Here is a 71,925-nt window from a genome sequence, read left to right as displayed (position 1 = left end):
CAGCCAGCCCATGCAAGTCTTAGCCATTAAGCATGCATCTAGACCGGCCTCTTCTTTTGCAAAATCAACTAAATAAAGTTTGCCGTCTAATACACCCTTAAAAGCTAGTGAACCATCACTTCTTCTAAAGACAGACACATCTATATTTGTAAACAGACAGTTATATCCCATATTGCACAATTGACTAACAGATAGTAAATTATATCCTAGTGACTCTACTAAAAACACATTAGAGATAGAGTGCTCATTAGAAATTGCAATTTTACCTAACCCTTTTACCTTGCCTTGATTCCCATCACCGAATATGATTGAATCTTGGGAATCCTTATTCTTGACGTAGGAGGTGAACATCTTCTTCTTCCCCGTCATATGGTTTGTGCATCCGCTATCAATAATCCAGCTTGAACCCCCGGATGCATAAACCTGCAAGGCAAATTTAGGCTTGGGTCTTAGGTACCCAACTCATGTTGGGTCCTGCAAGGTTAGCACAAATGTCCTTAGGGACCCAAATGCAAGTCCTGTCTCCCTTGCATTTTGCCCCTAACTTCCTAGCAACTATTTTCCTATCCTTTCTACAAATAGCAAAGGAAGTGTTTAAAGCACAATAAATTATAGAAGGTTCATTCACTACTTTCCTAGGAGCATGAATAACATTCTTTCTAGGCACATGAGCAATATTTCTCCTAGGCATATCCCTATCATGCTTATAAGAAGAACTAGAGGCAAACATGGCATGAGAATCATAAACATGTGAATCAAAATCATTATAAGCATTTCTAGCATTTCTCCTATCATAATACATAAAAGCATGGTTCTTTTTAGCATTACTAGCCATAGGGGCCTTCCCTTTCTCCTTGACGAAGATGGGAGCCTTATGGCTTGTTAAGTTCTTAGCCTCTCTCTTGAAGCCGAGACCATCCTTAATTGAGGGGTGTCTACCAACCGTATAGGCATCCCTTGCAAATTTTATTTTATCAACTTCATTCTTGCTAGTCTTAAGTTGGGCATTAAGACTAGCCACTTCCTTATTTAATTTGGAAATTAAAACTAGATGTTCACTACAGGCATCAACATCGAAATCCTTACACCTAGTGCAAATCTTAACATGTTCTACACAAGAATTAGATTTATTTGCTACTTCTAACTTAGCATTTAAATCATTGTTAACACCTTGTAAAGTAGAAATGGTTTCATGACAAGTAGATAGTTCATAAGAAAGCATTTCATTTCTTTTTACCTCTAAAGCATATGATTTTTGTGCCTCTACAAATTTATCATGTTCATCATACAATAAATCCTCCTGCTTTTCTAAAAGCCTATCCTTTTCATTCAATGCATCAATCAATTCATTGATTTTATCTATCTTAGATCTATCTAAGCCCTTGAACAAGCATGAATAATCTATGTCATCATCACTAGACTCACTATCACTAGAAGAAGCATAAGTGGAGTCTTGAGTACTCACCTTCTTCTCCCTTGCCATAAGACATGTGAGACGCTCGTTGGGGAAGAGAGCCGATTTGTTGAGGGCAGTGGCGGCGAGTCCTTCGTTGTCGGAGTCGGAGGAGGAGCAATCCGAGTCCCACTCCTTTCCTAGATGCGCCTCGCCCTTTGCCTTCTTGTATTGCTTCTTCTTTTCTCTTTTGTTCCCCTTTTCCTGGTCACTTTCATTATCGGGACAGTTAGCGATAAAATGACCAAGCTTACCGCATTTGAAGCATGAGCGCTTCCCCTTGGTCTTGGTCTTGCTTGGCTGCCCCTTGCGACCATTTAGCGCCGTCTTGAATCTCTTGATGATGAGAGCCATCTCTTCATCGTTGAGTCCGGCCGCCTCAATTTGTGCCACCTTGCTAGGTAGCGCCTCCTTGCTTCGTGTTGCCTTGAGAGCGAGAGGTTGCGGCTCGTTGATCGGACCATTCAAGGCGTCGTCCACATATCTCGCCTCCTTGATCATCATTCGCCCGCTAACAAATTTCCCAAGAACTTCTTCGGGCGACATCTTGGTGTACCTGGGATTTTCACGTATATTGTTCACCAAGTGAGGATCAAGAACGGTAAATGACCTTAGCATTAGGCGGACGACGTCGTGGTCCGTCCATCGCGTGCTCCCGTAGCTTCTTATCTTGTTGATAAGGGTCTTGAGCCGATTGTATGTTTGCGTTGGCTCCTCGCCCCTTATCATTGTGAACCGTCCAAGCTCGCCCTCCACCAACTCCATCTTGGTGAGTAAGGTGACGTCGTTCCCCTCATGAGAAATTTTGAGGGTGTCCCAGATTTGCTTGGCGTTATCCAAGCCGCTCACCTTATGGTATTCATTCCTGCACAAGGAAGCTAGAAGAACAGTAGTAGCTTGTGCATTCTTATGAATTTGTTCATTAATGAACATGGGACTATCCGAACTATCAAAATGCATTCCACTCTCTACAATCTCCCATATACTAGGATGGAGAGAGAATAGGTGACTACGCATTTTGTGGCTCCAAAATCCGTAGTCCTCTCCATCAAAGTGTGGGGGCTTGCCGAGTGGAATGGAGAGCAAATGAGAATGTGAACTTTGCGGAATACGAGAGTAATCAAAAGAAAAGTTCGAATTAACCGGTTTTCTTCTCTCGTAGTCGTTGTGGTCCTCGTCCTTTTGGGAAGAAGTAGACTCGTCGCTGTCGTAGTAGACGATCTCCTTGATGCGCCTGGTCTTCTTCTTCTTCCCTTCCTTCCGTCTTTGGCCCGAGCCGGAGTCGGTAGGCTTATCGTCCTTCGGCTCGTTGACGAAGGATTCCTTCTCTTTGTCGTTGATCACTATACCCTTCCCCTTAGGATCCATCTCTTCGGGCGGTTAGTCCCTTTGTGAAGAGAACGGCTCTGATACCAATTGAGAGCACCTAGAGGGGGGGGGGTGAATAGGTGATCCTGTAAAAACTTAAACTTAAGCCACAAAAACTTGTTAAGGGTTAGTACAAGTATGGCCAAGTGGCTAGAGTGAAGTCTCAACAAAACACAGTACCACAAGAGAATCAAGCACAGAGTGACACAGTGGTTTTATCCCGTGGTTCGGCCAAGACCAACGCTTGCCTACTCCACGTTGTGGCGTCCCAACGGACGAGGGTTGCAATCAACCCCTCTCAAGCGGTCCAAAGACCCACTTGAATACCACGGTGTTTTGTTTTCCTTTCACTATCCCGTTTGCAAGGAATCTCCACAAATTGGAGTCTCTTGCCCTTACAAGTATATGATCACAAATGAAACACAGAGTAAGGGAGGGAAGCAACACACACAAATCCACAGCAAAAGCGCACACACACGGCCAAGAATCGAGCTCACAAGACTATCTCAGAGTTCTCACTTAGAACAGAGCTCGAATCACTTAGAAACACAAACGAATGTGCAGAGACTTAGTGTGGATGATCAAGAATGCTCAAAGGTTGCTTGGATGTCTCCTCCATGCGCCTAGGGGCTCCTTTTATAGCCCCAAGGCAGCTAGGAGCCGTTGAGAGCAAATCCGGAAGGCCATCCTTGCCTTCTGTCGTCGGGGGCACCGGACAGTCCGGTGCACACCGGACACTGTCCGGTGCCCGATTTGTTTCCTTAAACGGCGAAGACGACCGTTGCAGACCGTTGGCAGATCTGGCGCTGTTGGCGCACCGGACATGTCCGGTGTACACCGGACAGTCCGGTGCCGTCTTCCGACCGTTGGCTCGGCCACGTGTCCCGCGCGGATTGCGCGGCCGACCGTTGGCCCTGGCCGACCGTTGGCTCACCGGACAGTCCGGTGCACACCGGACAGTCCGGTGAATTTTAGCCGTACGCCGCCGGCCAATTTCCCGAGAGCGGCCAGTTCGAGTCGCGCCAGCCTGGCGCACCGGACACTGTCCGGTGCACACCGGACAGTCCGGTGCTCCAGACCGAGCTGGGTCTTGGCAGCACACAGCCAAGTCCCTTCTCCTTTTCTCTATTCTTCTTCTTTCTGTTTCTAGCACTTAGACAAATATATTAGTACTTAAAACCAATGTACTAAGGCTTAGAAACATACCTTTACTTCATGATTTTCACCTTGTTCATCCATGTACATAAATTCCCAATTAAGCACATGTGTTGGCACTCAATCACCAAAATACATAGAAATGGCCCAAGGGCACATTTCCCTTTCAACTAATCAAAAGTCTTGTGAAGAGTTTAGCAGGGTGATGACGCAGAAATTCGAGATGTCGATGATGGGCGAGTTGAACTACTTCCTTGGGTTCCAAGTGAAGCAGCTCAAGGATGGCACCTTCATCTCCCAAACGAAGTACACGCAAGACTTGCTAAAGCGGTTTGGGATGAAGGACGCCAAGCCCGCAAAGACGCCGATGGGAACCGACGGACACACCGACCTCAACAAAGGAGGTAAGTCCGTTGATCAAAAAGCATACCGGTCAATGATAGGATCTTTGCTTTACTTATGTGCTAGTAGACCGGATATTATGCTTAGCGTATGCATGTGTGCTAGATTTCAATCCGATCCAAGGGAGTGCCACTTAGTGGCCGTAAAGCGAATTCTTAGATATTTAGTCGCTACGCCTTGCTTCGGGATTTGGTATCCAAAGGGGTCTAACTTTGACTTGATTGGATATTCAGATTCCGACTATGCTGGATGTAAGGTCGATAGGAAGAGTACATTGGGGACGTGCCAATTCTTAGGAAGGTCCCTGGTGTCATGGAATTCTAAGAAACAAAATTCCGTTGCCCTATCCACCGCTGAGGCCGAGTATGTTGCCGCAGGACAGTGTTGCGCGCAACTACTTTGGATGAGGCAAACCCTCCGAGACTTTGGCTACAATATGAGCAAAGTCCCACTCCTATGTGATAATGAGAGTGCTATTCGAATAGCGGAAAATCCTATGGAGCACAGCCGCACAAAGCACATTGACATCCGGCATCACTTTTTGAGAGACCACCAGCAAAAGGGAGATATCGAAGTGTTTCATGTTAGCTCCGAGAACCAGCTAGCCGATATCTTTACCAAGCCTTTAGATGAGCAGACCTTTTGCAAGTTGCGTAGTGAGCTAAATGTCTTAGATTCACGGAACTTAGATTGATTTATAGCATACATGTGTCTATGCCTTTGATCATGTTCCTATGCATTGTGTTGTTTATTAATGATGCTCAAGTTGTACAAGCACTCCCCGGACCTTGCAAGTCCATTTGCAAGTGATGCATATATTTAGGGGGAGGTGTGTTACAACGTGACTCTTTAGGACTAACCGTGTGCTTGAGTCTGCTTGTTTTAGTCTCAAAGGAGGTTTGAAAGGGAAAAGGTGGACTTGGACCATGAAAGACTTCCACTGCACTCCGATGAGAGGGTAACTTATTCCAAGTTCATCTCACATACTCTTATTGCCTTTGTATTCTTATTGAAGATTTTGGTGAGGCAATGGGGTTATCGGGCCAAGATTGATTCCGTTTTGGTGACTGATGCCAAAGGGGGAGAAAATTAGGCCAAAGCAATAAATGGATCAGCTACCACTTGAGAAATTTTGAAAATAGTAGTATAGAGCTTTTGGTTTGTCAAAACTCTTTTATTGTCTCTTTTGTCAAAAGTTGGCCTCTTGTGGGGAAAATGGTTGATTATGGGAAATAGGGGGAGTTTTTTATACTGTGATCAATTCCCATTGGAACAACTTTCGTTATGTCTTAACAAGTGTGTTTGACTTAGAGATAGGAATTTGAGTTTGATTTGCAAAAACAAACCAAGTGGTGGCAAAGAGTGATCCATATATGCCAAATATGAATCAAAACTATATTGAGTTTTCATTTGCATTGATATTGCACTTGTTCTAGTTGCCTTATGTTGTGTTGGCATAAATCACCAAAAAGGGGGAGATTGAAAGGGAAATGTGCCCTTGGGCCATTTCTAAGTATTTTGGTGATTGAGTGCCAACACAAGCGCTTTTGTGTTGATCTATGCAATGTGGTAGACAAAGTGCAAATCATGTCGAAAGGTAAGTTTCTAGACTTAGTACATTGCTTTATGGACTAATGTATTGTGTCTAAGTGCTGGAAACAGGAAAGATTGAATTGGAAATGAGATGGCTATGTTCTGCCAGAGTCAGCTCGATCTGGGTGCACCGGACTGTCCGGTGGTGCACCGGACAGTGTCCGGTGCGCCAGACTGGCTCTTGCGAACTTGCTGCTCTCGGGAGTTCGACGACGGTGTACGGCTATAATTCACCGGACTGTCCGGTGAGCCAACGGTCGGCCGGGCCAACGGTCGGTCGTGCGATCCGCGCGAGACACGTAGCCGAGCCAACGGTCGGGAGGAGGCACCGGACTGTCCGGTGCGCCAACGGCTCTCAAACCCCAACGGTCGGCTTCGCCAAATAAGGAAGGATATCCGCACCGAACAGTGTCCGGTGGTGCACCGGACTGTCCGGTGCGCCAGTCGACAGAAAGCAAGAATTGCCTTCCTACAATGCTCTCAACGGCTCCTAGCTGCCTTGGGGCTATAAAAGGGACCCCTTGGCGCATGGAGGAGGACACCAAGCATTCCTTGAGCACTCTTGATCACTCACACTCCATTCTTGCGCACTTGTTCGACATTCTAGTGATTTGAGCTCCGCTCTAGTGTGCTAGTCTCTTGAGCTTAAGTCTGGGTCTTGTGTGTGCGTATTTGATGTGATCTTTGTGTCTTGTGTGAGTTGCTAATCCCTCCCTTACTCCGTGAGTCTTTGTGAATTTCAAGTGTAAGGGCGAGAGGCTCCAAAGTGTGGAGATTCCTCGCAAACGGGATATAGTAAAGCAATCAAAACATCGTGGTATTCAAGTGGGTCTTTGCACCGCTTGAGAGGGGTTGATTGCAACCCTCGTCCGTTGGGACGCCACAACGTGGAGTAGGCAAGTGTTGGTCTTGGCCGAACCACGGGATAAACCACTGTGCCATCTCTGTGATTGATCTCTTGTGGTTATTGTGTTTTGTTGAGACTCCTCTTTAGCCACTTGGCATTATTGTGCTAACGTCTAATCAAGTGTTTGTGGATTAAGTTTCAAGTTTCACAGGATCACCTATTCACCCCCCCCTCTAGGTGCTCTCAGCCTCCGATCACCAACCTCGGCAACGACGGCCGCCCTCTCCTCGTGGCCGAGAACGGGAGGTCAGGGATGACCACGGGCACCTCAACCATCTCGACGTCGGCAGCGACGGGCGGCTCCGCGGGCGAATCAGCGACGGCCCCCGCGGGAGTCGATGTCGGCGCCGACAACAAGTCGGGCGGGCTCGGGGCCGCGGCCGCGTTAGCAGCCTCCCCTGGCATGATGGCCGCTCCAACGGGGGGGGTCAGCCGGGGAGGCTTGCCCCATGGCAACTCGTGCCGCCTGGGCCCCCCGCCGGAGGGCGCCTTGCGCGGAGGCTAACCAACCGGCATGGCGTGCCACAGCACCGGCCGCCGAAACCGGCTTCGTCTTAAGGGCCTTCGTGGGGGCCAGACCAGCCAAGCCCTGCATCCGCTTGCTGAAAGAAAGAGAGAGCAATTCAAAGCACACAGTGAAGAAACCGAAACAGAGGTATCCTCAGATACTTACCCGCTCCGGGGCAAGGCCAATCGTGCCTGTGGGGAGGCCCCTCGGGCCCCTATCCCCGCAGGCGCTGCCGAGGGTTGCCCTGCCGCCGGCTTCGGCACCGTTTCCGCCTCGGACGCCTGAGGCGCCAAGGGAGCGGCCTGCCCAGGCATCATTGAAAGGGAAATGTGCCTTTGGGCCATTTCTAAGTATTTTGGTGATTGAGTGCCAACGCAAGTGCTTTTGTGTTGATCTATGCAATGTGGTGAACAAAGTGCAAATCATGTCAAAAGGTATGTTTCTAGACTTAGTACATTGTTTTATGGACTAATGTATTGTGTCTAAGTGCTGGAAACAGGAAAGATTGAATTGGAAATGAGATGGCTCTGTTCAGCCAAAGTCAGCTTGGTCTGGGTGCACCGGACTGTCCGGTGGTGCACCAGACAGTGTCCGGTGGTGCACCGGACAGTGTCCGGTGCGCCAGGCTGGCTCTGGCGAACTGGCTGCTCTCGGGAAGAAATTAACGGTGGATGGCTATAATTCACCGGACTGTCCGGTGTGCACCGGACAGTGTCCGGTGAGCCAATGGTCGACCGGGCCAACGGTCGGCCGCGCGATCTGCGCGGGACACGTGGCCGAGCCAACGGCTAGAAGGAGGCACCGGACTATCTTTGAAATCTTGAATCAATTTCTCTTGGAATGACTCTCTTTATGTCTTAACATGTGTGTTTGACTTAGAGATAGAAATTTGAGTTTGATTTGTAAAAACAAACCAAGTGGTGGCAAAGAGTGATCCATATATGCCAAATATGAATCAAAACAATTTTGAGTTCTCATTTGCATTGATATTGCACTTGTTCTAGTTGCTTTATGTTGTGTTGGCATAAATCACCAAAAAGGGGGAGATTGAAAGGGAAATGTGCCTTTGGGCCATTTCTAAGTATTTTGGTGATTGAGTGCCAACGCAAGTGCTTTTGTGTTGATCTATGCAATGTGGTGAACAAAGTGCAAATCATGTCAAAAGGTATGTTTCTAGACTTAGTACATTGTTTTATGGACTAATGTATTGTGTCTAAGTGCTGGAAACAGGAAAGATTGAATTGGAAATGAGATGGCTTTGTTCAACCAAAGTCAGCTCGGTCTGGGTGCACCGGACAGTGTCCGATGCGCCAGGCTGGCTCAGGCGAACTGGCTGCTCTCGGCAAGAAATTAACGGCGTATGGCTATAATTCACCGGACTGTCCGGTGTGCACCGGACAGTGTCCGGTGAGCCAACGGTCGACCGGGCCAACGGTCGGCCGTGCGATCTGCGCGGGACACGTGGCCGAGCCAACGGCTAGAAGGAGGCACCGGACTGTCCGGTGTGCACCGGACAGTGTCCGGTGCGCCAACGGCTCTCAAACCCCAACGGTCGGCTTCGTCAAATAAGGAAGGATATCCGCACCGGACAGTGTCCGGTGGTGCACCAGACTGTCCAGTGCGCCAGGCGACAGAAGGCAAGATCAGCCTTCCTGGAATGTTCTCAACGGCTCCTAGCTACCTTGGGGCTATAAAAGGGACCCCTAGGCGCATGGAGAAGAACACCAAGCATACTCAAAGCATTCCTAAGCACCAAGACTTCGATTCCACGCATTTGTTCTTCGTGATAGCATCTAGAGCTCTTGTTGAGTTGTGAACTCGTCGGGTTGTGTTGAGAGCTCTTGTTGCGACTTGTGTGCGTGTTGACATTCTGATTTTGTGTCTTGTGTGCGTTGCTCATCCCTCTCTTACTCTGTGCTTCTTTGTGAACTTCAAGTGTAAGGGCGAGAGGCTCCAAGTTGTGGAGATTCCTCGCGAACGGGATTAAGAAAAGCAAAGCAAAACATTGTGGTATTCAAGTGGGTCTTTGGACCGCTTGAGAGGGGTTGATTGCAACCCTCGTCCGTTGGGACGCCACAACGTGGAGTAGGCAAGCTTTGGTCTTGGCCGAACCACGGGATAACCACCGTGCCATCTCTGTGATTGATATCTTTGTGGTTATTGTGTTTTGTTGAGACTCCTCTCTAGCCACTTGGCAATTATTGTGCTAACACTTAACCAAGTTTTTGTGGCTTAAGTTTCAAGTTTTATAGGATCACCTATTCACCCCCCCTCTAGGTGCTCTCAATTGGTATCAGAGCAGTTCTCTTCACGAAGGGACTAATCGCCTGAAGAGATGGATCCTAAGGGGAAGGGAATCGTGATCAACGATAAGGAGAAGGAGTCCTTCGTCAACGAGCCCAAGGATGACAAGCCTACCGACTCGGGCTCGGGCCACAAACGCAAAGATGGGAAGAAGAAGAAGACAAGACACATCAAGGAGATCGTCTACTACGACGACAGCGATGAGTCCACTTCTTCCCAAAAGGACAACAACGACAACGACTACGACAAAAGAAAGACGGTTAATTCGAACTTTTCTTTCGATTACTCTCGTATTCCGCATAGCTCAAATGCACATTTGCTTTCCATCCCTCTTAGCAAACCCCCACACTTTGATGGAGAGGACTACGGATTTTGGAGTCACAAAATGCGTAGTCACCTGTTCTCTCTCCATCCAAGTATATGGGAGATTGTTGAGAATGGAATGAAATTTGATAGCTCAGATAGTCCTATATTTATTAATGAACAGATTCATAAAAACGCACAAGCTACTACTGTGTTGTTAGCCTCTTTGTGCAGGGATGAGTACCATAAGGTGAGCGGCTTGGACAATGCCAAGCAGATCTGGGACACCCTCAGGATCTCACATGAGGGGAATGACGTCACCTTACTCACCAAAATGGAGTTGGTGGAGGGCGAGCTTGGAAGATTCGCAATGATAAGGGGCGAGGAGCCAACCCAAACATACAACCGGCTCAAGACCCTCATCAACAAAATAAGGAGCTACGGAAGCACGTGATGGACGGACCACGACGTCGTCCGCCTAATGCTAAGGTCCTTTACTGTACTTGATCCACATTTGGTGAACAACATTCGTGAAAATCCTAGGTACACCAAGATGTCGCCCAAAGAAGTCCTTGGAAAATTCGTAAGCGGGCGAATGATGATCAAGGAGGCGAGGTACGTGGACGACGCGTTGAACGGTCCAATCCCTGAGCCTCAACCCATTGCTCTCAAGGCAACGAGAAGCAAGGAGGTGCTACCTAGCAAGGTGGCGCAAGTTGAGGCGGCTGGGCTAAATGATGAAGAGATGGCCCTCATCATCAAACGCTTCAAGACGGCGCTAAAGGGTCGCAAGAGACAGCCAAGCAAGACCAAAACAAAGGGGAAGCGCTCATGCTTCAAATGTGGTAAGATTGGTCATTTTATTGCTAACTGTCCCGATAATGAAAGTGACCAGGAACAAGGGAGCAAGAGGGAGAAAAAGAAAGCATACAAGAAGGCTAAGGGCGAGGCACACCTTGGCAAGGAGTGGGACTCGGATTGTTCGTCATCCGACTCCGAAAATGAAGGACTCGCCGCCACTGCCTTCAACAAGTCATCTCTCTTCCCCAACGAGCGTCACACATGCCTCATGGCAAGGGAGAAGAAGGTATGTACTCGAGACAGTACTACTTATGATTCTTCTAGTGATGATGAGTCTAGTGATGAAGAAATAGATTACTCTAGTTTGTTCAAAGAACTGGATAGAACTAAAATAGATAAGATCAATGAATTGATTGATGCCTTGAATGAAAAGGATAGACTCTTAGGGAAACAAGAAGACCTTTTACATGAAGAGCATGATAAATTTGTTAGTGCACAAAATTCACTTGCTCTAGAAGGTAAAAGAAATGAAATGCTTTCTAGTGAATTGTCTACCTGTCATGACTCTATCTCTAGCTTAAAGAGAATTAACAATGATTTAAATGCTAAACTAGAAGTAGCTAATAAATCAACATCTTGTGTAGAACATGTTGTGGTTTGCACTAGGTGTAAAGATTTTAATATTGATGCTTGTAGTGAACACCTAGTTTCAATTTCTAAATTGAATGATGAAGTAGCTAGTCTTAATGCCCAACTTAAGACTAGCAAAAGCGAATTTGATAAGTTAAAATTTGCAATGGATGCCTACACGATTGGTAGACACCCCTCAATTAAGGATGGACTTGGTTTCAAGAGGGAAGCCAAGAACTTAACAAGCCATAAGGCTCCCATCCCCGCCAAGGAGAAAGGGAAGGCCCCTATGGCTAGTAGTGTGCAAAAGAACCATGCTTTCATGTATCATGGTAGGAGACATTCTAAGAATGCCTTTAGAAGTCATGACGCTTTTGACTTTCATGCTATGACTGCTTCTACTTCCCATGTTATGCATGATAGAAATGTTGCTAGGAGAAATGTTGTTGATAATATGCATAGGAGAAATGTTGTTAATGTTCTTAGGAAAGTTAATGAACCTTCTACAATATATCATGCTTTAAATACTTCCTTCGCTATTTGTAGAAAGGATAGGAAGATAGTTGCTAGAAAATTAGGAGCAAAATGCAAGGGAGACAAAACTTGCATTTGGGTCCCTAAGACAATTGTGACTAACCTTGTAGGACCCAACAAGAGTTGGGTACCTAAGACCCAAGCCTAAATTTGCCTTGCAGGTTTATGCATCCGGGGGTTCAAGCTGGATTATTGACAGCGGATGCACAAACCATATGACGGGGGAGAAGAAGATGTTCACCTCCTACGTCAAAAACAAGGATTCCCAAGATTCAATAATATTCGGTGATGGGAATCAAGGCAAGGTAAAAGGGTTAGGTAAAATTGCTATTTCATCCGAGCCCTCTATATCTAATGTGTTTTTAGTTGAGTCTCTTGGATATAATTTGTTATCTGTTAGTCAATTATGCAATATGGGATATAATTGTCTATTCACAAATGTAGATGTGTCTGTCTTCAGAAGAAGTGATGGTTCACTAGCTTTTAAGGGTGTATTAGACGACAAACTTTACTTAGTTGATTTTGCAAAAGAAGAAGTCGGTCTAGATGCATGCTTAATTGCTAAGACTAGCATGGGCTGGCTGTGGCATCGCCGCTTAGCACATGTGGGGATGAAGAACCTTCACAAGCTTCTAAAGGGAGAACACGTGATAGGTCTAACCAATGTTACTTTCGAAAAAGATAGACCTTGTGCAGCTTGTCAAGCAGGAAAACAAGTGGGAGGAGCGCATCACAGCAAGAATGTGATGACCACATCAAGACCCCTGGAGCTGCTTCATATGGACCTCTTCGGACCCGTCGCCTATATAAGCATAGGAGGAAGTAAGTATGGTTTAGTTATTGTTGATGACTTTTCCCGCTTCACTTGGGTGTTCTTTCTACAGGATAAATCTGAAACCCAAGGGACCCTCAAGCGCTTCCTAAGGAGAGCTCAAAACGAGTTTGAGCTCAAGGTGAAAAAGATAAGGAGCGACAATGGGTCCGAGTTCAAGAACCTTCAAGTGGAGGAGTACCTTGAGGAGGAAGGGATCAAGCACGAGTTCTCCGCTCCCTACACACCACAGCAAAATGGTGTGGTAGAGAGGAAGAACAGGACGCTTATAGACATGGCGAGGACGATGCTTGGAGAGTTCAAGACCCCCGAGCGCTTTTGGTCGGAAGCCGTGAACACGGCTTGCCACGCCATCAACAGGGTCTACCTTCATCGCCTCCTCAAGAAGACGTCGTATGAGCTACTAACCGGTAACAAACCCAATGTTTCGTATTTTCGAGTTTTTGGAAGTAAATGCTACATTCTAGTGAAGAAGGGTAGGAATTCCAAATTTGCTCCCAAAGCCGTAGAAGGGTTTTTGTTAGGTTATGACTCAAATACAAAGGCGTATAGAGTCTTCAACAAATCATCAGGTTTGGTTGAAGTCTCTAGCGACGTTGTATTTGATGAGACTAATGGCTCTCCAAAAGAGCAAGTTGTTGATTGTGATGATGTAGATGAAGAAGAAGTTCCAACGGCCGCAATACGCACCATGGCGATTGGAGATGTGCGGCCACAGGAACAAGATGTGCGAGATCAACCTTCTTCCTCAACAATGGTGCATCCCCCAACTCAAGACGATGAACATGTTCATCAAAAGGAGGCGTGTGATCAAGGGGGAGCACAAGATAATCATGTGATGGAGGAAGAAGCACAACCGGCACCTCCAACCCAAGTTCGAGCAATGATTCAAAGGGATCATCCCGTCGACCAAATTTTGGGTGATATTAGCAAGGGAGTAACTACTCGATCTCGATTAGTTAATTTTTGTGAGCATTACTCCTTTGTCTCTTCTATTGAGCCTTTCAGGGTAGAAGAGGCCTTTCTAGATCCGGACTGGGTGTTGGCTATGCAGGAGGAGCTCAACAACTTCAAAAGAAATGAAGTTTGGACACTGGTGCCTCGTCCTAAGCAAAATGTTGTGGGAACCAAGTGGGTGTTTCGCAACAAACAAGACGAGCACGGAATGGTGACGAGGAACAAGGCTTGACTTGTGGCAAAAGGTTATGCCCAAGTCGCAGGATTGGACTTTGAGGAGACTTTTGCTCCTGTGGCTAGACTAGAGTCCATTCGTATTTTGCTAGCATATGCCACTCACCATTCTTTCAGGTTGTTCCAAATGGATGTGAAGAGCGCTTTCCTCAACGGGCCAATCAAGGAGGAGGTGTACGTGGAGCAACCCCCTGGCTTCGAGGATGAACGGTACCCCGACCACGTGTGTAAGCTCTCTAAGGCGCTCTATGGACTTAAGCAAGCCCCAAGAGCATGGTATGAATGCCTTAGAGACTTTCTCATTGATAATGCTTTCAAGGTTGGGAAAGTCGATCCAACTCTTTTTACTAAGACTTGCGATGGTGATCTTTTTGTGTGCCAAATTTATGTCGATGACATAATATTTGGTTCTACTAATCAAAAGTCTTGTGAAGAGTTTAACAGGGTGATGACGCAGAAATTCGAGATGTCGATGATGGGCGAGTTGAACTACTTCCTTGGGTTTCAAGTGAAGCAACTCAAGGACGGCACTTTCATCTCCCAAATGAAGTACACGCAAGACTTGCTAGAGCGGTTTGGGATGAAGGACGCCAAGCCCGCAAAGACTCCGATGGGAATCGACGGACACACCGACCTCAACAAAGGAGGTAAGTCCGTTGATCAAAAGGCATACCGGTCTATGATAGGGTCTTTACTTTATTTGTGTGCTAGTAGACCGGATATTATGCTTAGCGTATGCATGTGTGCTAGATTTCAATCCGATCCTAAGGAGTGTCACTTAGTGGCTGTAAAGCGAATTCTTCGATATTTAGTCGCTACGCCTTGCTTCGGGATCTGGTATCCAAAGGGGTCTAACTTTGACTTGATTGGATACTCAGATTCTGACTATGCTGGATGTAAGGTCGATAGGAAAAGTACATCGGGGACGTGCCAATTCTTAGGAAGGTCCCTGGTGTCGTGGAACTCTCAGAAACAAACTAGCCGATATCTTCACTAAGCCTTTAGATGAAAAGACCTTTTGCAGGCTGTGTAGTGAGCTAAATGTCCTAGATTTGCGGAACTTGGATTGATTTATAGCATACATGTGTTTATGCCTTTGATCATGTTCCTTATGCATCTTGTTGCTTACTTGTGGTGCTCAAGTTGTACAAACACTCCCCGGACCTCACAAGTCCTTTTTGCAAGTGATGCACATATTTAGGGGGAGCTGTGCTACAACTTGACCCTTTGAGACTAACCGGGTGCTTGAGTTTGCTTTAGTCTCAAAGGAGGTTTGAAAGGAAAAAGGTGGACTTGGGCCATGAAAGACTTCCACTGCACTCCGATGAGAGGGTAACTTATTCCAAGTTCATCTCACGTACTCTTATTGCCTTTGTATTCTTATTTGAAGATTTTGGTGAGGCAATGGGGTTCTAGGGCCAAGATTGATCCCATTTTGGTGCTTGATGCCAAAGGGGGAGAAAATAAAGGCCAAAGCAATAAATGGATTAGCTACCACTTGAGAGTTTTTGAAAATAATAGAATAGAGCTTTTGGTTTGTCAAAACTCTTTTATTGTCTCTCTCGTCAAAAGTTGGCTTCTTGTGGGGAGAAGTATTAATTATGGGAAAAAGGGGGAGTCTTTGAAATCTTGAATCAATTTCTCTTGGAATGACTCTCTTTATGTCTTAACATGTGTGTTTGACTTAGAGATAGAAATTTGAGTTTGATTTGCAAAAACAAACCAAGTGGTGGCAAAGAGTGATCCATATATGCCAAATATGAATCAAAACAATTTTGAGTTCTCATTTGCATTGATATTGCACTTGTTCTAGTTGCTTTATGTTGTGTTGGCATAAATCACCAAAAAGGGGGAGATTGAAAGGGAAATGTGCCTTTGGGCCATTTCTAAGTATTTTGGTGATTGAGTGCCAACGCAAGTGCTTTTGTGTTGATCTATGCAATGTGGTGAACAAAGTGCAAATCATGTCAAAAGGTATGTTTCTAGACTTAGTACATTGTTTTATGGACTAATGTATTATGTCTAAGTGCTGGAAACAGGAAAGATTGAATTGGAAATGAGATGGCTCTGTTCAGCCAAAGTCAGCTCGGTCTGGGTGCACCGGACAGTGTCCGGTGCGCCAGGCTGGCTCAGGCGAACTGGCTGCTCTCGGGAAGAAATTAACGGCGTATGGCTATAATTCACCGGACTGTCCGGTGTGCACCGGACAGTGTCTGGTGAGCCAACGGTCGACCGGGCCAACAGTCGGCCGTGCGATCTGCGCAGGACACGTGGCCGAGCCAACGGCTAGAAGGAGGCACCGGACTGTCCGGTGTGCACCGGACAGTGTCTGGTGCGCCAACGGCTCTCAAACCCCAACGGTCGGCTTCGTCAAATAAGGAAGGATATCCGCACCGGACAGTGTCCGGTGCGCCAGGCGACAGAAGGCAAGATCAGCCTTCCTGGAATGTTCTCAACGGCTCCTAGCTACCTTGGGGCTATAAAAGGGACCCCTAGGCACATGGAGAAGAACACCAAGCATACTCAAAGCATTCCTAAGCACCAAGACTTCGATTCCACGCATTTGTTCTTCGTGATAGCATCTAGAGCTCTTGTTGAGTTGTGAACTCGTCGGGTTGTGTTGAGAGCTCTTGTTGCGACTTGTGTGCGTGTTGACATTCTGATTTTGTGTCTTGTGTGCGTTGCTCATCCCTCCCTTACTCTGTGCTTCTTTGTGAACTTCAAGTGTAAGGGCGAGAGGCTCCAAGTTGTGGAGATTCCTCGCGAACGGGATTAAGAAAAGCAAAGCAAAACACTATGGTATTCAAGTGGGTCTTTGGACCGCTTGAGAGGGGTTGATTGCAACCCTCGTCCGTTGGGACGCCACAACGTGGAGTAGGCAAGCTTTGGTCTTGGCCAAACCACGGGATAACCACCGTGCCATCTCTGTGATTGATATCTTTGTGGTTATTGTGTTTTGTTGAGACTCCTCTCTAGCCACTTGGCAATTATTGTGCTAACACTTAACCAAGTTTTGTGGCTTAAGTTTCAAGTTTTATAGGATCACCTATTCACCCCCCCTCTAGGTGCTCTCAATCGTCACGATGGCCGAGGGACCTGCCTTCTATGCAGCCAGCGCGGGCACCTGCTCATGGGGGACAGGCGGATCGGCCTGACCCCCTGGAGTCACAACGATTATCTCGGCCAAGGGGTCAAGTACCCCCTCGGCCTGCCTCCGCTCCTCGGACCGGGACCTTGGTGTCCCGGCCCCAGGCACTGATGGTACTAGCCCACCTGGATGCTGGCTCGGCGACCCCTGGCCCAGCCTCGGGTCCGGACTGAGGCCAAGTCGGGCCGCCATGTTGTCGTCTTCGTCGTCGTCGTCGTCATCATCATCATCATCATCATCATCATCGTCAGGCGTCTCCGGCAACGGCTCCAACGGGAGCCCATCCCTTGCCTGCCTTCGACGACGCTTCTCCAAGGCATCCCGAGCTCGCATCCTCTCGCGAGCTCGGGCCTTCTCCACGTCCTTCTCTTTCTCCTTCTCCGCGGCAAGCCTCCGCGCGGCTCGGTCCGCCACGTCCTCCGGGACCGGTGGCCGGGCGGGTTTATAAATCCTCAACCCCTAGGGACGAACAAAAATCCCAACAGTAAGAATCAAAGGCGCAGAAAACTCGGCGCAAAACAGAAGAAGGACTGGGCGCTTACCAGGTACACATACCCGCGGTTGGAGCGCATCGCGGGCTAGCTAAGGACGCCAGCATCTAGCCTCCCTACCGTACCCGCTACCCGCTTGAGGAGGTCGTCGGCGGAGAGGGAGGTCGAGGACATCCGCGTGCCCTCCAAATCGACCCCCGGCTTCATCTCCGCAAGCCGCAACCGCCGCTCTGCCAAATGGAGCACCCTCCGACGATGGATAGCGGCGATGACCCCCGCAGCGGTAAGGCCCTCATTTCGTAACTTCTGCAAGGCCTGCAGAATAGGCTGGAGCTTCTCCTGGTTCTTGCGCGTGGCCCCCCAGCGCCAGTTATTACCAGCGGCGGTCACCACTCGTTGAGAAAACGGCGGAAGCATCCCGCCGTCGTTCCGGAGATAAAACCACCGGTTCTGCCACCCCTTGTTCGAAGACACAAGGGAGGCAGGGATGTACTGCTACGCGCACCCCGATCTCAGCTGGAGGGTGCAGCCACCGGCCCGCACCGCCATACGAACCTTCTTCGCCTCCGTCGTCGCGGCGAAGAACTCCGCAGAGAAGAGATGGGTCCACAGGTCCCAGTGAGGGTCAATCCCAAAAAAACCCTCGCAAACCGCCGCGAAGATGGCCGCTTGCGCGATATAGTTGGGGTTGAAGTTATGCAGCTCCACCACGTAGTGGTGCAGGAGCGCCCGCATGAAGCGGCTCACTGGCACTCCAAACCCCCGCTCATGGAAGGAGATGAAACTGACCACATACCCCGGCGGTGGAGTCGGGTCGGCCTCGCTCGCGGGGGCCATCCACTCTGGCTGCGGCCCACCGGAGAGAGGACGGAGCAAACCATCGGCGACGAGGGCCTCCAGATCCTCCACAGCAACGGTGGAGAAAGGCCATGGGTCGCACGGCGGAACAACGGTCACCTTGTCAGCCATCACCGAACGGAGGTGGTGGAGGCGGAAGGGATGAGGTGCACGGTTTCCTTTTCTCTAGCTGTTCTCTTAGGTTGCGGAAACCAAAGTAGGAGGCAAGCGCAAATGGCAGGGTAAAGAACCACCACCGGCCCCTCTTCTGGGTATATAAAGGCCCGGGCGAGATCCACCCAAAACTTCGCCCGAACCTGTTGCGAAATTCATACTCGAAGGTGAAACGGTTTTTCTGTTCCTCGAACGACTCGCGCACGCGCAACAGACGCCCGCGAATCGCCCGTCCCATCGCATTAACTCCTTGGCAGGGCAAGCGGCACCTCCGGTAGGCGAAGCGGGCGCCGTTTCACCTCCGTCATGATGACCGCATCAAAAAAGGTGCGCCACATTATTTAAATTCATATCCTTTTTCTTTTCCTCTCTCTCTTGCCACAGGGACCGGGAAAGGGGATACTTCGAAAAAGGATCCTTCTCAGCGAAGGAAACGGGCCCCGAGCCCTCCTACTGATCAGGGGTTCGAAGGTTGCGCCCTCCGGGGTTCGGCAACCGCCCCAGAGCACTCAGGCTCCGAGCCCATTACTGATCAGGGGTTCGAAGGCTGCCCCCCAGAAGGGTTTGACAGCCGCCCCAGAGCACGCAGAGTTAGGGATGACCCTGGGTACGTCTGTTACATGGCCGAGGCTCGGGCTACGCTCCCGAGGTACCCTAGGACATTTCCGAGACCAGCAGGAACGATTTGTAATGGAATCCCACCGGAGGGAGGCACCGAGCCCTCGGACCCTATCGAATGGGTCCAGGTCCAGCAAATCACCTGCAGGTACTTTTGGAGCGCGCCTCTGGGCCACTAGCCGACCCTTATCGAACGGGCTCGGGCGTCCACTCGAATCACCCGCTAGCAACTCACTGGAAACACCATGTTCGGTGCCCTCCGAGGGTAACATGGCACTTTCCCCTCCTTCCTCCTTGCGGAAAGGTGACGAAGGGGCGTACAATAAAAGTCGAGACGGTCCTTTATCGTCCTCTTGCTCCGTGCAGAGGCTCGGGGGCTGCTCTCGCACCAGGCTATGCCCAAACTGTTGACCACGTCGACAAACCAACTTAAAAACTCGGAGCCTAACCATGCACCCGGGCTGCGGCCAGGCCGCATGAGGGAACAACAAGGCTGACCTAGGCATCACAAAAAGAATTAAGACCTCAAAGGAGTCAAACCACTCCTCCGAGGCCTCGGGGGCTACACCCGGCGGGTGCGCTCGCACGCACCTATCAGAACAAAATATAACCGAGAAGGGCCGGTCCCCTTGCAAAAAATCCGGCAGAACCTCCAAGCGAGTACCAACACTCCCTTCGAGGCTCAGGGGCTACTGTCGGGGACCGTAATTAGGGGTACCCCCAATGCTCCTTAATCCGGCTGGAAAACATCTTTAGAACAAACCATAAGCGACCTATAAAGCGCATGCCTCGTCTACCAAGGGACGCGACCTCATCCGAGCCCAGCCTCGGGCAAGGACGGTAGTCCCGGACGGATTCACGCCTCGCCCGAGGGTCCCCTCAGTCAGCAGGCGCACCCTCGGCTCGCTCGAAGCCCAGCTCGGGCAGACTTTGTCGTGCAGCGACCTCAGCCAAATTGTCTCACCAACCGATCGTATCGCATGCACATTTAATGCGGGGATCGCCTGACACCTTATCCTGACACGCGCGCCTCAGTCGACAAGGTCGAAGTGACCGCAGTCACTTCACCCCTTTACTGACCGTTCTAACAGGAAAACAACACTATTCATCCCGTTCCGACTACTGTGCCAACCACCAGGGTAAAACTGAGTCACGATCTCCCACGAGTTCGGCCTCGGGCGCAACAGGGAGCTCCGCCTCGCCCGACCTCAGGCCTCGGCCTCAGCCTCGGCCTCGGGAGAAGGTCTCCGCCTTGCCCGACCCCAGGCCTCGGCCTCAGCCTCGGCCTCGGGAGGAGTCACATCCTCGCCCGACCTCGGCCTCGGCCTCAGGAGAAGTCTCCGCCTCGCCCGACCTCAGCCTCGGACCGACTACGCTACAGGGGATACATCATTACCCTACTCCTAGCTAGCTGCCTCAGGCTATGAAGGAACAAGACCGGTGTCCCATATAAGGTTACTTCGGTAACAGGTAATGATGGTTCCCCGCGTGCGCCCATGACGTCAGATTGCTCCCAACCTCCTACGAAAGCAAGGGAACGTCAGCAGCATCCATGCTGCACCGCCAGCTATGCTTCTACAGGGCTCAAGGCACTTCTCCGACAGCCACATTAGCACACTGCAGGGCTCAAGGCACTTCTCCGCCAGCCACGTTAGCACATAGCTACACCCCATTGTACAACTGGGCCATCTCCTTGTATCTATAAAAGGGGACATCCAGGGCCTTCCTAAGGCACGGGGACAACAGGCACGCAACAACGGAGACATAACACGGACAGAGGGACGCAGGGAGAAAGGGACGAGCGAAGGCAGGCAGAGTAGGAGAGACGCGACAGAGGCCAGCTCAGGCACCTCACCACAAGACCGAACTCTCTCTCTCTCTCTCTCTCTCTTGCACTCTCTCTCTCGCGACGCTTGTAACCCCTACTACGAGCACCCCGATGCAAGATAACATAAGCATCATTCCCCTCTGGTGTTCCATCTTGCATCAACCCATCTGGGCAGGGACACGCAACAACAAATTCACTAGTTGGTTGAGGGTCCTCGCGGGTCCAAAACACCGACAATAATGTATTTCTCCATTAAGGGAGTAGGACCTCTTTAGGCTGGACCTGCCCTGCCGCCTCCCCCTTTCTTCCTCAAGATCACGGTTGAATCCACCACTGTCACGGCCTTCCTGGGCGGATCCACCGCTGTCACGACCTTCCTGTCCTGATCCGTCGTCTCTTTGGCTATATCTGTCAACTTATTGGCTGGATCTGTCGCTACAGTGGCCTTCCCGACCGAATCTGTCGCTCTCGCTTCTATTTTGTCGCCGCCTCGTACCCTAGCTGAAGGCCAAAGCGCCCCTCTAGCGGACATGACCACCTGACCGACGCAAACACACGTGCTGCCGCGCGGCCTCCCTAGTGGGGCTCCCCCGACGACCGAACGCGAAAAGAAGCAAGAAGGCCCACAAGGTTGTTGCTGTCTCTTTTGCGTCGCCTTGCCGACCGTTGACGCTCGAACATCGACCCCCCTGAAGAACGAGGCTATTGTTGTGTGTCTCCAAGCCACGGTAGCACACCACATCAACTTTTGCTACCTCAGCATCCAGGGGCTATCATCTACATGGAGTGCACACCGGTCTGCACTCCAGCCACAACACTCGCACCCTCACGACACTACGACTGCGGGGGATTTCAACCAGTCAGCTCCTACCTTCGTCTTCTTCTTCTTCTTCAGTCTCATCGTTTGCGGTGCTCCCGTTGTGACCTTAGGGGGTGCTAGAGTGTGTTTTCCTATATGTATGGGCGTGATTAGATGGCATGCTCACCAGCATTAGGCTCACACCAACCTAGGCGGGTGCAGAAGTCTCGATCCGGCTTCCCCACCGATGCAACCCATGGGTGAAAAATGCGCTACGTCGCACCCGCGCGTGGAGGCCACCAATCATGCGCTCACATGTGGCCAATGCACGCGGCGGGCATGGCGCTGGCGAGCACGCCATTCAATCACGCCCTATGTATGGGGCTGCCAACCCATTAGGGTTAGAGTTTAATAGATCTCTCTATATATGTAATCATCCTCTATACAATACAGGTAGCCTTCCATTCTCTTATAGCCATCTAGATCCTATCATTGGTTTATTATTGCAACACAAAAGATTTACGTAAGATTCACTCTCTAACGGATTTTCATATGAGAGCCTTTAGAACACAGGTTTGCAGAGGGAAGAATCCTATAGAATCCTTCCATATGCCTCCATTTCTCATGAAAACAAGAATGAGGTCAAACCTCTTGCACCCTCACTCAGCGCAATTTATGCTTTTATCCTGTAATTACAATTATTAAAGCCTCATTTCGTCTGCTGAAAAGGTTATAACATCTCTAGAAACATTAGCGCTAGATCCAAGCTAGACTCATAAGTTTTTACCATCACAGAAACACCATCGCTTGAAATAGGCATGAAGAGAGCCGCCAGTGGCGGAGGCAGGGGCAGACGACACAGGCCATGACCCTGCCAACATTGCGACATATATATAGAGAGAAAGGTAGAAGCACGTAAAAAAAACTTTGTACAAATTAATTAATCAAAGGTTTAATATAGTGATTGGTAATATATGATCTATAACTTTGCTGTAGTATGACCAAAATTCAAAAGAGACAAACAATGTAAGACTAGTAAGGTGTCTATGCTAACAATACGACAAATTTAAAAGACATTAAAGTAAATACACGTTAAGAATTGTGGCAAAAGTGACGGGTATAACGAGGGGACGCAAAAAATCATGAGTCGTGAGACCTGTGCTATTGATGCTATTGTTAGCTAAAATAACAATAGAATAACCATTTCTATTCAGTTAAGGACCTTTACAGATGATAACATACAACTTTACATGAAATGTACCTTTTATGTCATAGTAGCAGCATTACACATGCGATTTTGTCTCACAGCTGTTAGGATAACTGTATATGCCAAGACTAGAAGAATTTGGCAGAATATTGTCATTCGTTAATTAGTTTTATAATTAAACTATATTTAATACACGTAGTTGACATTCAAATTTCGATGTGACACATAATAAATTTTAGTCAGAAAATCAAGCACCCCAGCCGAACCGATCGAATCTCCACCAACTCCACCCTCAGTACACACCATACAAACGGATATTACTCGTACCATATTTATTTTCATTTTTACTCTTCGGATTCAAATCGGATACAAATATTATTGAGTCGCGTCAAATAAGACTTGAATAGATATCAACATCTTGAATACACAACTTTGATTATATGGATATAGATATAAACCGAGTATAAATCTGATTACTGAATACCAGGTCTCGGATTGGATCTTAGTGCTTTTAGATGGATCAAATTCGACCCGTACAGATAATATTCATATCATTTACATCCCTATGCAGCATGGCAGCCGGTAGCATCATGTTAATGAAAAAAATAAAACAAGAGAATTAATTTAAATTTTTAAAGATAAAGAAATTAAAGAAGAAAACCCCATAAAAAATAAAGGAAAGAATGAGAAAATAAAGAAAGGGAAGTGTATATGATTAACGCAGCATACATGATTGAAGGCAGAGAAGAAAGAAAATAAAGAAGCAAGGAAAATAAAGAAAATAAAGGAAAGAAACAGAAAATAAATAACGAAAGAAACTGCCTCGTTTGTTGTATGTGAGTAAGAGAAAATAATCGCAGTGCTTGTGGGGTGGGAGCCTGGGACGAGCGATGATCCAAAGAATATTGTTCGTTGTATGTGAGTAAGAGAAATGAGAAGTTTAGGTAGGATCTTGTCCGTTTAATTTTAATGTGTTGTTTTCCTGCGTGCATTTGTTAGGGTGGCTCTAGATTTATTTGAAGTGGTGGATTATATAGTGATATAGATAAATAAAATATTCACTAGATGGCCAACTGATGGATTGCCCCGGCATGTTCAGCGGGCGGCCAAAAGCTAAGAGCTTCAGATGACAAACCTAATTCATTGTCAGACGACTGATCTCTAAACCTTACCCCTTATTGATTCATCTTGTCGTCTGGCTAGGAAGCCGTTGGTTGCCGCTTAGGCATTTGACTTGGTCTCCGCCACGACTAGAGTCTGAAAAAAGGATCATATGAAGCAACAAATTGAGCTCTTATTGGCAACCGACCACCTAAACCACGTGTCGCGGCAGGGACGTTCGCATCGGCTGCTCCAAATATGGTTGACTTATATGCGACTATATTAGATACCGTGGAAATTATGGTCCAACATCACTTTAGATATTATATTTTCATTGATCAAAAGCAAAGAGTTGAATTACAGAAATAAACCATAGAGCTTATAACATTATATACTTCTTTGAATTCTAAAGATCCATTAGTTCATTGAAAATTGATGAAGTATGCTTTTTAGCCATAAAGTTTACTCTGTTGATTTTTTAGAACAAGAAAGAAGCATCATGAGGCTTCAGTTACAATATTATACACATCATATGCCTACAAAATTTGTTTTTATAGAATTTAACAACCATTAATGATATTTATCACTGACTAGTAGAAACTAGAAAAATCAGATAAATAGAGATTGTTTTTCCCCTTATAATTTAGTCCTGGCTCTGCCCCTAGCCCCCCTAAGAACCACCAACGTGTTGTACTTCACTTGCACTCATGCTATTCAACTACCTCAGTACTATGGATGGCAATGGGAATTTCCCGTCGAAGAATAACTTCCTATACCCATCCCCGTGATGAAAAAAATTCCCCGCGGGATCTCCACGAACGCTTGCGGGGAATATTTCTTCCACATCCCCGTTCCCCACAGGGATAAATCCCAGGCAGAGATCTCCGTCACCGCTTAAATTACAATTAGGACATACATATTTTGTTATTAATGTAAAACATTGTCACTTATACACATTGTAAGATGTAAGAAATTATTATGTATATATCAAAATGACATATTTGTACAATGACCGGTCTCTTGATAAGTTAATTGTTTATTTTTAACATTAACTAGTAAAAAAACATTGTCACGTGCAAATTAAACGGGTCCCGTGGGGAACGGGAACGAAGAATGCTTTCACATCCCCGTCCTTATTTACCCGCTCGAGGATGAATTTTCCTGTTTAAATCTCCACAGGAAAATTTTCTTCCTCGTCTCATCTTCTAATAGAGGAATTACCACGAAAAATCGAGGATCGGGTTTGAAAGCTCTCTTGTGGTTTTGGTGTTTGGATGACAACTCAATTAAAGGACTAACAAGTGTGTTAAGTGTTGAACAGGTGCTTAGTGTAAAGCTGACAGGGTTCAACACAAGTGAACAAATGTGATGGTCCAAGAACTGGATTATGGATACATGATGGACATCACAAGTAAGATGGACATTGCAAAAGTGATACTCGGGTGAGTAGCTCGGAGACAACTGATCAAGCCAAGGACTGAGGCAAGAAGAGCTTCGAGGTACCAAGTGCACGGGAGAAGGTCAAGGAGACTGAGGAACCCAAAGCCAAGGGTGAAGAAGAAGGCTTGCAAAGTCAAGGGTGATCGAGTTGAGAACAGCTACGACACATCAAGGATCACTACATAAGGACGTGACTTACAACCAATGAGGTAAAAGCTACAGTCATGTGGTGTAAGTCATAAGGCTCAAGATCAAGCTCTAAGAAGGAGATCAAGGTCACTAGAAGGAGAACAAGTGTCAAAACCAGAACTGGAAGCAACCCAAAAGAGCTAAGTTCATCTTGATCTTTAGTTTGGGTTGTTCCTATGTTTGGAGATGTTCTATGTGACCTTTGCAGGATGTTGGAGCGAAGAAATGTCAATCTAGATCAAGTCAAGCCAACTTGATGATTTATGAGTCCAACATCAAAGCTCAAGCATGTGGAATGCTATAGATTTAATGGTTAAGAGAAGGTATGTTTCTATACTTAGTACATTGGTTTTGTGGACTAATATACTTGTCTAAGTGTTAGAAACAGAAAGAAGAAGAAAAGAAGAGAGGTGCAAAGGGCCTGGCTATGTACAGCCAAGGCAGCTCAGTCTGGCACACCGGACTGTCCGGTGGTGCACCGGACAGTGTCCGGTGGTGCACCGGACAGTGTCCGGTGCGCCAGGCTGAACTCCAGTGAACAGGCCGCTCTCGGGAGAAGTCTGGCGACGATCGGCTATAATTCACCGGACTGTCCGGTGTACACCGGACTGTCCGGTGAGCCAACGGTCGGCTTGGGCAACGGTCGGCCGCGCAATCCGCGCGTGACACGTGGACGAGCCAACGGTCGAATGGGGGCACCGGACTGTCCGGTGTGCACCGGACATGTCCGGTGCGCCAACGGCTCCCGCATCTGCAACGGTCGGCTTTGCCATAGAAGGAAAGAAATCGGGCACCGGACAGTGTCCGGTGTGCACCGGACTGTCCGGTGCGCCACCCGACAGAAGACAAGATTTGCCTTCCTGGTTTGCTTCCAACGGCTCCTAGGCCCCTTGTGCCTATAAAAGGGACCCCTAGGCGCCTCAAGCAATATACAAGAGCAGCCAACAAGTGTAGACATCACTCGAATCAATTCTCACTCTCCCTCGTGTGTGTAACTCTATAGTTTGTGTAGAAGGCACAGCTATAAGCCTTAAGAGAGAGGAGAAGTGCTGCTTAGAGCTAGAGCAAGGTCTTGAGCGTATCGTTACTCTGCCGGGGTGCTGCCAAGAAGTTTGTAAGCAGCCGCGGTTCTGTTGTAACCCCACTCAATAGTGAAAGGCTCTATCTGTCATACTGACAGATCTGAGCAAACGGAGGAAGGAGTTGAAATAGACTCCAAGCCCAGGTGTGGCTAACTCCAACGAGGACTAGGCAAGCATTTCAGGCTTGGCCGAACCTCGGGATAAATCCTTGCGTCTGTGTGCTCTATTCTGTATTGTATCCTGACTCTCTGTCTTACTCGCCTTTATATCTGCACTTCAATACTTATCTGTGGTATAAGCTTGATTTGAAGTGCAGGACATTTTGAGACAGGATCTTCCATTCCGCTGCGACCTACTCGAAGAGTCTTCTCATTCCACTGCGTACTAAGTCTTCGAGTAGAGTAAGAATTTAAGTTTTAAAGTAATAAGTTTTATTCGCCTATTCACCCCCCCCTCTAGGCGACATCCAGATCCTGTTCCCGGGTCAAAGGGAACTTTCAATTGGTATCGGAGCTAGGCCTCTCCAGTGTGGGCTTAGCCGTCCGGAGATAACGATGTCGTCACAAGAGGTAACTGTAGAACTTCTTTTAGACGATGGCTCTAATTACAAATCTTGGTCTGTCTCTATTTATAATGCTTTCATGAGTGTTGATCCTGATTTGAGACAGATCTTTAGGAGAAGTATTTTTCCATCCGATATTAGTAAAAATCCCTCTAATGATGAACTAAGATGTTTTTCTCTCAATCACCGTGCTTGTAGCATCTTAGTTGATTCTCTTTCTAGAGGTGCTTATTTTGCCATCATGAGTAGAGATAATGATTTAATGGTTGATGCTCATGATTTATGGAATAGAATTAAAGTAAAATATTTTGTGGCAAATTGTACTACTTCTACTCCCTATATTGCTTGTGATGCTAACCATTCAAAGGGAGAAGATCAAGAACGATGGACACCCAACGATGAATCTACCTCGTCGATAGGTTTGGTCTCCACTAATAATAAATGTTTTATTGCTTACAATGACGGTGGAGACAAAAGCCATGATGAGGAGGAATATGAGGATGATAGCGAGGATGAATCTTCATCATCACAAGGTACTTTTTCCTATATTGCTTCCACTGACATTAATGACAGGGAAAATGAGACCGATGATGTGGAAGAAGAGGAGATTCGCCGTTTCTACAACCATCTCAACAAAGCGGACAAAGCTCTCTTGGTTAAGTTGTTGAGAAGGAACAAGGAACAAGGCGAGACGCTTCTCAGGCTAGAGGAGACTCTCATCAAAACAAACAACAGCCTGGAGAAGATGACCAAAGAACATGAGGAGCTGAGGTGCTCTCATGATGTCTTGGTCCAACGGTATGATTCAATGTTAATTGAGCAAAGTAATAATTATGACGCTCTATCTAATGTTGCTCAACTTAAAACTGAAAATTCTATGCTTAGAAGTCAAGTAGAAACAATGAATTTAGAAAAGCTTGCTCTTAGTGAAAAGTATGATATGTTGTCATACTCTCATAGTAAATTAGTTGATGACCATATCATGCTTAATGTTGCTCATGAGGTTGTAATTTCAAACTTAAATTCATGTGAACCTCATTCTCGCACGTGTGCGCATTTAGATTGTATATCATCATGTGCTAACCCCTGTTGCTCAAAAGAAAGCCAATCATTGATTGAGCAACAAGTTTTAGGGTCACAAAAGAAATTCTGTGGGAATAAGAAGCAACGACAACTGAGGAGAAGACGCTTAGCTCAACTCTCTCAAGATATCCACGGGCGCGTGGTGAAGAAGCTTGAGAAAGGAAAAACTGCAGCAAGTGTTAAGCTCAATAAGAAGAATGTTCCCAAAGCTATAAATGAAGAAATCAACATGAACAAGAAAAAAGGTAAAAATTCAATTAGTCATGTTGTTTGCACTGATCATCTCTCCATGTCATTCAAGTACAAAAAGGGAAAAGGAAAAAGGAGGTGCTTCAAGTGCAAGAAGTTAGGCCACCTCATCGCGTCTTGTCCGTACAAAGACAAGAATGAAGGGACAAGGAGTTGTTTTGGATGCAACAATAAGGACCACATGATCACTTCATGTCCGGTCATGAAGAATCAAGAATGTGCATCCTCCAAGATGACTCTCACCAAGGAAAATGACAAACAGCAAGCGTCATGTCAGGTTAAGCGACGTTTCTGCTACAAGTATGGTGAGCAGGGTCATCTATCTAAGGTATGTAATAAAGGTGAGGTTCCTAAGCAAGTAAATTTGTCTCAATCTTATTCGCTTAGGAGACCCAAATCATACACTTGTGCTAGATCTATAACGAGATCACCTAGAACTAGCACAAAGACTATTTGGGTACCAAAGGCACTTTTAGTTGAATGTCAGGGACCCATCCCTAGGTGGGTACCAAACTGTGCTAACTAGATCATGCAGGTGCCTTGAGATGGACTGGAGACCATGGGAGAGCTTAAGACGGTTATATCAAACTCTATGCTTAAGCTTTTTAATTGTTTTGGTGTTTATTGACCCAAGGTTGATTTATTGTAAAACACTAATCCCATGTTCATCTCAAGTGAAATAAGGTGTATAGGTCCTGAATCATTATTGGTGAATCAAGTAAAGGACTTGATGAGAATCTACAACGTGCTCTCCAAAGGACGGTACTCGTGTATTTTAAGTACATAACTGCAATTTAGTATTGCTCTTAAGTTAGCTTGTTGTGCTACCTGTCCTTGGAGTAGTTATGCTTTATGATTGCCTGTGCTAAATGAATCATAATGATGTTTGTTTAATCATGATTAGTGCACTATAGGATATATCTTTTGAATCATTCATGGGTAGCTCTTTCATTTGTTATATCCACCATGATTAACTCTCTTAGTGTATGTGGATAAACATGTATCTTTTGTAAGTCATGCTATGTTTTTTTTATGATTAACCTATGTGCAAGCATGATAGTTTTGTTTAGTCCATGTTCACATGATTACTCTGTCTTGGTACTCTGTGTATACCAAAACAAGAAATCCATGTTGGGTCTCTAATGCACCCTCTCGAGCTATGAGGTGCATGAGCAAAAGGTGCCCTAAATTGGTGACAACATGTGCTCTCACTACACAATACCTAAAAGAATGAATCTCATGGCATTCAGGAAAAAGGCAAAGGTATGGAGAATGGAACTATGCAATTTCATTGAATATCTTGAAGTTCCGTTGATTGTAATCATAGCTATGTTCTTGCCTTTCAATTGGTAATATCTTGGCTTAGGTGCTTTATGCTTTAAAATGTTGTTTCCTTTGGTGTACCTAAGAAAATACTTCTTAATCATGGTGTGCTTAGACATTGTGCTTTATATGTATGATCTTGTCGTTTTTCAATTAGTATATGTGTTGCAATGATCATCATGTGTGAAGCGTGCTTTGGTGTTTTTAAATGTTATATATCATGAGGCATGCATTGTTTCCACTAGTCATAAGTTGTATTATCTCATCTATTCAATTGGTATCTTTTTGTGATGTAATTGATATATTATGCCTAGACCAAGGTATGTTTCCCCTTTACTTCTGCGGATGCTAGAACGTGCAAGGTGCAAGTCATTCAAATACTTGATGCACAACTTTAGGGGGAGCACACATAACTTGTGTCTTTTGAGACTAACTGTTTTTTGAGTGATCCTATATAGTCTCAAGGTGGAAAAGAGAAGATGAGCAAGAAATGGAGCGATCAGGACTTGGGTACCTCCACAAGTCTAGTAATTGGTATCTAAAGTTGTAAGTAATTACGTATTTAAAGGTTGCTCGTGCTCTATAATAGTTGGTGATCCTAGATGCTTATCTTGAAATATCATGGAGCTATGACAGTGATGATTTTTCAATTGGTAGCCTTGGTAGTGTGCTTCAATTGGTATCTTTTGGTAATCACTAGAATAGAAGTTTCTTCTTGTGCCCAATACTATAACTTGTTCTAAGTCTGGTGTCTTAGCAACAAGAAAAGGTTAGGATAAAGAATCAGGCACAAGTGTGGAGAAGCTCTCGAGAGATTAAATACTCTCAAGATGGGAAGTACACTACAACATGGTAAAGGTACAAAAGGAAGTGGTAATCTTTTTGCGTATTTGTATCTTACTTAAATGTTGGTAGTGCATATGCTCAATAAGTAAGGGGGAGTTTTGATACTGTGTCTCTCCTCCTTAACACCCTGCTGTCCCTTGACATCATCCTATGTTCTTGCTTGAATATGGTTTTGGTGTTTGATGTCAAAGGGGGAGAATATGTGCATTAAAGCTTATATCTCAACCTGAGAGGAAAGCTTATCCTAAGGGGTAATGTGTTAGTTTGAGCTTTGGTGATGTGTTAGTTTGAGCTTTGCTAGTGTGTTATTCATATGCTTCTTGCAGTATTATATGTGGTGCATCATATGGACTAGTGCTTCCGTTGTCATATGGACTAGTGCTTCCGTTGCTATGAATTAATTGGCATCTATTGTGTTCATTCTGAAATAGACAGTCATGTGGATAATGATGCATATGGTTTATGGTGCTTAAGATTGCTTTAAATTAGTATCTGAGTTTAAATTGGTATCTTAATGGTGAATAGTGGTAGGTTGATATTCCTGTGAGATATCCACTAAATTGAATGGTGTTTAACTCTGATTATGTGCATTTGTGTGTTATAGCATCATGGTTTGATCTTTGACACAATGCATTCCAAAAAGTGCTGAGGTGTAGAAATGCTTCGAATTGCCTAAGTATGTGCAAATTGGCATATTAGGCCAAAATTATGATTTTGAAGTAAGCACATATTTAGGGGGAGCAATTCTATAAACTTAGATTTCAAAGTTTGTGCTTTAAATCATATTCTAATGTAAGCTTTAATTGCGTTGCCATCAATCACCAAAAAGGGGGAGATTGAAAGCTCTCTTGTGGTTTTGGTGTTTGGATGACAACTCAATTAAAGGACTAACAAGTGTGTTAAGTGTTGAACAGGTGCTTAGTGTAAAGCTGACAGGGTTCAACACAAGTGAACAAATGTGATGGTCCAAGAACTGGATTATGGATACATGATGGACATCACAAGTAAGATGGACATTGCAAAAGTGATACTCGAGTGAGTAGCTCGGAGACAACTGATCAAGCCAAGGACTGAGGCAAGAAGAGCTTCGAGGTACCAAGTGCACGGGAGAAGGTCAAGGAGACTGAGGAACCCAAAGCCAAGGGTGAAGAAGAAGGCTTGCAAAGTCAAGGGTGATCGAGTTGAGAACAGCTACGACACATCAAGGATCACTACATAAGGACGTGACTTACAACCAATGAGGTAAAAGCTACAGTCATGTGGTGTAAGTCATAAGGCTCAAGATCAAGCTCTAAGAAGGAGATCAAGGTCACTAGAAGGAGAACAAGTGTCAAAACCAGAACTGGAAGCAACCCAAAAGAGCTAAGTTCATCTTGATCTTTAGTTTGGGTTGTTCCTATGTTTGGAGATGTTCTATGTGACCTTTGCAGGATGTTGGAGCGAAGAAATGTCAATCTAGATCAAGTCAAGCCAACTTGATGATTTATGAGTCCAACATCAAAGCTCAAGCATGTGGAATGCTATAGATTTAATGGTTAAGAGAAGGTATGTTTCTATACTTAGTACATTGGTTTTGTGGACTAATATACTTGTCTAAGTGTTAGAAACAGAAAGAAGAAGAAAAGAAGAGAGGTGCAAAGGGCCTGGCTATGTACAGCCAAGGCAGCTCAGTCTGGCACACCGGACTGTCCGGTGGTGCACCGGACAGTGTCCGGTGGTGCACCGGACAGTGTCCGGTGCGCCAGGCTGAACTCCAGTGAACAGGCCGCTCTCGGGAGAAGTCTGGCGACGATCGGCTATAATTCACCGGACTGTCCGGTGTACACCGGACTGTCCGGTGAGCCAACGATCGGCTTGGGCAACGGTCGGCCGCGCAATCCGCGCGTGACACGTGGACGAGCCAACGGTCGAATGGGGCACCGGACTGTCCGGTGTGCACCGGACATGTCCGGTGCGCCAACGGCTCCCGCATCTGCAACGGTCGGCTTTGCCATAGAAGGAAAGAAATCGGGCACCGGACAGTGTCCGGTGTGCACCGGACTGTCCGGTGCGCCACCCGACAGAAGACAAGATTTGCCTTCCTAGTTTGCTTCCAACGGCTCCTAGGCCCCTTGTGCCTATAAAAGGGACCCCTAGGCGCCTCAAGCAATATACAAGAACAGCCAACAAGTGTAGACATCACTCGAATCAATTCTCACTCTCCCTCGTGTGTGTAACTCTATAGTTTGTGTAGAAGGCACAGCTATAAGCCTTAAGAGAGAGGAGAAGTGCTGCTTAGAGCTAGAGCAAGGTCTTGAGCGTATCGTTACTCTGCCGGGGTGCTGCCAAGAAGTTTGTAAGCAGCCGCGGTTCTGTTGTAACCCCACTCAATAGTGAAAGGCTCTATCTGTCATACTGACAGATCTGAGCAAATGGAGGAAGGAGTTGAAATAGACTCCAAGCCCAGGTGTGGCTAACTCCAACGAGGACTAGGCAAGCATTTCAGGCTTGGCCGAACCTCGGGATAAATCCTTGCGTCTGTGTGCTCTATTCTGTATTGTATCCTGACTCTCTGTCTTACTCGCCTTTATATCTGCACTTCAATACTTATCTGTGGTATAAGCTTGATTTGAAGTGCAGGACATTTTGAGACAGGATCTTCCATTCCGCTGCGACCTACTCGAAGAGTCTTCTCATTCCACTGCGTACTAAGTCTTCGAGTAGAGTAAGAATTTAAGTTTTAAAGTAATAAGTTTTATTCGCCTATTCACCCCCCCCTCTAGGCGACATCCAGATCCTGTTCCCGGGTCAAAGGGAACTTTCAGGGTTTTCATCATCTCATCCTCCAGGATGTGAAGACTGAAGAGAAGCGGGCAGTCTCTTCACCATTCTACTAGTTGAGTGCCCGTGCGTTACAACGGTATACAAAATATTCAGCAAAATGTTATTGCACAACAATTACATAAAAAAATGCCACATATCTACTTTGACGCCTTCATTTGTTGTGAGCCAGATTTTGCTGCTCCACCATAAGTGTAACCGCTTGATTGCTTCGTCCCGCCAAGATGCAACGATTCAATCTGCTCCTCTCTATCCTGCTCATAATTCCTCAGCAGGCACCACACCATTTGCCCTGTTCAGCTCATCATCCTCTCAACTACCATCCAAGCCATCATGCAAGCTAGCAGCGTTCATTCCTATACCATTATTCGATGAAACTTCCTTGGCCGTCTGTTTGGACCTGGAATCCTTCAATTATATCTCATCAATTATATCTCATCAAAATCAACCGCAAGCTAACAAAAGCATAGAACGATAATTAATGCTTCTGCATCTCATCATAACATGTTTATTCCGTAGCAACGCACGGACATACACCTAGTACTTTCAAAAGAGAGGACATATTCATTAGATATAGAGACAGGTACAATTGCCATGAATTAGATTATTCACTTGACATGAATGAAGTAGAATGAAGCTAGAAATAGCTAAGGCAGCAAATATCTGATGATGAGAGCAACACCGTGGGGCATTTGCCTTCAACACGATTTCACGCTAGCTGCTATGCTAGGCACGATCTCGTCTTCTGTTTCCAGCTCCATCACTCGTCTTCTGTTTGCAGCAAACTCAGCCCTGAGATGTTCAGTGTAGAGCATCAGCGACTTGTGGAATTCTGCAAAGCACTTGTCATGGACGTATCTGCGGTTGCTCCCAGTCCCAGCAGACGACCCAACGACTGTCCCAGACATGTAAGCCCTGCAAGCGTCGAGGATGGCACGCTCATGCTCGTGGAAGTGCCACAACACAAGGGTCTCAAAATGCTGCAGGGAAGGAGATGAAGCTATATCAACCAATCAATCAATCAATCAAGAGATGAAGTATCCATTCATATTTGTTCAGTTCACCATTGGAGGCTTCCGGAGTGAATACAGCATCGTCTTGCATGATCTGACGAAGGCCGTCTGATTGTAAGCCAAGGAACACCTCTCACCACCTGTCGTTTCAGCCGAGTTCTTGTATCCTGGCTCATTGAAGTATGGCCTATCATTCAGCACGAGGCCCTGGATGGAGACCAGAACCTGCAGCATGGTGGAGCTCGACTTGCCCCACTTCTCGCACCCCTTGCCCCACCAGGTGTTCAGAAGGCTCAGACACACTTTCCCGCTCTCGTACAGGTTCGGGTTAAGCCGAAGTCTGCCAGAATGGTAGTATACTTTCTGAACACAAGACATCAATCAAGTACTGCTGCTCACTTTGAATGGAAGAAACTATACAAGAGAGGCAGAGGCAGGATGATGGAACCTAGTGCTTTATGGAGAGGACTATGAGGAACATGAGGAACCTAGTCTTTTTTTTGATATAGATCATCATCATCCCTACTCTGTGACATCACAAATTCTGTTCGGGGGAAATGAAATGAACATGAGGAACCTAGTGCAAGCTATATCATTTGAGTCCAGCAGAATGTTCGATATCCAGTCCCAATTGCTGGCCATGAATCAAATAAAAACAAAATGCATTCGTGAATCAATTGCCAGCAGAATCAGAGGCTCAAATATATTGCCATATGTTGAATCAAAACATTTGAATGCCAGCAGATTTGTTCGGTTCACTGCTGAAATTTTTTGACAGTTGTAAAATTATTTGTGGATATTTTCGCTCATACATGCAGCATGCACTAATTTGGAAGATGAGGACAGCACCTAGTTAAGATGTTGTAGGGGGCCTCACCTGTAGCATTTCATTTTGGCACATGCTAATCAACAAATGGAGCATGGAGCACTAATAGGCAAACCGGGGATTGCCCAATAATGAGCGAATGAAGCCCCCTGTACTGTAAGATCGGATACTACTAAAAGTTTTTGTTTTTTCCAACTAAAAGACATGAGAAAGCAAACGGAGAATCTGCGACGCTATTGAAATCTGTCTTTTAACACTGACAATCTGCTCGAGCTTGTAGTCGAGACTCGTGAATGCCCAACCCTACTCTCTCTTGAGCATCTACAGTGTGATGATAGAATCCCTGTACTGTGTGTCGTCTAAGGATCACTAAGCATCGATGGTAAGCCTGGAATGATCACTGTTCATCGTCGCAGGAGCTGCATATGGCGAAAGACGACAGCATTTGCGGTCGATGCAGTTCTATTGGTTTTCTTTCGAGCGTGGGTTCCTCAGAGCTGTTCCGACCATGAATCACGCTGCGCAGCGGCAGCTACAGTCCGACCTGTACAACAGATCCAAAACAGTGAAGAAATCGAGAACGCTGGCTGCTCAACGAACAGTGGAGACTGGACAAAAGAGCGAAAGAAATTGAAACACCTGCGCAACAGACTGTGTGATTGGGCAAAATGGAAATGAATTCGCCAAGGGAAGAAAAAAATCTTTCACAGGAAAGAAGGTGCTGGTGTTCTCCACTGAGAAAATTTTGTGGATTTGAAAGAAGCTGCTGCATGGATCTCATTCTGTCGTCGGTCAGTCTATCAGCACCACACCACACCATACCACTGGTGCCAAGAGCATGCTGCAAAGCCACACTGTGCCTCCAACGTTGCCGCCTGGCATTGCCAAGAATCGGTTCCAAGGGGGAATGATGATCCTGGCAGAAACATCTGTGGCGAGTAGTTCATAATTGGAGCAGCACAGAGCGCCTCTGGCCGAAACCTGAACTCCGAGAAGGGCGAACGTGTCGGGAATCACACGGCTCCACGGCATAAAAACAACATTTGATCGCAGGCGCGACCGAGATAAGACGACCTCTATCGGCGGTAAGCATGGAATCTCGCGGGAGGGAGGGAACCCGGTGGCGGAGCAGCCCGAATCTGAGAAGGATCAGAGCGGGGGGAGTGGGGGTACGTACCCGGGGTCGCGATTGCAGATGTCACAGATTTCCATGTTCTTAGCCCAGTCCGGGCTGATGAGCATGTCGCTGGTGGCGCGGTCCACCATGGAGCCTGCCATGGAGGGCGGGGGGAGCGGTCGGAGGGAGACCCCGCAGGCGGGGCGGCTGTAGCCGGATTGGGATCGGCAGCGAGCGGGGTGGCGCTTGCCCGTCCTCGAAACCACCCGCACCACGCACGGTGGGGTATCGAGGCCGGGGAGGACGAAATCTAAAGCCGAGCCTGCCATGGACGGGGGTGGATCTCGCGGGCGGGCGAGATTTCCGTCGCGACAGCCATGGATGGAAGCTTTGTGGCGAGATTCGCGACGGATTTGGCAGACCGGCGAGATTCACGGCGAGCGTGGAGAAAGGCAGAACCGTGCACCAATTTCCTCTGTGGACGCCTACGTTACTTACATAAGTAGTAGTAGAGATTCTACCCCTTCCCAGCTCCTCTCTCTTCACATCCCTGTAACGAATAGATGGATGAATGCATGAAGGCATGACCTCGGTGAACAGAAACTGAAATGCTGTAATTCCATGCCCATCTTGACTCCGATCAGATGCGGCCTACAGACGCTCGAAAGTGTTGGGGCCATGGTGGAAAGAAATCGGTCAAGAGCGATTAAAGGCCGTTCCCCGCTAGGCCGCTTCACATTCGTCTCAGTTTGGAAAGAGAAGGCCCATTAAAAGCCCAACCTAAACCAGCCGGATATATATAGCGCGAAGGAACCCTAACCGCCTCCAGCCTCGGCCTCTGCTCCCGGCTCCCCCACGGTACTCCAGCCGCTAGCCTGCGATTCCGCCAGTACGCCACCACCACCGAGCCTGGACTACCGCCGCCGCCCTTCGCCGATATCTTCAGCGGCGAACAGCGCCCACCAGGTATTTCCACCCCCTTCTCTTCCCTGTCTGCTGTGCGAAACCGAGTTTTCAAACTCTAGCCTCAAGCTATTTGATGCCTATTTAACTTCTAAATTTTTTAGCTTTTTGCAAAAACTATATGGTGTACATGTGTTCACACATTTCTCTTTATTAGATCCCGCCCCTGCGATGGAGTCCGTGGTGAACCCGAAGGCATACCCGCTGGCTGATGCGCAGCTGACGATGGGTATCCTCGATATCATCCAGCAGGCCGCCAACTACAAACAGCTTAAGAAGGGAGCGAATGAAGGTACCGAATCAATCCCTTGTGCACGTCCTGCTCTGTAATATGTTGATTCTGGGGCTTTCCTATTCAATTTGTGTCTTTTGTGTTTGCGCGCAGCGACGAAGACCCTGAATAGGGGCATATCGGAGTTTGTAGTGATGGCGGCGGACACAGAGCCTCTCGAGATCCTGCTCCACCTCCCCTTGTTAGCTGAGGATAAGGTGCTTGTGATTTTTGTTTTGCTGGGTTCACTCTAGTATTTTTGGTTATTTAATAGTTCTTTTTCTGTGTGATAAGGTAGTTCGTTTGGATGTCATCTAGATGTAACGTTGGTTGAATACATCATATTGTCATGTGCTAGGTGTGAAGTTTGCTGGCCTCCCCTTTATTTAGTGGTACATGGAAAACCAGAAACCGTTAAATGCTTAAGGCTGTGGCCAGCAGACTGTTTAACCGTTCAAAACACTGTTTTGCATTTCAAACTGCAATGTTTACAGACTGGAGTTTGAAATAGGATGTGTGATAGATAAAGCTGCTGGGGATAGCCTTTAGTTGTAGAGGATTTCTTATTTGCTTTGATTGAAATGAAGTTAATCTTTTGATGCTAAACATCATGGATACTTGCAACATATGTTGTCACATACTCAGTGTCTTACTTTGTTACTTCAACTTCGTTTCTTAGTTAATTGTCTGTAAATGGTATTCCCTATTTTGGAACTTAGCATCCATGTTCCCACAAAAGAATGGGAACGTAACATGAGAACTTGGGATGTTATTTATAACGTGGTAACATAAATGTTCCCAAATCGGGAAGGTGGATGTTCCCAGAACGAGGAAGTGGGCAAGTGTTGGAAAATACAATGCTCATTTTACATCACCTTCAACCAACATTTTTTTCTATTAGTATATATTTTTTGTGCCGCCAGATTTGTGTAATTAGCTCTGTATTCATAAACACTTTCTCATGTCTGCTTTTGATAACATATAATAATATAAGTCTTGTTTGGATACCCATGTATCCACATCAATCAATGTGCGGTGGAGTGGTTTTGATATAGCTTGTGTTTAATTAGTTCTACATGCTTCTATGTGCTCTCTTCATCCTGCACTCCTGCATGGTTGATGACCTGAACTATTTGTATACAGCACTCCTGTTAGCATACTTGATGAATATAGCAAAATCAACCACTGGACCTTGTCCAAAAAAATCACCATTCACTAATAAATTTGCCCTATGCTGTGTGCAGAACGTGCCATATGTGTTTGTTCCATCGAAGCAAGCTCTTGGCCGTGCTTGTGGTGTGACAAGACCGGTTATTGCTTGCTCAGTGACCAGTAATGAGGGTAGCCAGCTGAAACTACAGATACAGGGTCTCAAGGTACTTAATATTCTGCCATAGTAGTTGTTGATGCTTGATATTTTACCTTAAATCTTTGGTCTGTAATATTTGTACGCTATTTAGTAGTCTTTCTTATCATGTTCTTGTAGATTAATCAAATTTAATGTATTGCAGGACTCCATTGAGAAGCTTCTCATCTGATCTGCCGAAGACCTTTCAGTGTGATGGGCCTCATCGACACTTTTTTCAGAGGCTTGGACTGGTGATGGTGTCTTGTTTACTTTGCGCTTTTCAAACTATATTTGAACACTGTTAAGTCGATCATACTTGAATTGTACTGCATCTTATGTTTGTGATTGTCATGTAATCTGAAGATGCCTCTGTATTGTGGTGGCTTGTTTCTGCTGAGATTCCGACCACATCATTGTGACGGCTGATTACTACGTTTTGAGTACTGTATCGTCACCATGGTTGCAACTTCCATGTGACCACGTCACGATAAAATTATATCTGGGTGCAGGGATTACATTATTGTTTTGCATTTTTCGAAAACAGTTTTGTTCATTGACTTTCATATTTTTAAATTCTAGACCAGAACACAAACAAAAAAATCGTTCATAGGATCGTTTCCAGGTCGCGGGTAACCATATTTTCTTTGGGCAACTTGATTCCTACACACGATAACAAAGGCGATACAGAGTTTCAAAAATTATAACATATTTTGGTACCTAACTATTTATTATATAGAGCAACTCCAAGAGAGTAAGAGACCTTGGACCAGTAAAATTGTTCATTAAAAGTAGCTATTCAAAGAATTTACATAGTACGTTGGACTAGTTTATTAAAAAAACTATAGCTATTTTTTGTTAATATATTAGAGTTGCTCTTACATAGCTTTGCTATATATTTATATTTTTTAGTTACATAACAAAAGGTAATGTATTTTTGAAAAGACAACGTCAGAGAAAGTATCAGCCTAATTTTTTTGGTGGCTTGTCTCTTGAGCACCACTTCACCCTAAGAGTAAGTATAGTAATAGGTTCTAAGCTTGCTTACATGATATTTTGGTATATGTAGATAAGAGACATTAAAAGTTGGGATACAAACTCTCGTACAAGAGCTACTAGTCGGTTGCATGTGCGTTGCAACGGCTCACAGCAATATTCACGTAAACTATACACCAAAAAGGTCTCAATATTTTTTATTGATTGTCTACGCTCTCCGTATAAATTTTTTTTTGATTTGACTAACTGATGTTGTCTTGGTATAACACGGCCAATGAAGAAGCGATTAGAAGAGAGTTCACAACGACTGACTGAACGAACAGAGATTATAGAATGACATAATTTCACCATACAGAGACCAAATAAGAGTAAGTTTGTGAGATCAAGTTTCTAAAATAAGTCACATGAACTCAAACTTATAAAAATGAACATCAAAATATGGAGTGGTTGCTAAAGTGAGGCATCAATAAAAACTGGATGCACTCCATACAAATTATGGTATTTCGTAACAATTACTAACGTTTAAAACCAACAAATAATCTTTCTTTTTTACTGTTAGCGTGACAAATCAGTGTTGCTCCATCCAATTCAGTAAGTTCAAACACCATGTAGTCCATTGCGCCAATGTGGTCTCAGAAACGACCTAATGCATGAAAGAGCCAAGAACACAAGGTACGAGCACCCTGTGGTAGTGCCCGCATGATCTCCAAATCCTAACACATATTTTGCAGGATCGATGAACCATCATCAGAAGAACACAAATCATGTAAAAACAATAAATAAAGTATTAACACACCCAAATTATGTTCAATCCTTAGCACAACAAAAAACTAACACCCAAAACAACAGAGGAACAACACAATAATTTTTTGCAATGATGGAAGGATGGGTGACAGGTACATAGAAGTGGTAGAAACATACCGAGTTGACACAGTGGTAAGGGAAAGGCCATGTAGACAGGCGATGTCGAGCCACCGAATGGGTACCATAGGCAGCAAATCAGGGACCCCCATCCCTCGCCACCCCACTTCTAAGGTTTTGTAGAGCGGGAAGGGAAGGGAAGAGGCAGGCATACCTATTCATTGTCGAAGAAGGACACGACGAAGACCTGGGTATCTGGAGGCGATATAGGCAGTATACCGCTAGATACATATAGGGAGAGAGCACGCAAGCGGAGAAAGAAGCCTAGCCGGAGTAGCTTCCAACTTTGAGGCACCCGCACCACGCGTCAGTCCGAGAAGGGCGAGAGAACGTGAGTGCCTTCCCAGCCCTGGACCCACCGAGGCGACACAACACCACCACCAACTCCGTAGCATATGCCGATTGCTACCACGCTACAGGCCTTGGTTGTCCAATATCTCAGACCTGGACTCCTCATCGTTAAGATAACCTAAATGTGGCTGCCACACCCGGTTTTAGAAGGTAAACCGAATGCGAATCATGTACGTGCTAGGATCAGGAATTCATGTACACAACGATTACATAATTGGACATCATCACACATTGATCAAGATAATAGCAGAAATAAATACTTATAACATCACGATGCCCAAGACATCCATAGAGTCATTAAGTTAAAATATCATCAAAGTGCAGAACGAAAAGCAGTACGATACGACCTTCACAAGCAACTGATTGGGGGTTTGCCACTAATCTAATCTAGAACTTATCATAGTATTAAAACTCCTACAAATTCTCCATGTTGCCTTCATCTTCTCCTGAGCACTGGTAGCAATGGGGACAACCTGGGTTTGGGGTTTTTAAGCAAAGGTGAGTACACATCAACGTAGTCAGCAAATATCCCATTTGGCTAAAGTGGACTAGCTGTATGTGGGGTTAAGACTAAAGCAGTCGCTTTTAGTTGGTCAGGTATTTATTACTAGTAGAGAGCCAAGTTTTAGCAATAATCCCAAGTTATTAACCCAGATAGTACTCCCTCTAAGAGGAAATACCAAATAACATAAATATAATCTGAAGCGCCCCAATCCCTTGGGAATCAAATGTGATACAATTACTAGTCCCAGGAGGCAGTAAACACATTTATACATCAGATGATTCCAGGTCTGCTCAAACGAGACAAACCTATAAAGGTGGCGATCAACTTTAAGAGTTGGTCCACGACTCGGGACATATCATCAGAGTGGGGATGAAGTAGCCCGATATACGCAGCGAAGCAAATCAGTGGTCCAACAGCCACAGGCAAGGTTGGGAACAGGCGTAACTCTTACCCAATCAGCGATCTCCTTCTCTGAAAAACAACAAATAAGCAAGGATGAGTACTTACGTACTCAGCAGCCCACCTTCACCCACGGAATGGGGAAATCAGATATAATGCATGGAATATGTGGAGCTCAGGATATTTTGCAGAAATAGCAATATTTGATACAGGGTTATTTTGTAAAACATTTTATATTTTTCAAAGCGCATCCTCTCCCAAAGGAGCAGGAAGTTTTTCAATATAGAACAAAATCCCCTGGACTAAACCATCTAGGTATCTCAGCAGTTTCCCACTGGTTTTCATTTTCAAAAATAGCTACTGGACTTCCCGTCCACCATAGCTCACGGCTCAACCGCCGGACCTTTTAAAACCACTTTTCAAAAGCATTTTTTGGAAACAAAACACTAATTGTAAAATCCATGCCATGACTCATCGATATCCGTGGACGCGAACTATTCAAATAGGTTTTTAAACTATGCGCAGAGGTGTACACTTTACCCACTAGTCTGGTTTCTGCAATCTCACCGTCGTGAGATCCGAATGCTGAAACTCTCTCCTTCCTTGCACGTCCTTAACGATTATACCGGAAGGAACAAGGCCACCACCATTCCCAAACTGGACAAAACATTCCCCTTTCTTATCCTCCTGGTGGTCCCCAACCATCATAACCCTGGGGTTCGGACCGTGCAAGTTCAGATCAAGCGACTTCCCGTACAGTCTCGAGTGGTTGTACTTCATAAGAGTATAGGTAAGGAGTGATGACAAACCGGTCCTTAAGCGAGAGGGACAATCCTTCATGCTCACACCTAACCCGGCTGAGCCATCACCTTAGGCCCTCCCCAAAACCAGGGAGTCCCTGATCGTCCCACTCAAGGGTGATAAGGGTGACAACCCTTCATCACACCCATTTTGAAATACATTTTCTTTTGAAAACTCACACCTTTTCTCAAATCATTTGTAACAAAGGTGTCAAGGAGTATAAAGATTAATTCCGGCAAAGTTCTAAGACTGGGTGGCCATAATAACTTGTCTCTTAGCAGCAAAATCATATCATGCATAAAATAACAGGCTGAGGGTTGTGGTTGAAAAAGCATAGGTAATTTATGCATGCAAGGGATCCAGTGAGCTTGCCGTTACTTTAACCGGCGAAAGGGTGAGAGCTCGCGGAACTGGCTTCTAGCTCCACCGCGTAGACTTGCAGAACTGGCCTTCACAAGACGGCACGAACGCTCCGATAACTATACAACATGAACAAGCAAACATACAAACCAGCAAGTATATCAACAAATATTTAATATAGTGGTCAGAATGGCGATATATGGATGGGTAGAGTCTTGAGCAGAATCTGTGTCATGTGGTGTTGTGATATTACTAGTGGCGGAGTGGAGGTGCTTACCAGGAGGGTGGATTGTAGGAGAAGCGACACTATGCGCGTAGCCGACAGAGCGGAGTAACTGAGTGGGTGGGGGTTTGCCTTGGCTGAGGGTGTTGAGTGTGTGGAGAGGGAGAGGGTAACTGGGTCTATTTATAGCCGGGTGTATGTGGTGTAGTACAATAGAGTTTACTGTTGGTGAGAATAGTGACGAGTGAATTGTCTGACTTAGTCTAAATAGGGAAATTATAGGTAGAATATGAGACAAGAGTATTTTTGGAGTTTTCTGGAATATGAATCATGCTTAAGGGATGACATGGTTGGATAGGGAATAATTTGATAAGAACTTAAAAAACAAGAATTATTGGAATTTGAGTTTGAAAGCCTGGTTCGAAAGAATCTCAAAGTTAAGCGTGCTCAACTTGGAGAAATCTAGGATGGGTGACCAGATGGAAAGTTCTTACTGGAAGGAAAATCATAGTCACCAGAGTTCGTATGACTGGAATATTGGTTTGGCAGGTCTTGGTGAGCTGGACAGCATGAGGGATGGGCAGTTGAAATTTGGGGTCATCAGACGATCGATAAATAGTAATAATGAATAGTAACGGTGAAATAGTAACAATAAATATCATCGATGAATAGTAAAGATGATGAATAGTAATGGTGAATAGTAACGATGATGAATAGTAGCGTTGACTGGTAATGGTGAGTAGTTCGTATGAACGAACGATGAATAGTGACTATGAACGAACGATGAACGATGAATAGGGACTATGAAGGATGAATAGGGACTATGAACGAATGATGAACGATGAATAGTGACTATGAACAAACGATGAATGATGAATAGGGAATATGAATGATGAATAGGGACTATGAATGAATGATGAATGATGAATAGGGACTATGAACGAACGATGAACGATGAATAGGAACTATGAACGAACGGACGAACGATCGAATGATTGGATGAACGAATGATTAGAATTTCGGTAGCATAACGACTGAACAAAGATTGTTTGGACGAACGAACGGACGAACGATCGGATGAACGGATGAACGAACCATGAACGATCGGGCGAACGAACGAACAAACTAAGAACAGGTGGACGACCGAACGATCCTTGTGCTTGTGTTGTGCTTGTGTGGGAGTTGGAGTGGGCGTGTGGGGGGAGAGTTGCCATGAAATGGCTTGGTGTGGCTTGAGGGGTGGCCCTTGTCCCTCTATCTATAGGCTAGGTGGGGGATTAGGGGGAGGAGGCGAGGATTAGTGGGAGGATGCGAGGATTAGTGGGAGATAAGCATGTATTAGTCATGTATAAGTGAAATTAGCTTGTAGAGCTCACTGTATGACACCGGAGGCGTACGTATACGTATGAGCATGAGGAAAATTATGAAGAAAATATTTGTAGGGACTTAAAATCATTCTGAAAGTATTTCTCATGAGGAAAATATTTGGAGAAATATCGGTGGAATATTTGGGCAATATTTCTGGAAAGAATTTGAGGGGGATCACTAGGGAAATATTTGTAGGATATTTTGAGGAGGATTCCTAGAGAGAATATAGACCACTATATTTTATTTGTTTAGATGAACGCACAAACAAACATTTTGAAACGATAATTAAAATTCATTTTGAATTCAGAGCGAGTTTGAGAAATTTTCAAGATTTGAATTTTTGGGATGCTACATAATCATCATCATAAAGGTATCCAGAGTAACTCTAATCAAAGGAGCTCCCAAGGTCGCTCATAACCGTGATACAGATGATATACCAGTTTCTAACACTCTGCAGAGGTTGCACACTTTACCCACGAGTCGTGATTCCTTTTTTGCCTCGGGTCAATCAAACCCTCAAACACTACCAAGGTGAGTCGGCAAGGTTTCACTACGTAGCCTTTACAAAGATTATCCTTGTTTGTAGTTGCCCGTTAGGTTTCGCAAGTCGTACAAACACAATACTCCTCCCTAAGGCGGGTCACTAACAAAACCAAATCGAATGAACCTCGACACTCACCCTTAGCAGAGCAAGCACCATGCCGCAACCCCCATTAACGGCACAACGACGAAGCAAACTACACCCCCAAGTTCATCCAATTAATCAGCTAAGTGCGTCACATTCCACCCTCATGGTTGTACTGTTTTCTCGAGTGGTCATCCAGTGAACAGGTCCTTACGGAGAGGTACTCGGGAAACAGTCTGACCCCTAAAATATCACATGATCATCATCATAATCAAGATATCATCATCATATCATAAATATTCTCATCATGTTTGTTGATTAAAGTAAAGCAATAACATGATACTAATCATAATAACCAATTCCCAAGGGGTAACCAAGGACAGGAAAACAGAACACTAGTCAATCCTTAGGTTGATCATGGTATGTGGGACAATGAATTATAAAGTAAGTAGGACAAATATGTCAGAGGACACTTGCCTTCACCAGGTTGCCGCACAGGGGAGTCTCCTGCAAACACACTCGAAAACCTTGGACTGCTCGTTGTCTACTGAAAGGGAATTAGGCTTACACCGATTTCCTAATTGATTTTGGTGGTTGAATTGCCCAACACAAATAATTGGACTAACTAGTTTGCTCTAGTCTATAAGTTCTACAGGTGCCAAAGGTTCACAATTAGCCAATAAAAAGACCAAGAAAAGGGTTCAAACAAGAGAGCAAAAGACAACCCGAAAGGCACCCTGGTCTGGCGCACCGGACAGTGTCCGGTGCACCAGGAGACTCGAAACCAAACTCGCTACCTTCGGGAATTTCCAAAGACGCTCCGCTATAATTCACCGGACTGTCCGGTGAGTCACCAGACAGTGTCCGGTGCACACCGGACTGTCCGGTGTGCCAGCGGAGCATCGGCTACTTCGCGAAGCAACGGTCGACTGCAACGCATTAAATGCGTGCATGCGCGCGCAGAGAACAGAGAAACACCAGAAGGCGCACCGGACAGTCTACAGTACCTGTCCGGTGCACCACCGGACAGCCCAGAGGCCCCACAAGTCAGAGCTCCAACGATCAAACCCCAACGGTCCGCTGACGTGGCTGGCGCACCGGACAGTGTCCGGTGGCGCACCGGACTGTCCGGTGCGCCATGCGACTGCAGCCTTCCAACGACCATTTTTGGTGGTTGGGGCTATAAATACCCCAACCACCCCACATTCAATGGCATCCAAGTTTCCACTCTTCTACACCTTACAAGAGCTAGCATTCAATACAAGACACACCAAAGAGATCAAATCCTCTCCCAACTCCACACAAAGCATTAGTGATTAGAGAGAGTGATTTGTCGTGTTCATTTGAGCTCTTGCGCTTGGATCGCTTCTTTTCTTTCTCATTCTTTCTTGTGAAAACTCAATTGTAACCGAGGCAAGAGACACCAATTGTGTGGTGGTCCTTGCGGGGACTTTGTGTCCCGTTTGATTGAGAAGAGAAGCTCACTCGGTCCGAGGGACCGTTTGAGAGAGGGAAAGGGTTGAAAGAGACCCGGTCTTTGTGACCACCTCAATGGGGAGTAGGTTTGCAAGAACCGAACCTCGGTAAAACAAATCCTTGTGTCACACTCTTTATTTGCTTGCGATTTATTTTACACCCTCTCTCTCGGACTCGTTCTTATTTCTACGCTAACCCGGCTTGTAGTTGTGATTAAGTTTGTTAATTTCAGATTCGCCCTATTCACCCCCTCTAGGAGACTTTCAATTGGTATCAGAGCCCGGTGCTTCATTAGAGCCTAACCGCTCGAAGTGATGTCGGGAGATCACGCCAAGAAAGAGATGGGGACCGGCGAGAAGCCCATTACAAGCCACGGGAAGGCTCCATCGGGAGAGTCCTACAACAAAGGGAAGGGGAAGGAAAAGGAATCCTCTTCACACAAGTCGCATCAGAGCGGTGACAAGAAGAAGAAGATGAGGAAGGTGGTCTACTACGAGACCGACTCCTCGTCGCCATCCACCTCCGGCTCTGTAGCATCCCAAAATTTCAAATTCTGAAATTTTCTCAAACTCCCTCTAAATTCAAAATGAATTTCAAATTTCATTTCAAAATGTTTGTTTGCGAGTTGATATCAACAAGTAAAATATAGTGGTCCATATTCTCTCTAAAATCCTCCTCAAAATATCCTACAAATATTTCCCCAGAGATCCCCTCTGATTCTTTTCAGAAATACTCCACCGATATATCTCCAAGTATTTTCTTCCTAAGAAATACCTTCAGAATCATTTTTCAAGCCCCCACAAATATTTTCTTCATATCATTCTTGGTTCTAAGGTCGGAAATGGTAGTATTGCAAACATCAAAATCTTTAGCCTTAGCAATTAATTTTTCATTTTCAATCCTAAGGCTAGCAAGAGAGATGTTTAATTCTTCAATCTTAGCAAGCAAATCATCATTATCATTTCTAAGATTGGGAATTGAAACATCACAAACATGAGAATTAACCTTAGCAATTAAACTAGCATTTTCATTTCTAAGGTTATCAATAGTCTCATGGCAAGTGCTTAGCTCACTAGACAATTTTTCACATTTTTCAACTTGTAGAGCATAAGCATTTTTGACCTTAACATGCTTTTTGTTCTCCTTAATAAGGAAGTCCTCTTGAGAGTCCAAGAGATCATCCTTCTCATGAATAGCACTAATCAATTCATTTAATTTTTCTTTTTGCTGCATGTTTAGGTGGGCAAAAAGGGTACGCAAATTATTTTCCTCATCACTAGCATTATCATCACTAGAGGACTCATATCTAGTGGAGGATTTAGATTTAACCTTCTTCCTTTTGCCGTCCTTTGCCATGAGGCACTTGTGGCCGACGTTGGGGAAGAGGAGTCCCTTGGTGACGGCGATGTTGGCGGCGTCCTCGTCGGAAGAGGACTCGGTGGAGCTCTCGTCGGAGTCCCACTCCCGGCAAACATGGGCATCGCCGCCCTTCTTCTTGTAGTACTTCTTCTTTTCTCTCCTCTTTCCCTTCTTGTCGTCGCCCCTGTCACTGTCACTAGATATAGGACATTTTGCAATGAAATGACCGGGCTTACCACATTTGTAGCACACTTTCTTGGAGCGGGGTTTGTAGTCCTTCCCCCTTCGTTGCTTGAGGATTTGGCGAAAGCTTTTGATGATTAAAGCCATCTCCTCATTGTCGAGCTTGGAGGCGTCAATTGGTTGTCTACTTGGTGTAGACTCCTCCTTCTTCTCCTCCGTCGCCTTAAAAGCCACCGGTTGTGCTTCAGACGTGGAGGGTTCGTCAAGCTCGTTGATCTTCTTTGATCCTTTAATCATGCATTCAAAGCTCACAAAATTCCCGATTACTTCATCGGGAGTCATTAGTGTGTATCTAGGATTACCACGAATTAATTAAACTTGAGTAGGGTTAAGGAAAATAAGTGATCTCAAAATAACCTTAACCACCTCGTGGTCATCCCATTTCTTGCTCCCAAGGTTGCGCACTTGGTTCACCAAGGTTTTGAGCCGGTTGTACATATCTTGTGGCTCCTCCCCTTGGCGAAGACGGAAGCGACCGAGCTCCCCCTCGATCGTTTCCCGCTTGGTGATCTTGGTGAGTTCATCACCCTCGTGCGCGGTCTTGAGTAGGTCCCAAATCTCCTTTGCATTCTTCAACCCTTGCACCTTGTTGTATTCCTCCTTGCTTAGAGAGGCTAGGAGTATGGTTGTAGCTTGAGAGATGAAGTGCTCGATTTGGGCCACTTCGTCCGTATCATAGTCTTCATCCCCTACGGATGGTACATGTGCTCCAAACTCAACAACATTCCATATACTTTTGTGGAGTGAGGTTAGATGAAATTTCATTAAATCACTCCACCTAGCATAATCTTCGCCATCAAAGGTTGGCGGTTTGCCTAATGGAACGGAAAGTAATGGAGTAGGTCTAGATGTACGAGGATAGTGTAAGGGGATCTTACTAAACTTCTTGCGCTCTTGGCGCTTAGAAGTTACGGACGGTGCATCAGAGTCGGAGGTCGATGTTGATGAAGTGTCGGTCTCGTAGTAGACCACTTTTCTCATCCTCTTGTGCTTGTCGCCTTTCCGATGCGACTTGTGAGAAGAAGATTTTTCCTTCTTCTCTTTGTGGTGAGAAGAGGAAGATCTTTTCTCCTTCCGTTTGAGGAGTCTTTCTTCTTCTCCTTCCTCTTGGTGCGGGACTCTTCCGATGAAGTGCTCCCATGGCTCGTAGTGGGCTTGTCGCCGGTCTCCATCTCCCTCTTGGTGTGATCTCCCGACATCACTTCGAGCGGTTAGGCTCTAATGAAGCACCGGGCTCTGATACCAATTGAAAGTCGCCTAGAGGGGGGGGTGAATAGGGCGAAACTGAAATTCTCAAAAATGATCACAACTACAAGCCGGGTTAGCGTTAGAAATATAATAGACTCTACCAGAGAGGGTGCAAAACAAATCGCAAGCGAATAATCAAGTGAGACACGCGGATTTGTTTTACCGAGGTTCGGTTCTCTCAAACCTACTCCCCGTTGAGGAGGCCACAAAGGCCGGGTCTCTTTCAACCCTTACCCTCTCTCAAACGGTCCCTCGGACCGAGTGAACTTTCTTTTCTCAATCACTTGGAACACAAAGTTCCTACAAGGACCACCACAAGATTGGTGTCTCTTGCCTCAATTACAAGTGAGTTTTGATCGCAAGAAGGATTGAAAGAAAGCACGATTGCAAAAACCAAGCGACAAGAGCGACAAATAACACACGGATCACTTTTTCTCTCAAGTCACTAATCACTAATGATCTCTTTTCTCAATTGTGAAATTGGAGAGATGGAGGCTTTGAATGTGTCTTGGAATGGATTGCTAGCTCTTGTATTGAATGTTGAAGGTTGGAATGCTTGGGTGTAGTGAATGGAGGTGGTTGGGGTTGTATTTATAGCCACCAACCACTTCCTAGCCGTTACTCCATTCTGCTGAGCGCGGACGGTCCGCCCGCCAGGTCCGGACGGTCCGCCTCTATAGATCAACGGCTGAAAATGCAACGGTCAGCAGTAACGGCTATATCAACGGCTATATTGCATTTAATGCGTTGTCAGATGTCAGACAGACCCAGTCGCGGATGGTCCGGTCGTGCACCCCGGACGGTCCGCGAGGCCGCTATAATTCATTCTTCCGAACCCGTCACCTTCGGGTTATTCGGATCCTTGCCTACCGGACGGTCCGCGCCTGAGGTCGGACGGTCCGAGCGAGGTCTCAGACGGTCCGCGCTTATCCTCCGGACGGTCCATAGTGCAGACTCGGCTTTTTGCATTGGTTCTGTCCGAGGGTCATCCTTGTGTCGCGGACGGTCCGCCGCAAGGGCCCGGACGGTCCGCGCTTGGCCTGTTTTTCCAAAAAGCTTCTCCTGTTCGGAATAATCTACGGTATTCCAGACAGTCGATTTAGTATAGTTGTAGATGAACCTTTGACACCTGTAGAACATATAATCTAGAGCAAACTAGTTAGTCCAATTATTTGTGTTGGGCAATTCAACCACCAAAATTAATTAGGAACTAGGTGTAAGCCTAATTCCCTTTCACCCATCTCAAGAGAAAAGTGCCTTACCCAAGAAGATACCGGGAAGCTTACCCTTGAAGCCTGGAATAAGCTACAGAAGAAACCTATCCAGCCGCTTAGTCAAAAAGATAGACCGTGAGAATCAAAGCACTGCCCCTGAGTCAAAGTAAACAGAAAAAGAGGACAGAAGGAGTTATTACCATACAGAGAGGCAAAGATTCTTGGAACCAGAGACCACAAACATCAGGGTCGTTGACCCCACCACTCACCCATGCCCCCCCGCATACGTGCTCGCCTCCATGCGCACTAGCACCACCGCCCACGCCCCCTTTGCAGCGCACTACCGCCACCCCACGCCCCCCTTTTGCAGCGCACCCACCGCCATTACCGCCAGCAACACCACCCCCCTCCGTCGCACCTGCTGCCTTGTGTCACCGACTCCATCACCGCCACTCCGCACCCGAGCACCCCCCACTCGCCTATAAAACTTCCCCACCAGCTCCCTCAACTCCCATCTTGCTCAAAGCAAAGCACACTCCAGATAAATCCCCTCTGCCAAATCGCAAGCAACTCCATTTTCCACTCCCTCGACCCTAAGATCATAATGCTTGGTGATTCTCGGGTTGAAGACTGTTGTACATGGTTCAACATCTTTGGTTTCCTCCTCTGTATGATGGTAATACTCTTTGATAGAATCCTCCAGTGGGAAGAGCAATGAGAAAGAAAGAGGCAGTGAAAAGTGAAAAGTGAGAAGAGAAAAGAAGATAGTGAAGAGAAGATAAGAAGAAGGTTCTCCCGGAATCAACCCTATGTCATTTATTTCTTCGCAGCCTGCTCAAGCAGCAATAGCAGAAGAAGGCCCTGTAACACCCTTGTTATGAGGTACTTCAAAGAGTTCAAATCCCCAAGATTCAAGAGTTCTACCCTCATTCTTTTTAAGTGGGGTAGTGTTCCAGTAAAGTTCCTGCTTTGGAGAAAAAGAAGAAGGCCTGTAGCAAGCTTGTGGAAGTTCGCAAGAGGAAGGTTTGCGTGTCGGCATCGATGCTTCTTCAATAAGCTAGCTGCCAAGCGAAACCTAGAAGCCTGAAGATGATTCTTTGAGTAGCCAGAATCAGCGTTTGCAATCGGCAACCAGATGCTCCTCAAAGGCCAAATTTTGTTGAAGCTCCATCTCCTCGAAGAGTCTACAAAGTAAAAATATGTAGCTGAAGTAAAGCTATACCCATAACCCTTCTAAGCCGAATCTCGAGGACGAGATTCCTTTTAAGTGGGGTAGATTTGTAGCATCCCAAAATTTCAAATTCTGAAAATTTCTCAAACTCCCTCTAAATTCAAAATGAATTTCAAATTTCATTTCAAAATGTTTGTTTGCGAGTTGATATCAACAAGTAAAATATAGTGGTCCATATTCTCTCTAAAATCCTCCTCAAAATATCCTACAAATATTTCCCCAGAGATCCCCTCTGATTCTTTTCAGAAATACTCCACCGATATATCTCCAAGTATTTTCTTCCTAAGAAATACCTTCAGAATCATTTTTCAAGCCCCCACAAATATTTTCTTCATAACTTTCTTCATGCTCATACGTATACGTATGCCTCCGGTGTCATACAGTGAGCTCTACAAGCTAATTACACTCATATAAGACAAATCCATGCTAATCTCCCACTAATCCTCTCATCCTCCCACTAATCCTCTCATCCCTCCCCCTAATCCCCCCACCATGGCTATAAATAGAGGGGCAAGGGCCTCCTCTCATCCCACCCCAAGCCATTTCATGGCAACTCTCTCCCCCCCACACACACCCACTCCATGTTCCACACAAGCACACACACTAGCACAAGGATCGTTCGGTCGTTCTTCGATCGTTCGTCCCCCTGTTCTTAGTTTGTTCGTTCGTTCGTTCGATCGTTCATGGTTCGTTCGTCCGTTCGTCCGATCGTTCGATCGTTCGTCCATTCGTTCGTCCAAATAATCTTTTTCCTGCCGTTATGCTGCCGAAATTCCGATCGTTCGTTCGTCCGATCGTTTGATTGTTCGTCCGATCGTTCATGGTTTGTTCGTCCGTTCGTCCGATCATTCGATCGTTCGTCCGTTCGTTCGTCCAAATAATCTTTTTTCCTGCCGTTATGCTGCCGAAATTCCGTTCATCGTTCGTTCATAGTTCCTATCCATCGTTCATCGTTCGTTCATACGAACTATTCACCATCACTATTTACCGTTACTATTTACCGTTACTTTTACCGTTACTATTTACCGTTACTTTTTACCGTTACTTTTTACCGTTACTATTCACCATTACTTTTTACCGTTACTATTTACCGTTACTATTTACCGTTACTTTTTACCGTTACTTTTTACCGTTACTTTTTACCGTTACTATTTACCGTTACTATTTACCGTTACTTTTTACCGTTACTTTTTACCGTTACTTTTTACCGTTACTTTTTACCGTTACTTTTTACCGTTACTTTTTACCGTTACTATTCACCGTTACTATTTATCGATCATCCGATCACCCCAAATTTCAACTACCCATCCATCATGATGTCCAGTCCACCTAAGACCAGTCAGACCCATATTCCAGTTATACAAACTCCGGTGACTGTGATTTTCCTTCCAGTAGGAACTTCCCATCTGGTCACCCATCCTAGGTTTCTCTAAGTTGAGCACGCTTAACTTGAGATTCCTTCGAACCAGGCTTCCAAACTCAGATTCCAATAATTCTCGTTTCTAAATTCTTATCGAATTATTCCCTATCCAACCATGTCATCCCATAAGCATGGTTCATATTCCAGAAAACTCCTAAAATACTCTTATCCCATATTCTGCCTATAATCTCTCTGTTCATACTAAGTCAGACGATTCATTCGTCACTATTCTCACCAACAGTGAACTTCATTGTGCTACACCACATACACCCAGCTATAAATACACCCAGCTACCCTCTCCCTCTCCACACACACTCAACGCCCTCAGCCAAGGAAAACACCCCACCCACTCAGTTACTCCGCTCTCGCCTCCAGTCCTCCCTCCTGGTAAGCACCTCCGCTCCACCACTAGTAGTATCTCAACACCACATGACAAAGATTCTACTCAAGACTCTACCCATCCATATATCTCTATTCTGACCACTATACTAAATATTTGTTGGTATACTTGCTTGTTTGTATGTTTGCTTGTTCATGTTGCATAGTTATCGGAGCGTTCATACTGTCTCATGGAGGCCAGATCTACAAGTCTACGCCAGGAGCCAGAAGCCAGTTCCGCGAGCTCTTCTTCCCGCTTCGCCGGATAAGCACGGCAAGCTCACTGGATCCCTTTGATGCATAAATTACCTATGATTTTTCAACCACAACCCTCAGCCTGTTATTTTATGCATGATATGATTTTGAGACAAGTTATTATGGCCACCTAAGCCGCTTGCCGCAATCAATCCTTAATATATTTGTTACAAATGATTTGAGAAAAGGGTGTGAGTTTTTCAAAAGAAAATGCTTTTCAGAATGTGTATGATGAAGGGTTTTCACCCTTATCACCTTGTGAGTGGGATAATCAGGGACTCCCTAGTTTAGGGGAGGGCCTAAGGTGTTGGCTCAGCTGGTTTAGGCGTGAGCAGAAGGATTGTCCCCTCGTATAAGGACCGGTTTGTCATCTTTCACTACCTGTACTCATGATAAGTACAACCACTCGAGACTGTGTGGGCAGTCACTCAATCTGAACTCGTACGGTCCAACCCCAGGGTTATGAAGGCTGGGGAGCACCGGGAGGATAAGGAGGGGGAATGTTTTGTCCGGTTTGGACATGGTGGTGGCCTGACTCCTTCCGGTATAACCGTTAAGGTTAGGACGTGCGAGGAAAGAAAGAGATTCGGCATTCGGGTCTCACGACGGTGAGATCGCAGAAACCGGACTAGTGGGTAAAGTGTACACCTCTGCGCAGAGTTTGAAAACCTATTCGAATAGTCCGTGTCCACAGGAATGGACGAGTCTGGTATGGTATGGCAATTAATGTTTGGTTTTCAAAAAAGGTGCGTTTGAGAAAAGTGGTTTTTAAAAGGTTCGGCGGTTGAGCCGTGAGCTATGGTGGACGGGAAGTCCAGTAGCTGTTTTTGAAAATGAAAACCAGTGGGAAACTGCTGAGATACCTGGATGGTTTAGTCCAGGGGATTTTGTTATAATACTAAAAAACTTCCTGCTCCTTTTGGAGAGGATGCGCTTTGCAAAATACAAAATGTTTTTCAAAACAACCCTGCATAAAATATTGCTGTTTCTGCAAAATATCCTGAGCTCCACATATTCCATGCATTATATCTGATTTCCCCATTCCGCGGGTGAAGGTGGGCTGCTGAGTACGTTTGTACTCACCCTTGCTTATTTATATTTTTTCAGAAAAAGGAGATCGGGTAAGAGTTACGACTGTTCCCAACCTTGCCTGTGGCTGTTGGACCGCTGATTTGCTTCGCTGCGTATATCGGGCTGCTTCAGCCCCACTCTGATGATATGTCCCGAGTTGTGGACCAACTCTTACAGTTGTTCGCCACCTTTATAGGTTTGTCGTTTAAGCAGATCTGTAATCATCTGATGTATAAATGTGTTTACTAGCCTCCTGGGACTAGTAATTGTATCACATTTGAGTCCCAGAGGATTGGGGACGCTTCAGGCTCCGACACGCCGTCCGTAACTTCTAAGCGCCATGAGCGCAAGAAGTTTAGTAAGATCCCCCTACGCTACCCTCGCATTCCTAAACATACACCATTACTTTTCGTCCCATTGGGCAAACCACCAACATTTGATGGTGAAGATTATGCTAGGTGGAGTGATATGATGCGATATCACCTAACCTCACTCCACAAAAGTATATGGGATGTTGTTGAGTTTGGTGTACAGGTACCATCCGTAGGGGATGAAGACTATGATGAGGACGAAGTAGCCCAAATTGTGCACTTCAACTCCCAAGCCACCACTATACTCCTCGCCTCTCTAAGTCGAGAGGAGTATAATAAGGTGCAAGGGTTGAAGAGTGCAAAGGAGATTTGGGACGTGCTAAAGACCGCGCACGAAGGAGACGAGGTGACCAAGATCACCAAGCGAGAGACTATCGAGGGGGAGCTCGGTCGCTTCCGACTTCGCCAAGGGGAGGAGCCACAAGACATGTACAACCGGATCAAAACATTGGTGAACCAAGTGCGCAACCTCGGGAGCAAAAAATGGGATGACCACAAAATGGTTAAGGTTATTCTTAGATCACTTGTTTTCCTTAACCCTACTCAAGTTCAATTAATTCCTGGTAATCCTAGATATACACTAATGACTCCCGAGGAAGTGATAGTGTCGGGGACCATAATTAGGGGTACCCCCAAGGCTCCTAATCTCAGCTGGTAACCCCCATCAGCACAAAGTTGCAAAGGCCTGATGGGCGCAATTCGGGTCAGGGCTCAGTCCATTCAAGGGACACGATCTCGCCTCGCCCGAGCCCAGCCTTAGGCAAAGGCAGCCGACCCAGGAGGATTCACGTCTCGCCCGAGGGTCCCCTCAAGCAACGGACGCAGCTTCGACTCGCCCGAGGCCTAGCTCCGGCAGGCTTCGTGGAGAAGCAACCTTGGCCAGATCGCCACACCAACCGACCGTATCGCAGGAGCATTTAATGCAAGGATCGACTAACACCTTATCCTGACGCGCGCTCCTCAGTCAACAGGGCCAAAGTGACTGTAGTCACTTCGCCGCTCCACTGACCGACCTGACAGGAAAACAGCGCCGCCTGCCCTACTCCGACTGCCGTGCCACTTGACAGATTGAGGCTGACAGCAGCTAAGTCCAGCCTCGGGCACCATAGGAAGCTCCGCCTTGCCCGACCCCAGGGCTCGGACTCAACCTAGACGCCGGACGACGGACTCTGCCTCACCCGACCCCAGGGCTCGGACTCAGCCTTGACCTCGGAAGACGGACTCCGCCTCGCCCGACCCCAGGGCTCGGACACAGCCTCGACCTCGAACGACGGTCTCCACCTTGCCCGACCCCCGGGCCCGGACTCAACCTCGACCTCGGAGGAGCCTCCGCCTCGCCCGACCCCGGGCTCGGACCGACCACATCACAGGGGGGACATCATTATCCTACCCCTAGCTAGCTCAGGCTACGGGGAACAAGACCGGCGTCCCATCTGGCTCACCCCGGTAAAACATGTAATGATGGCACCCTGCGTGCTCCATGACGACGGCGGTTCTCAGCCCCTTACGGAAGCAAGGAGACGCCAGCAAGGATCCGACAGCCCCGACAGCTGTACTTCCACGGGGCTCAAGCGCTCCTCCGATGGCCACGACTTCACATGAACAGGGCGCCAAAACCTCTCCGACAGCCACGACGGCATGTACTTAGGGCTCTGGCTCCTCTCTGCTAGACACGTTAGCACATTGCTACACCCCCCATTGTACACCTGGGCCCTCTCCTTACGTCTATAAAAGGAAGGTCCTGGGCTCTCGTACGAGAAGGTGGCCGCGTGGGAGAACGGGCCGACGCACAAGGCTCTCGCTCTCTCTCTCTCCCACGCGAACGCTTGTAACCCCCTACTGCAAGCGCATCCGCCCTAGGTGCAGGACAACACGAGGCCGCGGTTTCCCCTTACTGTTTTCCCCCTTGTGTCCCGTCTCGCGCCGACCCATCTAGGTTGGGACACGCAACGACAATTTACTCGTCGGTCCAGGGACCCCCCGAGGTCAAAACGCTGACAGCTGGCGCGCCAGGTAGGGGCCTGCTGCGTGTTGACGAACAGCTTCCCGTCAAGCTCCAGATGGGTAGTCTCCAGCAACCTCTCCAACCCGGAACGATGCTCTGTTTTGGGAGTCTTGAGTTCATGTCCCTCGACGGCAGCTACGACATGATACTCCTTCCTCCGTCGCGCGACAACAACAATGGCGGCCGTCAGCCCGCCCGCCGGCGGTGGAATCGACTACGCCTTCCCCACGTGGCGGAAGAGCAACATCCGGGTCTGTCCCGTCACCTTCCCCGCCGACGGAGGAGGAGGCGGGGCAGGCATGGACAAGCAGGAGGCGGCACCTCGTCGGCTGTCGAGCGAGTCGACGGCGCCGGCGCCCCAGCGGGGGACACGTCGGGCGTTGACCTCGCGTCTGAGACGAAGACGAGCGTCGTTTCCCCGCAACGCGCCAACCCCAAGGAGACGGACGACGCCAACACGCTCGCGAAGGACTTGCTGGGCGTTAGCCTCGTACCTCAGACAACGGTGCAGTCCGCCAGTCCGTCCCTGACGCGACTTCGTCACCACCCGTCGATCAAGAGGTACCGTCCGTTTCCCATACCATGCCTTTTAAATTCAGCTGTGACCCACCAAGCGACCCGCTTCAGTGGACACTTTCATAAAGGCATGTCCAAACCCTCCGGGGTATCATATGCGGTCAACCTAGGACCGACTGACGGCCGTCTCGACCTACGGGCCCCTGGGTTCCGAGGAAGATGACGAGCCCGACTCTGGTTGGGATTTCTCCGGGCTCGGTGACCCCAGTGCCATGCGGGACTTCATGACCGCATGTGACTACTGCCTCTCCGATTGCACCGGTAATAGCCACAGCCTCGACGACGAGGACTGTGGCCCAAGTCGCGAATGCTTCCACGTCGATCTAGGGGGTCTCGACGAAGGCAACCATCTTGGTATGCCAGAGGACGGTGATCCCCCTAGGCCTGCGCCTCGCGTTAACATCCTTCGGGAGCTAGCTGTGGTCCTAGTTCCTGCGGGGGGTCAGGACGCACAGCTCGAGCAAATCCGCGAGATGCAGGCCAGGCTCGACGAGGAAGCAGGACAACTTGTGCAGCTTCGACAAAATATCGGGTAGGAGTGGGCAGGCCGAGCACCGACCGGAGAAGCATGTCATCTAGCCCAGGACGTCCAGCACCGCATCGCCGACGATGCCAGGGCGAGGCCACCCCCGGCTTCCAGCGGGGTCGGCCAGAACCTGGCTTCAGCAGCAATACTACTCCGAGCGATGCCGGAACCATCCACCACCGAGGGGCGGTGTATCCAGGGAGAGCTCAAGAATCTCCTGGAAGATGCCGCGGTCCGACGGGCCAAAAGCTCTGCCTCCTGAAGGCAGGGGTACCCCCCAGAGCATCGCGCTGCGACTTCCCGATTCATATGGGAAGCCTCGATCCACACCGAGCGCACGCGGAACACAGCGCCTGCGGCCCTGGGTCGCCTCTGCAACGAGCACCATCACCGCGACCGTCGATCCCAGCTCGACGAGAAGGTGCGCCGAGGCTACCACCCCAGGCGTGGGGGACGCTACGACAGCGGGGAGGATCGGAGCCCCTCGCCCGAACCACCCGGTCCACGAGGTTTTAGCCGAGCCATACGACGGGCGTCGTTCCCGACCCGGTTCCGAACCCCGACTACCATCACCAAGTACTCGGGGGAGTCAAAGCCGGAACTGTGGCTCGCGGACTACCGGCTGGCCTGCCAGCTGGGTGGAACGGACGATGACAACCTCATCATCCGCAACCTTCCCCTGTTCCTCTCTGACGCCGCCTGAGCCTGGCTGGAGCATCTGCCTCCTGTGCAGATCTCCAACTGGGACAACCTGGTCAAAGCCTTCGTCGGTAACTTCCTGGGCACATACGTGCGCCCTGGGAACTCCTGGGATCTCCGAAGCTGCCGCCAGCTGCCAGGAGAGTCCCTGAGGGACTACATCCGGCGATTTTTGAAGCAGCGCACCGAGCTGCCCAACATCACCGACTCGGATGTCATCAGCACGTTCCTCGTCGGCACCACTTGTCGCGACCTGGTGAGCAAGCTGGGTCACTAGACTCCCACCAGGGCGAGCGAGCTGATGGACATCGCCACCAAGTTCGGCTCTGGTCAGGAGGCGGTCGAGGCCATCTTCTGAAAGGACAAGCAGCCTCAGGGGCGCCAGCCGGAAGACGTCCCCGAGGCGTCCGCTCATCGCGGCACGAGGAAGAAGGGCAAAAAGAAGTCGCAAGTGAAACGCGACGCCGCCGACGCAGACCTTGTTGCCGCCGCCGAGCACAGGAACCCTCGGAAGCCTCCCGGAGGCGCCAACCTATTCGACAAGATGCTCAAGGAGTCGTGCCCCTATCATCAGGGTCCCATCAAGCACACCCTTGAGGAGTGCGTCATGCTTCGGCGCTACTTCCACAAGGCCGGACCACCGACGGAAGGTGGCAGAGCCCACAACAACGACAAGAAGGAGGATCACAAGGCAGAGGAGTTCCCCGAGGTCCACGACTGCTTCATGATCTACAGTGGGCAAGTGGCGAACGCCTCGGCTCGGCACCGCAAGCAAGAGCGCCGGGAGGTCTGCTCGATGAAGGTGGCGGCGCCTGTCTACCTAGACTGGTCCGACAAGCCCATCACCTTCGACCAGGGCGACCACCCCGACCGCGTGCCGAGTCTGGGAAAGTACCCGCTCGTTGTCGATCTCGTCATCTGCAACATCAGGCTTACCAAGGTCCTCATGGACGGAGGCAGCAGCCTCAACATCATCTACGCCGAGACCCTCGGGGTCCTACAGATCGATCTGTCCTCGATCCGGGCCGGCGCGGCGCCCTTTCACGGGATCATCCCTGGGAAACGCGTCCAACCCCTTGGGCAACTCGATCTGCCCGTCTGCTTCGGGACTCCCTCCAACTTCCGAAAGGAAACCCTCACGTTCGAGGTGGTCGGGTTCCGAGGAACCTACCACGCAGTGCTGGGTAGGCCATGCTACGCCAAGTTCATGGTCGTCCCCAACTACACCTACCTCAAGCTCAAGATGCCGGGCCCCAACGGGGTCATCACCGTCGGCTCCACGTACCGACACGCGTATGAATGCGACGTGGAGTGCGTGGAGTACGTCGAGGCCCTCATCGAATCCGAGGCCCTCATTGCCGACCTGGAGAGCCTCTCCAAGGAGGCGCCAGATGCGAAGCGCCACACCGGCAACTTCGAGCCAGCTGAGACGGTTAAGTCCGTCCCTCTCGACCCCAGCAACGACGCCTCCAAGCAGATCCGGATCGGCTCCGAGCTCGACCCCAAATAGGAAGCAGTGCTCGTCGACTTTCTCCGCGCGAACGCCGAAGTTTTTGCGTGGAGTCCCTCGGACATGCCTGGCATACCGAGGGATGTCGCCGAGCACTCGCTGGATATCCGAGCTGGAGCCCGACCCGTGAAGCAGCCTCTGTGTCGATTCGACGAAGAAAAGCGCAGAGCCATAGGCGAGGAGATCCACAAGCTGATGGCTGTAGGGTTCATCAAAGAGGTATTCCATCCTGAATGGCTTGCCAACCCTGTGCTTGTGAAAAAGAAAGGAGGGAAATGGCGGATGTGTGTAGACTACACTGGTCTAAACAAAGCATGTCCGAAAGTTTCCTACCCTCTTCCTCGCATCGATCAAATCGTGGATTCCACTGCTGGGTGTGAAACCCTGTCTTTCCTCGATGCCTACTCAGGGTATCACCAAATCAGGATGAAAGAGTCCGACCAGCTCGCGACTTCTTTCATCACACCTTTTGGCATGTACTGCTACGTTACTATGCCATTCGGTTTGAGGAATGCGGGTGCGACATACCAAAGGTGCATGAACCACGTGTTCAGAGAGCACATTGGTCGAACGATCGAGGCTTACGTCGATGACATCATAGTCAAGACGAGAAAGGCCTCCGACCTCCTCTCCGACCTTGAAACGCCATTCAAGTGTCTCAAGGCGAAAGGCGTAAAACTCAATCCCGAGAAGTGTGTCTTCGGAGTCCCCCGAGGCATGCTCCTGGGGTTCATCATCTCCGAGCGGGGCATCGAGGCCAACCCGGAGAAAATCGCGGCCATCACCAACATGGGGCCCATCAAGGACTTGAAAGGAGTGCAGAGGGTTATGGGATGCCTTGCGGCCCTGAGCCGTTTCATCTCGCGCCTCGGAGAAAGAGGCCTAGCTCTGTACCGCCTCTTAAGGAAGACCGAGCGCTTCACTTGGACCCCCGAGGCCGAGGAAGCCCTCGAGAACCTAAAGGCGCTCCTTACAAGCGCGCCCATCTTGGTGCCCCCCACTGCCGGAGAAGCCCTCTTGATCTACGTCGCCGCTACCACTCAGTGACTCAGGTGGTCAGCGCCGCGATCGTGGTCAAGAGACGAGAAGAGGGGCACGCATTGCCCGTCCAGAGGCCGGTCTACTTCATCAGTGAGGTACTGTCCGAGACCAAAATCCGCTACGCGCAAATTCAGAAGCTACTGTACGCGATAATTCTGACTCGGCGAAAGTTGCGACACTACTTCGAGTCTAATCCAGTGACTGTGGTGTCATCCTTCCCCCTAGGAGAGATCATCCAGTGCCGAGAAGCCTCGGGTAGGATTGCAAAGTGGGCGGTGGAGCTCATGGGCGAGACAATCTCATTCGCCCCTCGGAAGGCCATCAAGTCCCAAGTCTTGGCGGACTTTGTGGCTGAATGGGTCGACACCCAGCTTCCAGCAGCTCCGATCCAACCGGAACTCTAGACCATGTTTTTCGACGGGTTGTTGATGAAAATAGGAGCGGGCGCGGGCCTGCTCTTCATCTCACCCCTCGGGAAGCACCTCCGCTACGTGCTGCGCCTCCATTTCCTAGCATCCAACAACGTGGTCGAGTACGAGGCTCTGGTTAACGGGTTGCGCATCGCCATCGAGCTAGGGGTCCGACGCCTCGACGCTCGTGGCGACTCGCAGCTTGTCATCGACCAAGTCATGAAGAACTCCCACTGCCGCGACCCAAAGATGGAAGCCTACTGCGATGAGGTTCGGCGCCTGGAGGACAAGTTCTACGGGCTTGAGCTCAACCACATCGCCCGACGATACAACGAGACTGCGAATGAGCTGGCTAAGATAGCCTTGGGGCAGACAACGGTCCCTCCGGACGTCTTCTCCCAAGACCTACATCAACCCTCAGTCAAGACCGACGATACGCCCGAGCCCGAGAAGGTCTCGGCCCTGCCCGAGGCGCCCTCGGCTCAGCCCGAGGCACCCTCGGCCCCCGAGGGTGAGGCACTGCGCGTCGAGGAAGAGCGGAATGGGGTCACGCCTAATCGAAACTGGCAGACCCTGTACCTGCAATATCTCCACCGAGGAGAGCTACCCCTCGACAGAGCCGAAGCTCGGCGACTGGCGCGGCGCGCCAAGTCGTTCGTCTTGCTGGGTGACGGAAAAGAGCTCTACCACCACAGCCCCTCAGGCATCCTCCAGCGATGCATATCCATCGCCGAAGGTCAGGAGTTATTACAAGAAATACACTTGGGGGCTTGCGGTCATGACGCAGCGCCTCGAGCCCTTGTTGGATATGCCTTCCGACAGGGTTTCTACTGGCCAACCGAGGTGGCCGACGCCACTAGGATTGTACACACCTGCCAAGGGTGTCAGTTCTACGCAAGGCAGACCCACCTGCCCGCTCAGGCCCTGCAAACAATACCCATCACCTGGTCGTTTGCTGTGTGGGGTATGGACCTCGTCGGTCCCTTGCAGAAGGCACCCAGGGGCTACACGCACCTGCTGGTCGCCATCGACAAATTCTCCAAGTGGATCGAGGTCCGACCCCTAAACAGCATCAGGTCCGAACATGCGGTGGCGTTCTTCACCAACATCATCCATCGCTTCGGGGTCCCGAACTCCATCATCACCGACAACGACACCTAGTTCACTGGCAGAAAGTTTCTGGACTTCTGCGAGGACCACCACATCCGAGTGGACTGGGCCGCCATAGCTCACCCCATGACGAATGGGCAGGTAGAGCGTGCCAACGGCATGATTCTGCAAGGACTCAAGCCACGGATCTACAACGACCTCAACAAGTTCGACAGGCGATGGATGAAGGAACTCCCCTCGGTGGTCTGGAGCCTGAGGACGACGCCAAGCCGAGCCACGGGCTTCACGCTGTTCTTTCTAGTCTATGGGGCCGAGGCTATCCTGCCCACAGAATTAGAATATGGTTCCCCGAGGACGAAGGCGTACGACGACCGAAGCAATCGGACCAACCGAGAAGACTCACTGGACTAGCTGGAAGAGGCTCGAGACATGGCCTTACTACACTCGGCGCGGTATCAGCAGTCCCTGTGACGCTACCACGCCCGAGGGATTCGGTCCCGAGACCTCCAGGTGGGCGACTTGGTGCTTCGGCTACGACAAGACACCCGAGGGCGCCACAAGCTCACGCCTCCCTGGGAAGGGTCGTTCATCATCGCCAAGATTTTGAAGCCCGGAACATACAAGCTGGCCAACAGTCAAGGCGAGGTCTACAACAACGCTTGGAACATCCGACAGCTACGTCGCTTCTACCCTTAAGATGTTTTCAAGTCGTTCATATACCTCGTTTACAAACACAAATAAATTCTAACCATCAAGGAAGGGTCAGCCTTGCCTCGGCAAAGCCCGACCCTCCCTCGGGGGCCTAGAAGGGGGGCACCCCCTCCACGCCAAAATTTTCCTCAGAAAAAGTCTTTCTGCCAGAACATCTTTCGTTCTTTTCGACTACTTCGAAAGTGGGATCCTGAAAACGACGGAGTACACGTAAGCAGCAAGGCCGACCGAGCCGAGGGACTCCTACGCCTCCAGGATACGGATACCTCACTCATCACCTTCTGCGATAAGTAACTCACGCTCGGATAAGCGATTCTGCTGACCGAACAAGTCTTAACGCTCGAAAACTTTTCTGCCGAAACGATTTTTCGTGCCTTCTCGACTATATCGATAACAGAATCCAACGGACGAGTAAGAGTACACGTAAGCGGCAAGGCCGACCGAGCCGAGGGACTCCTACGCCTCCGGGATACGGATACCTCACTCATCACCTTCCGTGAAAAGTAACTCTCGCTATGACAAACAATTCTGTTACCGACAAATAAGTCCTGATACTCGAAACAAGGGGAAAAGAAACATAGCTTTACAACACGACGACAGTATGTTTGGGCCTCGGCGGCCGCAAAAAACATACGCACACTATAGATAAACTGTTCTTGCAGGATCAGGCATTAGTGGGGGAGCAGCAACACCCTCGGCGTTGACTCCACCTTCGATGGAATCCGACCCAGCCTCGGACGGCAACACGGTCGGAGGGTCTCCACCTCGAAGGAAGATGTCAGCGCCGCGCCTGGGCCATCGTCGCCGGGGTCTCCTCCAGGAACCCGGCCCGAGCAGACGACTCGACCGGCCGCTCCGTAGCCTCAGCCAGCTGTCCCCCGAGGACATCAGCCCGACTCATGGCCTCGGTAGCCCGACTCTGGCGTTGGTCCCGCCGGTGGATGGCCCGGCCAGGCTCCGGCCGACGAAGCCTCTTTTCGAGCCAACTCCGCCTCTGTCCATGCTGACACCGCTGCCTCCGGCTCCGGCTCATCGCAGAGCGGCCGAGGGTTTCTTTAACTGAGCAAGAGAAGCCTCGGGCGGCAAGGCCGACTGAGCCGAGGGACTCCTACGCCTCCGGGATACAGATACCTCACTCGTCACCTTCCGCACGAGGCAACTCACACTTGGTTAAGCGGTTCAGCTAGCCGACAGGCGAGTCCTAGTGCTCGAAATGAGAAAGAAACACGGCTTCACGCCAAAATACATACATGTTCAGGCCCCGACAGCCGCAATGAATAGACACCGGCACTCAAGGTGCCATTACAGACGGAACTCTGGTTCCACCCCCACAGGTACGAACAACCCCCCACATTGGAGGGCCTGCGGGACGACAAAACCCCAGGCGGCTCGCCGCCGCCCACTCCGGCAGCAGCGACAACGACCTCCGCTCCGGGCGGCCAAACAGCAGTAGCGATGACCTCAGGGCAGACGCTGCTGCGATAAGGTCCTCGCCCACGTCCCCACTCGAGGGGCGAGGACAAGCTATCAAAGCCAAAGAGCCGGAGGCCCGGAGCGTGGATGGTGGCGGTGATCTCGTCGGCGACGAGGACTTCTTCAGCCGCCACCACCTCAGCGCCGACAACGACAGCCGTCTGCCCACCAGTAGATCCCCACTCGGGTCCTCCCGGGCGGGCGAACACCGACCTCCGCGCTGGGGCGTCGTACCGGAGCAAAGGCAGGACAGCCCAAGAACACGAACGCCGCCCTAGCAGCGCGCGACGTCTTGGGTGGTCCCCCGGTGCGCGCGGCGCGACAGCCGCCTGTACGACGGGCAGATAGCTGCACTCCGCCCAGCGGTGGAAGGTGGCACCGGAAGCTGCGCTAGAGCCAGCTGAGCCAGCGAACCGGGCACGCGGGAGCTGACGACGCTTGCGGCCGCTCGGCCCCGCGTTGTCGAAGTTCGCCCCTTCTGCTAGGCCGGTGAGCGCCCTCTCCCCTGAGTACTGAGGGAGAAGGTGACCCACGAACCCGTGCGGGAGGTAGAGCTCCGGCTCAGCCCGACCTCCGCCCTAGCAAGGATGATGAAGATCCTTGAAGCTGAGGGCGGGGCAGAGGTCATAGCCCGGCTTGCTTCTCCCCACCATCAAACTAGTGGTCACCGTCTTGGGTGACCATCGACAAGGGGATGCAGTCGGGCTGCCTGATGAAAATCCTTGAAGCCGAACGATGGCTGAAAGGTACCAACGTCCGCGAAGTTGCGTTCCTCCAACGACGACAAGACAAAAGCAACACGGGCGCTCCCCATCCGGGGGCTCGGAAGGTGGAAGGGCGCGATGCATGAGGAGAGTGCGAAGACATGGTTGCCATCCAAGGGGGTCGCCCTCCTTTTAAAGGCGACTCTCCCCACTTGCCGTCGCGGACTGAGTCTTCACCAACATGTTCCAAGGTCCTCCCCCTACGACACGGGGGCTGGGTCCCACGCGCCATGCAAGCTGGCCCAGGACAGAAGGAGCCAAACTGCCACGCGCGGAGCGCGTAACTGCCCAGCGGTTACAGGCACTCCTCCACTTTCGCCCAGACCAGCGGGTGAAAGGGCGGACCGCCATGCAGGCGGCATGCAACCGCACTGAGGGGGCGCACCCTTTCGACTTCGACGCGTCCAGCATGGGGGCCCAGGCCCACACGTCATGTAACCGGCGCGCCGGTTACTACGTGCGAGAAACTGCACCGCCACTTGCGCCAGTACCGCGCCTTCTCGATTGCGGAACCGGTGCCGCGACTCGAGGCAACCGTGCGCATGGCCCAACAGTGCCAACCAAGCACGTCGGTCACGGGTCAGTCAGCCGCAGGAGAAGGCGCAACGGTCGATATGGCCAAAAGTGGGCCGGCAGTAATGGCGACGCAGGCGGGCGGAAGCAGCAATCAAGTCGTCTGCAGGCTCACGTCCCCTCCTAGGATAGCGAGAGAGCCCTCTCCCACGGCGTGAAGACGATGCGCCCGTGTCCCGTTCCTCGAGCGGCTCGCGCACGCACAACGGCCACCCCGCCAACCACTCGTCCCGTCGCATCAACTCTGCGGCAGAACAGGCGACACCTTTGGCAGGAGAAGCGGACGACGCTTCACCTTCGCCATAATGACCGCGTCAAAAAAGGTGCGCCACGTCGTTCAAATTCATATCCCTTTTTCTCTTCCCCTTTCTCTCTCTTGCTACAGGGACCGGGAAAGGGGATACTCCAAAAGGGATCCTTCTCCGCGAAGGAAGCGGGCCCCGAGCCCTCCTACTGATCAGAGGTTCGAAGGCTGGCCCCTCAGAAGGGTTCGACAGCCGCCTCAGAGCACTCGGGCTCCGTGCCTACTACTGATCAGAGGTTCAAAGGCTGGCCCCTCGGAAGGGTTCGACAGCTGCCTCAGAGCACTCGGGCTCCGCGCCCACTACTGGTCAGAGGTTCGAAGGCTGGACCCTCGGAGGGGTTCGACAGCCGCCTCAGACCACTCGGGCTCCGCGCCCACTACTGATCAGGGGTTCGTAGGCTGGCCCTCGAAGGGTTCGACAGCCGCCTCAGAGCACACAGAGTGAGGGATGACTCTGGGTACGTCCGATACATGGCCGAGGCTCGGGCTACGCTCCCGAGGTACCCTAGGACATTTCCGAGACCAGCAGGAGCGATTCTGTAACAGAATCCCATTAGAGGGAGGCATCGAGCCCTCGGACCCTATCAAACGGGACCGGGTCCGGCAAATCACCTGCAGGTACTTTTGGAGCGCGCCTCTAGGCCACTAGCCGACCCTTATCGAATGGGGCACGGGCGTCCACTCGGATCACCCGTTAGCAACTCACTGGAGACACCATGTTCGGCGCCCTCCGAGGGCAACATGGCGCTTCCCCCCCCTCCTTGCGGAAAGGCGACGCAGGGGCGTATGAAAAAAGCCAAGTCAGTCCTTGACCGTCCTCTCGCTCTGTGCGGAGGCTCGGGGGCTGCTCTCGCAAAACTGGCTCCGGCCAAACCGTTGACAGCGTCAACATACCAGCCCGAGAACTCGGAACCTGACTATGCACTCAGGCTACGGCCAGTTCGCATGAGGGAACAACCAGACCGGCCGAGGCATCACGAAACGCGCTAAGACCTCGGAGGAGTCAAACCACTCCTCCGAGGCCTCGGGGGCTACACCCGGCGGGTGCGCTCGCGCGCACCCACCGGAACGAAACGCAACCGAGAAAGGACGGTCCCCTTGCAAAAAAGTGCGACAAAAGCCTCCAAGCGAGTACCAACACTCCCTTCGAGGCTCGGGGCTACTGTCGGGGACCATAATTAGGGGTACCCCCAAGGCTCCTAATCTTAGCTGGTAACCCCCATCAGCACAAAGCTGCAAAGGCCTGATGGGCGCAATTCGGGTCAGGGCTCAGTCCACTCAAGGGACACGATCTCGCCTCGCCCGAGCCCAGCCTCGGGCAAAGGCAGCCGACCCAGGAGGATTCACGTCTTGCCCGAGGGTCCCCTCAAGCAAAGGATGCACCTTCGACTCGCCCGAGGCCCAGCTCGGGCAGGCTTCGCGGAGAAGCAACCTTGGCCAGATCGCCACGCCAACCGACTGTATCGCAGGAGCATTTAATGCAAGGATCGACTGACACCTTATCCTGACGCGCGCTCCTTAGTCAACAGGGCCAAAGTGACTGCAGTCACTTTGTCGCTCCACTGACCGACCTGACAGGAAAACAGCGCCGCCTGCCCTGCTCCGACTGCTGTGCCACTCGACAGAGTGAGGCTGACAGCAGCTAAGTCCAGCCTCGGGCACCATAGGAAGCTCCGCCTCGCCCGACCCCAGGGCTCGGACTCAACCTCTACGCCGGACAACGGACTCCACCTCGCCCGACCCCAAGGCTCAGACTCAGCCTCGACCTCGGAAGACAGACTCCGCCTCGCCCGACCCCAGGGCTCGGGCTCAGCCTCGACCTCGGACGACAGTCTCCGCCTCGCCCGACCCCAGGGCTCGGACACAGCCTCGACCTCGGACGACGGTCTCCGCCTCGCCCGACCCCCGGGCCCGGACTCAGCCTCGACCTCGGAGGAGCCTCCGCCTCGCCCGACCCCGGGCTCAGACCGACCACGTCACAGGGGGGCCATCATTATCCTACCCCTAGCTAGCTCAGGCTACGGGGAACAAGACCGGCGTCCCATCTGGCTCGCCCCAGTAAAACATGTAATGATGGCACCCCGCGTGCTCCATGACAACGGCGGTTCTCAGCCCCTTACGGAAGCAAGGAGACGTCAGCAAGGATCCGACAGCCTCGACAGCTGTACTTCCATGGGGCTCAAGCGCTCCTCCGACGGCCACGACATCACATGAACAGAGCGCCAAAACCTCTCTGACAGCCACGAAGGCATCTACTTAGGGCTCTAGCTCCTCTCTGCTAGACACGTTAGCACATTGCTACACCCCCCCATTGTACACCTGGGCCCTCTCCTTACGTCTATAAAAGGAAGGTCCAGGGCTCTCGTACGAGAAGGTGGTCGCGCGGGAGAACGGGCCGACGCACAAGGCTCTCGCTCTCTCTCTCCCACGCGAACGCTTGTAACCCCCTACTGCAAGCGCATCTGCCCTGGGCGCAGGACAACACGAGGCCGCGGTTTCCCCTTACTGTTTTCCCCCTTGTGTCCCATCTCGCGCCGACCCATCTGTGCTGCGACACTTATCGACAATTTACTCGTCGGTCCAGGGACCCCCCGGGGTCGAAACGCCGATAGATAGGAAACTTTGTGAGCTTTGAATTGATGATTAAAGGCTCAAAGAAAACCAACGAGCTAGATGGCCACTCCACGCCCGAAGCACAACTGGTTGCATTCAAGGCAACGAAGGAGAAGAAGGAGGAGTCTACATCAAGTAGACAACCAATCGACGCCTCAAAGCTTGACAATGAGGAGATGGCGCTCATCATCAAGAGCTTCCGCCAAATCCTCAAGCAAAGGAGGGGGAAGGACTACAAATCCCGCTCCAAGAAAGTTTGCTACAAGTGTGGTAAGCCCGGTCATTTTATTGCAAAATGTCCTATTTCTAGTGATAGTGACAGGGGCGACGAAAAGAAGGGGAGAATAAAGGAAAAGAAGAAGTATTACAAGAAGAAGGGCGGCGATGCCCATGTGTGCCCCGAGTGGGACTCCTCCGACTCCTCCTCCGACGAGGACGCCGCACACATCGCCGTCACCAAGGGTCTTCCCTTCCCCAACGTCGGCCACAAATGCCTCATGGCAAAGGACGGCAAAAGGAAGAAGGTAAAATCAAGATCCTCCACTAAATATGAAACCTCTAGTGATGAGGATAATGCTAGTGATGAGGAGGATAACTTGCGCACCCTTTTTGCCAACCTTAACATGCAACAAAAAGAAAAATTAAATGAATTAATTAGTGCTATTCATGAGAAGGATGATCTCTTGGATACCCAAGAGGACTTCCTTATTAAAGAAAACAAGAAGCATGTTAAGGTTAAGAATGCTTATGCTCTAGAAGTAGAAAAATGCAAAAAATTATCTAATGAGCTAAGCACTTGTCATGATACTATTGCCAACCTTAGAAATGAAAATGATAAACTCATTGCTAAGGTTGATTCTAATATTTGTGATGATTCTATTTCCAATCTTAGAGATGATAATGCTAATTTGCTTGCTAAGATTGAAAAGTTGAATGATTCACTTGCTAGCCTTAGGATCGAAAATGAAAAATTAATTGCTAAGGTTAAAGATTTTGATGTTTGCAATATTACTATTTCTAACCTTAGAAGTGAAAATGATATATTACATGCTAAGGTTGTAGAACTAAAATCTTGCAAACCCTCTACATCTACCGTTGAGCATACTTCCATTTGCACTAGATGTAGAGACATTAATGTTGATGCTATTCATGACCATCTAGCTTTAATTAAGAAACAAAATGATCACATAGCTCAACTTAATGCTAAAATCAATGAGCATGACTTAGAAAATGAAAAGTTTAAATTTGCTAGAAGCATGCTCTATAGTGGGAGACGCCCTGACATCAAGGATGGCATTGGCTTCCAAAAGGGGGACAATGTCAAACTTAATGCCCCTCCTAAAAGATTGTCTAATTTTGTAAAGGGCAAGGCTCCCATGCCTCAGGATAACGAAGGTTACATTTTATACCCTGCCGGTTATCCCGAGAGCAAAATTAGGAGAATTCATTCTAGGAAGTCTCACTCTGGCCCTAATCATGCTT

General features: G+C 48.6%; 2 protein-coding genes across 2 annotated transcripts; one reads left to right on the top strand and one right to left on the bottom strand.

The window, feature by feature from the left end:
* Window positions 1-34,360: 34,360 nt before the first annotated feature.
* Window positions 34,361-35,184, bottom strand: LOC103640386 (probable ubiquitin-conjugating enzyme E2 26). Its single transcript, XM_020544107.2, has 2 exons — window positions 34,843-35,184; window positions 34,361-34,758 (listed from the first exon to the last, which is right to left on the bottom strand). Exons 1-2 carry the CDS (start codon window positions 35,167-35,169, stop codon window positions 34,477-34,479), a joined length of 609 nt encoding a protein of 202 aa, XP_020399696.1. The 5' UTR covers window positions 35,170-35,184; the 3' UTR covers window positions 34,361-34,476.
* Window positions 35,185-37,572: 2,388 nt separating this feature from the next.
* LOC100303837 (NHP2-like protein 1) lies at window positions 37,573-39,707 on the top strand. The gene is made up of 5 exons (NM_001165460.2): window positions 37,573-37,700; window positions 37,855-37,989; window positions 38,083-38,186; window positions 39,213-39,344; window positions 39,480-39,707. The coding sequence occupies exons 2-5, from the start codon at window positions 37,869-37,871 to the stop codon at window positions 39,504-39,506; spliced, it is 384 nt and encodes a 127-aa protein (NP_001158932.1). The 5' UTR covers window positions 37,573-37,700; window positions 37,855-37,868; the 3' UTR covers window positions 39,507-39,707.
* The last annotated feature ends 32,218 nt before the right edge of the window (window positions 39,708-71,925 follow it).

The sequence above is a fragment of the Zea mays genome, chromosome 9, assembly GCF_902167145.1.
Source record: "Zea mays cultivar B73 chromosome 9, Zm-B73-REFERENCE-NAM-5.0, whole genome shotgun sequence".
Lineage (NCBI taxonomy): Eukaryota > Viridiplantae > Streptophyta > Magnoliopsida > Poales > Poaceae > Zea > Zea mays.
The sequence above is the reverse complement of the archived record's forward strand: the minus strand, read 5'-3'. Positions and strand labels throughout refer to the sequence as shown.

What these genes read in the sequence shown, in the direction of transcription:
- LOC100303837 (NM_001165460.2), top strand. Translation starts at nt 37,869, where the DNA reads ATGGAGTCCGTGGTGAACCCGAAGGCATACCCGCTGGCTGATGCGCAG. An exon ending in CCTTGTTAGCTGAGGATAAG is followed by an intron (nt 38,187 to 39,212) that starts GTGCTTGTGATT and finishes TGCTGTGTGCAG; the next exon opens with AACGTGCCATATGTGTTTGT. An exon ending in TACAGATACAGGGTCTCAAG is followed by an intron (nt 39,345 to 39,479) that starts GTACTTAATATT and finishes AATGTATTGCAG; the next exon opens with GACTCCATTGAGAAGCTTCT.
- LOC103640386 (XM_020544107.2), bottom strand. Translation starts at nt 35,169, where the DNA reads ATGTCTTGTGTTCAGAAAGTATACTACCATTCTGGCAGACTTCGGCTT. An exon ending in CACTCCGGAAGCCTCCAATG is followed by an intron (nt 34,759 to 34,842) that starts GTGAACTGAACA and finishes CCTTCCCTGCAG; the next exon opens with CATTTTGAGACCCTTGTGTT.